At 37.6% G+C, this 72089-nt stretch overlaps 1 protein-coding gene across 1 annotated transcript; it reads right to left on the bottom strand.

Moving 5' to 3' along the window:
• Positions 1–36231: 36231 nt before the first annotated feature.
• LOC149775261 (uncharacterized) lies at positions 36232–58490 on the bottom strand. The gene is made up of 9 exons (XM_089943865.1): positions 58218–58490; positions 49362–49409; positions 46180–46247; positions 45483–45544; positions 43869–44154; positions 42518–42793; positions 38946–38989; positions 37785–37875; positions 36232–36860 (listed from the first exon to the last, which is right to left on the bottom strand). The coding sequence occupies exons 1-9, from the start codon at positions 58331–58333 to the stop codon at positions 36523–36525; spliced, it is 1329 nt and encodes a 442-aa protein (XP_089799991.1). The 5' UTR covers positions 58334–58490; the 3' UTR covers positions 36232–36522.
• Positions 58491–72089: the final 13599 nt, after the last annotated feature.

Here is a 72089-nt window from a genome sequence, read left to right as displayed (position 1 = left end):
TCGATGGGAGCTGAATCTGTCAATGAGGAAACGGGATGAAATTCCACCCACTGGGATTCTTGCATGGTCATCATGGTGGGGGGCATGGCAAACAGATCCAGTTCCGACTTGGAACAAGCACATGACTCTCGGTGCATCATTTTTTTCTCTTTCTCAATAATCGAAAACGTCTAAGTCTCGAACGGTTCTTCTTTTCTTGGCCTTTCTAGCTTGAAGTCTGGTGAAAGGGTGTTTTCTTCGTCGTCTCTTTCTGCCTTGTCCTTGCTGAATACCTGACTCGGTAGCGTGCAGGGCATTTATAGGTGTGTCTCGGCGACCCAAAATGTCTTTGCCCGTTTGCAGCAAGACATTTTTGCCTGCCCTCATGAAGGCTTCTTTAGGGTTTTGTTTGTCGATGATGACATTTTGGAGAAATTCTTTGCCTTGCGTCAGTGCCGCATCTTTCAAGGCGTGCAATCCGCGTGTCACCATCGGTTTCAACACCGGGGCCACCGAACGAAAGGCCGATTTTAACATGTCTCCTAAACCGTGTCCTCGCTGTCGTGCAACCCCTCGGTACACTGGATACATGACTTACTTACGAGTCGTGAGAGAACCGTTTTCGAAAATGGAGTTTCACCGTGACTTTTCCTTTGGTGAATGGAATATTTTGTCCCAGATCTCCTTTTATAGCAATGTTGACCGTGTCCAAATAAGACTTGCTGACAGGCAAATAATGAGGATAGACAAATTCGCGGTGGATGTGGTAAGTGTTTCCACCTTCCTCGTCAGTGACCGTGGCAGAATTTACTTTGAAAGGAATGACACGTAGTAACGGTACGGAAGTGTGTCCCACCACGTTGTACTCCACCACATCGGAGTACACGAAGATCAAATTCAGTCCTTGGTTCAGTTCTACCGGGTAACGAAAATACCTTGCAAAATGCCCGTCGTTGTCAATCTCTGCCCTTTTAATCTTTTTGTTGTCCTTATCCGTGACCATTTTGAGGTCTCCACCCAAAATGTCATACAATTCAGGGCAAAATTTAATACGTATACTTCTTTCCTCACTTTCAAATCTGATGAGTAGACGGTGAGACAGTTTGTGGTACTCAATGGTGACACGTTTTTTTGCTGTGGTCAGAATTTTGTCAAAGGTTGCATAGAATTTGCCAGCGATGGCTTCCACCAGATGTTGACCACTAAAATAATGGCCTGGGTTAATTTTAAAGTGATAAACGAAAAGAGGAGGAGGAGGAGGAGAAGAAGAGTCACTGCTGCGGGGTAATAGCTCCTTTGCAGAATGTGAGTTATGTTGAGGACTGCCCGTCATCTTTTGCTGCAGTGCTGGGTCCAAAATTTCGACGTCAAAAGTGTTTTGACCTTCAATGATGTTTTGGATTGGTGTAGGGTGAATCATTTCTACCAAAGCCACTTCCCAATGGGCTTCGTGATCTAAGGGATGGCCTGAGGTAATTTGGCCGTGTAACAGCACAACGTGTTGTTGGGGAACACCTCCATGGAACTGTCACTGGGTAAAGTTAAGTAAAATTGGTTTTGGTGACTCATAATTCCAGAGTTCTGTGGCTGTCCGAGGGGTTAGTGGACGTCAGAGGCGTGTCTCCGCTCAAAATGAGGTTCTGGTTGTGATTGTTGTTGGAGTGGTGACTGGCACTGGCACTGGACACAACGTTCCCGTTCGAGGAGAATTTCAGAGAGGGATTGGGAAGCAGGTAACCGATGCAACTGCTCAATAAAATGGTCCACAATTGTTTGTCTCCTTGTTGCAAACTCAAATTGGCAATGGCTGCCCCGATGACACAATACACCACAAAGATTTGGCAGAAAAAGACGATTTGCGTTTTAGGCACACGTTCTCCACACCACACCCACAAGGGTTGTTTTTGTAAATCTTGCACAGAAGAACTGGGTGAAGAAGGAGTGGTCGACGTAGCTGCGTCTGCTGAGTGAAAGGGCATGATGGTCACTTCTTCTTTTTATAGTCGATGACTTGCGAAGCGTCGATCCAAGAATCGAAACTGGGTGGATATCCTTTCCAACGTACTTTGACTTCTTTGACACGTCGTTTGCCCACTTTACGGGTTCTGCGTTCGAGAATGCTTTCGATGTCGTACACGTCGTCTTCTTTTTTGGTGACACGTTGTAACTCGGGTAAATAAAACGTTCCTTTGAGCACTTCTCCGTTCATGTCTTCCAATTTATAGATAGCAGGATGACGGCCATGCACTCATCCAGTGACGCGAAACAATTCGGTCGTCCAGTTAGGTAAGTAACCTTTGTCGAAAGTGCGTTTGGTTTTGCCAATGCGCACCCAATCTCCTACGGTCAACTCTCCACTTTTCTTGGGGACAGCCCTCGTCGGGGACGTACCGAACAGGCGCTCAAACACCAGCACTTCGTTGTCGGGAGTCACGTCTTGCGGGGCACGTCCGATGCTTCGATGGTAAGATTGGTTGTACGCTTGCACCAGGTGCGGTAAGATGTCGATGTACTTCAGAGTGTGGTGATGCGTAAAATATTTCCACATGCGTTCTTTCAAAGTGCGTTGAAAACGTTCCACGATGCTGGCTTTGGTTTCGGGATTCTCGGTGGTAAAAAAATGAATGTCACGTTTCTTTAATTCTTTTTGGAAAGCTTGGTTCAGAAATTCGGTGCCTTTGTCCGTTTGCCATAGAAGAGGGTGACGACCGCTTTGTTTCAACACCCGTTGCAGGGCTCGCACTAACTCGCTGCTGGATCTGGAAGTCAAGGGCACGACCCAGGCAAATTTGGAAAAGACGTCGATGACACAAAACAAATATTTGTAGCCACGATTGTAGCTGGCCAAATGAGAGACATCGGCTAAATCGGCTTGCCATTGATGATCGATGCCTTCCACTCGGGTGCGACTTCTGGCAAACTTGCGTCGAATGGGTTTGTGTAAAGTGTAGGTAGCTTGTTCTTGTAACCATCGTTGCACTTGAGGTAAACGGAGACTTTTCAGTCGAGTTTTGGCAGCACGATACAATTTTTGAACTCCTGCGTAACCTGCAGGATGCGAGGGATCGTAGTAAATGCTGGCTAAGACTTTTTCCATTTTTTTTGGTGTGTTAATAAGTCACCCACTCTTCGGTGATGCTACTTTGGGTGGGTCGAAAGGGTGGTTTGGAAACGGATTTACGTGTCTGATGGGCTACGGGAGTAGAAGTCGAAGGTAGTGGTGGTGGTGGTGGAGGTGGCAATGGAATGGCTTTGGTTTTCTTTTCTTTTTTCGCTTCTGGTTTCCCTTCTTTCTTTTTCACTTCTGTCGAAGGAGGCGTGGACATCATCTTTTTAACCCAAGCTTTCATTTCTTCTCGTTGGGGTGTGGGGGACGGGGTCAACAAGGATGCTGCAATCTTACTCGAAATGGGAGCTGCTGACGGTGTTTGAAACACTTCGCGCATCTCTTCTTCCTCAGGTCTTTGTGGGGTAGCATCTCTGGTGACCCTTGGGGATGGTAGTGGTGGTGGTGGTGGTGGTGGTAATGATGATGGTGCTGGACTATTCATCAAGGTCTTAAAATCTTTTAGAGTGGGTAGAGCTGTTTCGTCTAAAGCTTTCTGGTGAAAGAGTTGCAGTCGTTGCAAGAGTTGACCGTACTTTTGCGATTTTTCTGTTTCGGACAAATCTTGGCGATCCATCAAGGACTGCAATTCGTGTTGTAACTGGGACATCTCGCTCAAATTGGGATTGGGAGGTAAATGCGGGGTGCGTTGTTCTTGCCACCGATGGTATTCCATCCATCGTTTGTAAGGCACTAAAGCTAGTTTTCGTCCTTCCATGGGGTTGTCAGGGGTCGATTCTGAGATCTTGGGACTTTCGAAGGCCTTTTTATCTTGCTCCCACCAGTCCTCCCAACATGGTTCCCAAGACTCCTTTCAGTATGGGGCCTAACAAGAGAGGCAAAATGCCTCCACGATGGACCAACATCTTCTTTTTTTGACGAATGGGAATTTTCTTTTGAACCATTTGGCGAAGAACGTGACGATGTTTGCCTAAGCATTGTTTCTGGTGTTTGGACAAAGGGATCGTGCCTTTCAAAACGTTCAAACAACATTCGCACACGGTATCGATGACCTCTTTGGAGGCCGTTTGAATGAGTTTTTTTCGTAGGGGTGGAGAAGCTTTGGACAGGACAGATAACAGGTCCCCATGTTCGGCTAAACGTGGTGGCAGTGCTTTCCTTTTCTTTCCTTGGGGTTTTTTGGATGGTGACATCTTTGAGTCTTTAGGAGCACCAAAAAAACACTGATACCCTACTCGGTCACAGGCCTTTTTTATACCGGAACGCGTCGCCACTGATTGTCTTTACGGCGTATCAGTTTGAGGACAGGCATGACACGTCGTGCAGGGGTACGTAACGGACTAAATCGAGCCAGTTCTTGCTTGGACAAATCCAGTAAACTTTGTAACATGCCCGATCTTTCATGGACTTTGATTTTGGGAGAAGGTACTTTGTGAGCAGCAGCCACTGCCACTAAATTGGAAGGTCCTGCCACTGGGGAAGTTCTTTTGGGGGTCATCAACGGAGAAGTTCTTGGTGTGATCAACGTCTCCAAGTACTCTTCAGTTCCTGGTGACATCAACGGAGAAGTGGATAAACGTGAGGCTGCCGGAGACGCAGTCACCGCCGTGGCAGATCGTGGTTTGCGAGTGTAAGGTTGCGTCCTGGCCGAAGTGCCTCTCTTGCGACTAGTTTTCCTCTGTGGACTTTTCTTTTTCTGAGGACTTTTTCTCTGTTTCTTTTTCTGGGGGCTTCTTTTCTTTTTCCGGGGTGGTGTCTGGTAAGAGGAGGGTCCTGCCACTGGAGAAGTTCTCCTTGGGGACCTGGTCTTTTTCTTTTTCTTCTTGGGGCTTCGTTGAACTTTTGTCTTGGGGATAACTTTGGGGGCATTAGGATCCCATCTTAAGAGTGAGCGAATGATGACCCCTCCTAGAGTACCGCTCCCTCCAGGTTTCAAAATGATTTGTTTTTTGGTTTGAGTGTCGATGCGGGGATCGGCCAGTTGGACCAAAGCGACTTTGTTTCGATCGAAAAAGCGTTTGGTTTGATGAGGAATCTGAATGATTCCTTGGAGTAATTGACGTACCGTCACCGTAAACCATCGTAAGACTTCTTTGAGACTAGCTTCTAAGACACGAGCTCGTGTTTGTGGATTTTTTTCTCGACTGATGCCATACAAGGCACGAATCAATTTGACGGGAAGATGCGACTGAAGGGACGTCATGTTCACACTGTGTGAGACAGACGAAAAAGGGTCTGAGGTTTTTATAGATTTTTTGATGGGGAGTGAAATGAAGTCGAGGACGGAGACGTGTACAGGACAGGCCCTCCGTCTTGGCACCAGTGGTGAAACAAGTGGGTACGAAATCGCAAATCCTCGGGAGTGGTAGGTTTCAAATCGACGAGTAAATAGGCGTGTGGCGTTTGAGTGGCATCGTCGTACGCCTGAGTCAGCCAAGGCGTTCCTAACTGTTTGGCTAAGACTTGCACTTGCGATTTATCTCGAGGGCTTTTAAACAAGACCACGTAATGTGCATTGAGACTGATGGTGCGATGGGCGTTACTTTGTTGAAACAAATTTTGGGTGATGTAAATGACACTGGCATTACGGTGATGCCCTTTGCGCGTGAACCACAATTTAATTTCTTCTTCGTCTTCTCCTAACATGTCGTCGAAAATGACCAAATGGGTTTGACGGGAGTCAGAGACGATGCCGTCGTCTTCTTTAGGAATGCCTTCCACAAACACGATGGAATCGCCTTGACTTTCTCGCAAGAGGCTGTACGCCAATTGCCACTCTTTGTAACACCACACGATCCGTTGAGGGGGTCGATCGATCAAATGATGTTTATGTTCGATCAAACGTTTGACGAATTCGGTTTTGCCTGAACCGCTAGGTCCAGCAATGAGCATGTTAAAGGGATGGCGAAGATACAAAGCCTCCCAACTGGCACGATCTAAGTGTTCGTCGATGACTTTGACAGTAGAGGAAGAGGGAGCAGAGACAGCAGAGGTAGTCATGGTGTGAGAAATGTCACTTGTGACACGAAAAACAAACAAGACAAGAGTTTATATACTTTTTCAGAACACGTTTATTGAATGTTTTTTTTCAAACATGAATACGAAAGACAAAAATACATAAAAGCCAAAGGCTTAAGTACAAGGATAAAAGGCACATGATAACTATGAACGTGGAATAAACACAAGTGTCTGTACAACAACATGTTTTGGGTAATGTTCTAACCAGTTCTATAGTAGGGGGTAAGGTCACACAAGTGTCCTCCCGAAAGGGTCTTTCAGGTCTGTCCACGACAGTCCTGTCCTGGGTGACGGGTTCTTCTGGCACCATCACTAACACGGGTTGAAAAGTAACTTTTTTCCTTGAACAACTCTCGTGCATATTGGGCCACTTCTTGGGTCCAAGCCTCAAAACCCCATTCTTTCCAGGCACGGACATCTGTCCAATGGGGATGTAAGTCACAAGCTACACACACATCGTCATACACGCCTTGGGTAGCTAAAAGTTGACGAATCTTTTTTTCCTGTTGAGGTCGAAAAGTATCCAGATGAAACCGCAAGGCTTTGAGCAAAAGGAGTTTTTCGTGACCATTTAAGGCCATGGAGGTGGTAAGTACTGATCGTAAAGAGTCCACAAGGAATCGGCTGGTAAACGAAATCCCAGAAAACAAGTCACTAAGACACACACCACTTGTCGTCCCAAATTGAATGGATACAGTTCTTGTAATAATCGATGGTAATGATCCACGGTTTGAATATGGTCATTGAGTTCCTTCCACGGAATCTGTTGGATGACATACGACATAAGTCGTGGCATAGCTGCCTGTTTTTATAGTCTCTTTGTTTCGGATGCAATACACGTACTTTCTAGCCAGAGATCTTCGTTCTCCAGTTGGGAATCTAAATCTTGCATACTGTAACCGAAACGTCAGAGTTCGATTAGAAGTTTCCTCTTCCGCTAAGTAGATTCCACGTAACAAATGTTGGTAATCCTTTACCTCGTCTTCCTCAAGGGGTTGCTCTAGGTGAATCTCGAAGTAACCAAAATGATCAACACGTGAATCATCGGGGGCCTGGAAGTATTGAACAAGGTATGACCATTGAAACAATTTCTGACGAATCAGTTCTCTTATACCATTCAGGTACCAGTGGTTAAAGATCTGGTGACGTAACGGATGCAATTGTTCTTTACGTTTCACTTGTATTTTCACCAGCTCTCGGTAAATCCTTTCTCTCAATTCCACAGGCAAAGCACGAATGTTCTCTTGTAAAGTACTCATGAATAGGTCAGTCTGTACAATTCACAAAAGTAATCCACATAGTGAGTAATTTCTGACCACTGCCATTCAGGGTAACGTCCAAGAATGTCACTGAACTCTTTTGATGTAAACGGTCTAAAGCGATATAATAGGATGAATGCAACCTTGACCCAAAGAAATCTAACACACTGGTTGACTTTTTTCACTTTCCTCTTATGAATTTCTCGACACAAAAGTTCTACAGTGACCCATTGAGATTTCACTCTGGAAAACCCCTGCCAAACTTCCTTGTAAATCTGCTCTTGCAGTTCTTTAGGTAATGATTCAATATCGTTTTTGAAATGAAGTTTAAATACTGGTCTCGGTGATGTCCAACATTTGACTCCTAGCCAATCTGGTTTCTTCTTCGTCAACGACATGGTAAGTTACTTCAATGTCTCGGTCCCACTAAGGGTAAGTAATGACAATTCGGTGACCATCGAGCATGTTCTACGTAGGCCGAATCTTGCGGTTCCCAGTGGTGAAGTGACACACCGCAACTGAAGCACTTGACTTTATCTCCTTCACTCAAGTAGAAAAATCCAGCTCTGGCCAATTCTTCGGGGGTCGGTCCTTCCAGATACTTTGGCCATTTTCCTTTGAACGATTGAAGACGATTTTCAAAGTCGCAGTATTCCGACAAACGTACAGGGAACGAATATTCGTCTTTCACAGGTTCGTTTCGATGAGGGTTAAGTGACATAGGTAGGAGTTTGCTCAGGGCTGGATGACATCCGTAAGGGGGTTGACGTGAAGGTGAACATTCCCCTTTAAAACGAAACCCAGTAAAATGTCCAAGAGGACGAGCGGCATCACTTTCGCATCCCTCAGGTTTGACACGCACAGCATCCCTTTCCATGATAGGGGTAGTGACACTAAAGTTCCCATGATGCTTTACGGCATCGCTCAGGTCACAACGTACAACATCGTACCCATCGCAAGGCTCACAATCGCACTCGTCTGCAAACTCCGTTACGCAATTACAATGGTAACCACATGGACAATCGCAGTTTCCTTCCGGACATTTTCCGTCGCAATGCCTGGGTCTTATCCATCCAGTATTAGTCACACTAGAGGAAGATACAACTTTTTTACAATCCCCAAACTGGAACGATGTCTCTTTCAAAGTATTCATCTTGTTCGCTCGGTCTTGGTAGTCACAATGAACTATCGATCTTGCCTAGTGTTCCTTTTTTATATACAGACCAATACCGACGTGACCGTACGGTAAGGTGAAGTGATTGGGAAGTCGCACTCGCTTCTGGTATACAATTTGATAGACTTTTTCCAAGGGTCGACTGACGATGTGGTGAGTGGGTAAACGTACAATCTTGTTCGGTTGATAGGTGGTCACTTTAAAGTTTCCATCCTCTCCCGATTGCAAGGCTTCTTTCAATACCCCAAAGTTGACCACTCGACTGGTACGATGATTCAGAGTCAGTCCTTTCACTTTGCACGTCGTGTGCACTTCTCCTTGTTTGTCCCGGTATTCGTAGCCGTAATTTTTGGGACCGCCACTGACGAAACTTAGAATCTTGTCGTCGGGATGCTCGTCTGTCCAGGCTCCTAAACGGTCTCCTTCGATGTTAGGGTGATGTTGAATCGGGTGATGGATGTAAATGCAACTGTCCGTGTCAAAGTACAGGACGCGTTCTTCTAACAGTTCTAAAGCTTCGTACAATTTTAAGCGAGCATGGGCTGTCACGTAAGCCGCAATGATGACATTTCCAAAAGGGTCGTCTTGTACAAAGTCCAGATCTTCTTCGTAATTGACCAAGATCAAATTCTCTCGAACGACGTCCACGTGTTTCATGTATTTGGTTTTGTCGTGAATCATCTGGAAGTAGCGGGAAGGTTCTGTCAAATATTCCGTCTTGGGTAAACACGGTCGTTGTGCCATTTTACCCCACAAGCAATTTAACATCACTTTGGCAAACGATCGCCTGCCTTCGTTTTTTTCGATGTGGTCTAAAGAGATGCCTTCTTGTTCGTAGTATTTCTCTTTGAATTGTATTTGGTCTTCGGGAGTGTGACAGCAGGAAGGATAGCCGCTGGCTTCTTGCTTCAGTTTCAAAAAGGCATCCACGTAGTCGGCGAAAATGCCTTTCTGCGTGGGGTCACCCTTGTGGTATTGTTGTGTCTTGGGAAAGTGGCAAATTTCGTACACTTCTAACAGTTGGTATCCCATGTCCAGAGCTTTGAACAATTCTACGCTGACCCAGGTTCCCGTCAAGGACCATTCTTCCTGGCTGTGATGGCAAGGTTGGTCCTGGTTGCACGTTTCGGCACAAGTACGGCACAAGGGAAACATCAGTTTGCCTTGACAATGGTGAGGTAAGACGGGATGGTATAGGTTCGTGGGAGGCAAAACTTTACACTTGATCAAGCCTTCGTATTGTCGAATGTTTTTCAGGTCGATATGTTCCGTCAACAATTGCGGGTGCCCTACAGGAAAGCGACAATATTTGCACACGTAGGGATACAGCGAACACACGTCCAAGTATTTGATTTCTTCTCCTTTCTCTTCGTCGGCTTGGTACAGCAAACAGGTGGCATTGGTCCTTCCTCCGTACAAACTATCCCTCGGGTTCAGCGGGTCCATGAACTGGTAACTTTCCACGAGGCGTTTAAACTCGGGATCGGTTTTCATACGGTGATCGTACTCGTGTTCTCACATTTCCACCACTTGGTATCCTTCCTGTTCTAACTTTAGGCGCCGCTGACAAGTGTCCTGGTACAAGTCTTCCATGGTTCGTTGCAAAAACTGATTTTTAGTGCCACGATCAGGGTAACAGACGGGACATCCGTGAAATAAGCAACCGTTAAACTCGTACACGATCTTGGGGTTTTCTAAGTCCCAGCCATCGACCGAATACGTTCCGATGGTCTTTTCACCCCTCCGTTGCGGGCATGTTGAATCCACTTGTCTTCCTTGTCGCACAAGTAATGTAACCAACGTAGGGCTTTGACCGAGTATTGACGTTTGACAAAGTGGGTCGTTTGAGGACTGATGACAGCCACGGTGTTTTCAGGCATGAATCGTTGTCGATACACTAAGGAACACGCTTTGGCAATGGTGCAAGCTTCTTTCAAAGGATCGACCCCTCCGTGTTCCATGAACAGTTCTCGAAATTTTCCACAGCAACGTCGTAAAATGTCCACGTCGGAACGACAATACTTTAACATTTCTTCCTGAAAGTCGAAAGGGTCCGAGGCGTGAGCTTGGTACCAAGCGTAGAAAGCTTCTCGTTGTTCGGTACGCATGTTGTCGGGGTCGTAATAGTGAGCCTCAGGTAAATGGGGTAGAACGGCGTGTTGATTGGCTTCCGTATTGAAAAAGTGTGGAAAGTACCCTTTAGCCATTTCTGTCATTCCAAACGTTTTAGGCATTCGACTCAAAGGCATGGCCAAATAGCTCATCGAATCTTTAAACTGTACTTGTCCCACTTGCATGAAAATGATTTTGGCTCCGTTCAAAGTGACTTTAGGACGTTCGGTGCCTTGTTCCGTATAGTGCCTCAAAAGAAACTGTCCATCGTATCCGGAGAAATTGTGAGCCATCACTGTGGCATGGCGATGACAATCTCGGTAACGTTCGATGTCCTCTTGGCTCCACGTCTTGTCGACGGGGTCTAAGACCCATTGGGCAAAATTGGCTAACGTGTTCGGTCCTCGAAAGATTTTCTCACGCCCTCCGGGAATCTTGCTGCAGTGAGGGCAATGACTGAAGATAGGTTCTTGAATGCACTTCTCGCACGCTCGATGAGCCACGCAGAAATTAGGAATGTGAATGCCAGTCTCTTGCATGCATTCGAAATCGAAAAAGATGAAATTGCCTTTCTTCTTGTGACCGTCCTCTTTCTCTGGTGGGGGTTGGTATTTTTGCACGTAACATTGGTGTTCCAAGTCCACGATGTGGTGACAAATGTGACATTTTTTCTTTCCTGAACATACGTGTGCCTTGGTATTATTGGTACGTATGACTTGTTCACACGTAGGGCACAATCTCAGCAGTTGACAAGCACATTTCTGCTGTGAACCTTGCGTTTTCAAATGTTGTTGGTAACAGGTAGGGCTGACAAACGTGCGCAGACAAGTCGAACAAGGCACTGGTTCTTCGCTCAGACAGGGTGAAGAGGCCAAACATCCTGAGCATTTCCATCCACAATGCTTGTGTTGCTCTCGATTATTATAACCATGGTCACATTTCTCACAGTAATAACCGTATCCCAGGAATCCGGTGATACTGGTAATGGTATCGAAATGGTCATCGTGATGATAAACATGAATGTATTTTCCGTCCTGAAAATCTTGCCCTCGAAACAACAGAGACCCGCGCACTTCTTGAGGGTGCACTTTCAAAGTGTATCGTGGAGCTAGGGCATCTTGCAATTTTTGCATCTCAGGAATGCCACAGGGTGTGTCTTTGGACATGCCAGCTTGTCGTAACAGGAGTTCTGCTTCACTTCGTTGTTTGGCTCGGTCCGATTGTCGAATGTTCTCCCAGTCTCTTTTCCATTCTGCCGTGTCGTTCTTGTTGACATAGGTTCGTCCCACCACGATGGCACGAGCTAAACACATCTGGTCATGAGGATTGTGAATTTGGACAAGGCTACGCTTAATGCTGCGAAGGTCGTTCACCAATAACATCTTTTTGCGTCCGGTCCCTTGAGGAGGAGAGACGTGGGTCATGGACAGTGTGGCTTTTCCATCGGTGATGTCAAACTGGTCATTAGATTGTTGCACGTGTTGAATCTTGTCCATGACTTTGGAAGCGGTCAATTCTGCAGGGGTGCTAAACTCGATCCAAACAGGGGATTTCAAACCGTCGTGTTGTATGGAAAGTCTCAAGCGATCGTCTTCTTTGGGTTGACATTGTCGCTTGAGTGAAGTGAGCAGAGAATCCCACACTCCGGTGATGAACCCTTCTGCTTTCTCTAACGGTACTTCGGACTTGAAATCTTTAAACTTCACCGTGTATTTGTAAGCCGTGGTTCTAAATTTTCTAGAGGAACGCTTTTCCGTCTCTCGAATGGAATAGTATTTTTCAGGGTTGACTAAGGGTGGTGAAATTGGTTTAGAGGTTTCAAATTCTGGTTCACTCATGTCCTCTTCAAAATCACTGGCATGAATTTGTGCCAAGATTTCAGCCCTGGTTCGAGGCGATAGATCACGTTTCTGCCTCTTACTTTCTTCTTCTTTCTTCTCGAATGAATTAGATCGTTTCATCTTGAAAGCAAAAAGTCAAATGACTCAAGTTCAAACACCATGAGCTTCTTTATAGTCATAGCAGACCAGCGTATATAAAAGGGTGTGTGTCTTGTCCTTTCACTATTCATTTCACTCTCAAGCCGAGCACAACGATGGAAGAGACTAACCAGATGGAACGTTTCGTCAGAGCTTTGCGAGGGGTCATTAGAAAATTCTCTTCAGACCAGCCTACGGACTACTCTCCTTCCTTTAGAGATAAAAGTCAAGATACTTGCTATATCTGTCAGAAGAAAGGGCATTGGTCTTCAGAGTGTCCAGACCGTCAAAAAAGAACAAAAACAGGGACTAAAAAAGACAAAAGTCAAGATACCTGTTATTATTGTAAAGAAAAAGGACATTGGTCTCCAGATTGCCCAAAAAAGAAACAAGAGGAGTCAGAAGAAAAGAGGGATTCTTCAGAAGAAGAGAGGGATTCTTCGAAAGAAGAGAGGGATTCTTCGAAAGAAGAGAGGGATTCTTCAGAGGAAGAAGAGGAAGAAAAAAGACAATTCTATTTACAAGAGGCAAAGAAACAGGAGAAGAAGAAAAGAAGAAGGGAAGAAAATGAGGAAAAGACGGTGAAGAAATTCAAAAAACAGAGAGACTAAACAAGGAGAAAGAAGAAGTCAATGAACTTTTAATTAAAGTGTTGTGTTGTGAATTGTGAATTGGATTGTAAAAAATGGAGAAAATGCACTGTTCACTACACGGCTTGACTTCCGCTTTATCTTAACGAAAATTGCCGAACGAGAAATCAGCTAGGAGCGTGCTGCCTTTAGCGAAATAAAAAAATCGGTGTTTTGTAGTCATTATTTTCATTAATGATGACGTATTCGACATAATACCTTTATAAATCACATATAGGACGTCAAATGTATCACATAAACGAAAGTTTTGTTAGTACTCTAATACTTTTAATCATCATGGCTGGAGATCTTGATTAGAAGAAGTTTAAGTATAGTATTATGATTATTGATGACATTAAGTGTGCCAAAACTCATTATCGTGCATAAAAGACTCATATGAACAAAATTATTCATTCAAGACAAGGCTAGCTAATCAATGCTGGTCTTTTGCTGAAAGCATGCATGTTATATTTTATTAAGATATTCAGGTTCATTCCTTGTACAACTGTTAATTTGTAACACTGAACCAATACTACCTCTATCCTCTCATAAATGACGTTCACTGTTATTATATCAAATTTGCAAACTCTCGTTTGCTGTTTATATGGACATAGAACACAATTAATTTTACTATATATTCTCTACATTTGTTTCTCAGTACTGACCTTTCCACTGTGTGACAATCAATAAAAATATCATATGTTAATCTAAAGTACCTTCAAAGGTAACTTCACTGTGAAGTTCTTGTCAAATGTTGACCTGAATTGTTTTGAGAAGCTGCACTGTAAATAGAGCAGCATGTAAACAGAACACAGATTTCACTTCCGGATCATCACCAAGGCCTTATTGCTCACTGCGCACTGTCGCCGAAATACACAAGGACGACCACACCCTGAGCTCATATTCTCAAGAATAAACAATTACCTTTAAATCCATACCAAAAATGCATTAATATAACTCTTCTATCGCCACCAAAATGAGAGCGGAAAAACTGTTCTAAAAAATAGACTAGAACTGGATTCATGGGGTACTGAACCGGAACTATTAATTGTGGCCTGATTCCACATGTGTCCCAAGTTACACATCCCATCCCCTGTGCTATCAAAGACAGTCAGCAAGCAGATCAGCCAATCATCAATCATTCCTCTACGGGAATGAAAACGAAATTACATATTACGTTTCGTATGAGTTTATAAAAACAAATCACATTAGGCGTATGTCCTCTATCTTAGCGTTGGTGCATGGGAAAATATGAAACGCGCCAGCGGGATATGATGTTCTATGGCATAACACATAACTTCAATATCACGGACACTAAATGAGTTACTTCCCTTACTATACCGTAAAATAACAAATGAAAAACAATAATTTCGGTAAAAGCAGTGCGAGGAATGTGGCCTATATTCATCAATGGACCATTTCAATGTGCCTGGTGTAAGACTTATCAGCAGTAAAGAAATCTACATGCGTTCATGTGTGCATCATATAGCGTTCGTGGCTTCGACAAGTGTTTACTCTTGAAAAGAAGAGGATGAGTAACAGATTAGTTGGTGCAATTCACGCCTTGAATAACACCTTTTACGACTACACAGTGTTTGATGAATGTGCAAATCTCTACGTACCGAACATAAACATTTAAAGTCATCGTGTGAAAAATCCTACGAATATATGGATTTTTCATTTTAAGAATGGTCCATTATGCCCGTGAGTGATGCGCCGATAAACTCCAATCACTCACTCAATCAATCAATCCATTTGTGATATAAATACAAATTATATATATATATATATATATATATATATATATATATATATATATATATATATATATATATATATATATATATATATATATATATATATATATGGCGGAAAGTAGACGTTCACTTTATGAAGTGTGGCTCTTTCACAACCCAACCTCAGTACCCTAATTAAGAAACCATCAGTTATTATGTGATGGAAGTTGGCTTTTCGAGTCGATTGAAAACACAGGGAAAACTAGACAAAGACAGTTTTGATTGACTGCCTGTTACGATATAAACTGAAGCACTCTCATTGCTGACTTTCTCTGCAAAAAGCGTGATATAGTCTAACCAAATATTTGATATAATTATAAAAACAGTTAGAAATACTATCATTCATATACTTCCGTCTTTGGTCAACCCAGGCTGTGCCGGTGTGTCCATTCGAGAAGCGCTTAGCTCCCATTTCCTCGGCATGATATAACCAATAATGTGTTCAAAAATGACTCAGAAACCAACAAAACCAATTATTTTAGCATGTATGTTAGTTGTGAAGATTTTCACACCATATGCTCAATGATTTTAGGTGGCCTATCAAACCGCGTCTTGTTTTCCTGTAAAGTACGGAAGTATTTCTTTTTGGTACTTGAGAAACCTTTTATCCTGTCATATCAAAGGCACAATAATGCCTATGGTTAATCATGATGGGGTTCTTTTTATTGGTGGTGGTGGGGGTCTTCTTTTCTTCTTAGTCTCTTAATAAGGTTAACCACTTAAGAAAAGGTGTTTACTGACAAAATGTTAAATGAGACCATTAACACAATCTAAAATTTATATTTCCAAAAACAGAAACTATCACGGCAATCCGAGATACAAAGACATTAAACGAAAGAGTCAGGTTGCTTTATTATTTTCTTCAAATTGTCACTCAATGTCTAAATCATCTTAAATCAGCCAAGTTTGCCTGAAATTTATGAAATAGAGATAAATGTATACGACCAGAATCATGACGAACCTTCACACAGAGACATAATCATCTGTGCGAGAATATTGCTAGGACATTGCGAGATGAAAACGCTAACATAACACGAGTTATCAATTTGTTTTCTACTATAACGATATTAGGTATTCAGTTTTTAACACTTGACTCGAAAGGGTTTAAATATGTTCATTCGAATTCAATGTGCATGTTATGGTAGATAATGTTAATGAAGCTTAAGCATTGTTACATTTCACCGTACGTTTACCAGCATTACTCTTAACCCATACAATACGATGTAAGATGACTACTGTATATTATTTGGTCATAGAAAGAGTCTTCCATATATTTACTTTGAAAAACCCAGAGAGGTTCAGTAGAGCAAAGGTAAGATAGGTGGCTTTAGCTATAGTTATTTTGACGTGCTACATTGTGTTCGTGAAATATCCCATAGAACAGAATCAGAAAATAATATATCTCGAAATAGCCGTCAGCCAGTTTGAAAGACGTTATATTCGTTATGTTTAACCTGTAGTTTTGGATCTCTGCCATCTAAAAGCACATCAGAATTTGTAGTGATTTAATACGGTTGATGTGTTCTCGCCAACTCTGCTGGGCTCCATATGAATTAACGTATCAGCTGTATATGTATATGACAGCTATGGTTTCTTTTCAGAGGAGCTTTCATTCTTTTCAGATTTTTTTAACCAGTAAATACAATCAGTAGTTAAGTCATGACTTTCGTCGTATTGATGATTATAAAGATATTATTATTATTATTATTATTATTATTATTATTATTATTATTATTGTGATGATGATGATGATGATGATGATGATGATGATGATTTTCTTTTTCTTTCTTTCTTATTATTTTTTTTCTCTCCAGCTCCACCATTCCCATTCATCGTGAGTACTTCATCCACAATTACTCAGATCGATGTTACAACAAGCCAGTATTATGTTATGTAAACTGAGGGTCGTGTTGGAGTGTCTACTATAGATAGTGAAATTGCTGGATCTGAATTTGTGACTGATTGTGTTACACCGAACAAAGTAGAACTTTTTACTGACGGGAGAAATCTGACAGGCACAAACTGATGATCATGAAGGAAAATGTCCAGGATCCGTTGCTTTTAGCGCAAGATGGGACACATAACAGCTACACAATGCAGGATTCTTAAAAGATATGGAGATGATTTTTTCCAATTCATAGATAATCGCTAACTTATCAATGTGGTGATTGATATAAATGCCATCTGATTGTATACCAGTCGCCCCAATTCACTATTTTCACAGAATATTACGAATGCCGAGCATGAGCATTATAATCGTTAATTACTGTTGTTCAATTGTTCACTTTCTCAGATTATCATCAATGAATATTAGCATGAACGCTGCAGATGTCATTTTATGTCTACCGCTTTCTCAATCGCTCATCCTTCAGAAAAGACATAAAAAATAAACTTATATTTATTTACATTGTTGTGAATTTCATTATTATATCAAAGTTTTCAACTTGAAGCAATGTGTTTAAAGTTATGATTTGAAATGATGTGCATCTACATTCGAGTTGATTCACGTTGGAATTGGATTAAAAGAAATAATAATTTGTCAATGTTAACACATAGAGACATATGAACACGTTTGTTTTTGGCTGGATAGTCAGCAAATTTCAACGTTGTTTAAGAAACATGGATTAAATCAAATGATTTAACTTTTTATAGTTAATGGAAAGAATATCTCTTCTACATTTCTGTAAGCCTATGCATTTATATGAGAAACATGTATTGTAGGACAGCTGGGACAAAATGTGATCAGTTGGGTCACTTACGAATCGCTTATCCGTAGTACCTAATAACGATGAAGAAAAAACTCATAGCAAATGAAAATTATCGACTCAGAGATGGCTTTTTTGCCTAGTTTATCCATAGTAGCGAACATGTCAGATTTACTGCGGTTCACTGATAAACTCTGTCAAAATGATATGACGGAACTATATGTGGCGTGTGTTAAAAACGCATGATCCCTAACACACACACACACACACACACACACACACATATATAGTCTGAGTCGGATAAAGAATTTGAGCGAAACCGGTCACACATACTACCTGTTGGTGTTGTTTATTATTATTATATATATGGTGTTTATTATTATTATTATTATTGGAGTGAACTGTGTTAACCCTGATTTGCTAACGCTTTATGCCGCGACCGATCTTACCTACACTCTCTGCAGATAGTTGCTTGCACCACGCATGACATGCTGCCTCTGCTATCTAAGAAGCTTTGATTGTCTTTTAATACATTATGGTATATTCTAGTTGGGCCTGAGTCAGATTTAGTGTTTCAACTGCAAAGGGCAAGGATTTACATTGTTTGCACAAGTAAGACAAGGGGCCATTGACGATAGGAAGAGTTAAACAAATTTCGCACGGAGTCAAATACAAACTGCAATCGCATCTATTATTAATCCATTCCACATAATTATCGCGGTAACAAATACTTTTCAATGAACTTACATTATTCGCAAATTTCTGGATATAAATAAATAACGATTGCATATATTCCTTGACAATTCACTTAGTGGAAGATACTTTTAAATAAACCGACCAATATTACATACACTTTCTTAATGAATATATTTATTTCTTATCGTGTCCAACGAAAATGGAAGTGCCTACCAGGAAATAAAAAGACAGTCATGCAGAAGACAGACAGACAGACAGACGATCATTAGAAATGGAAACATAATCTGTGAGAGATGAAATTGTTTTAAAAGTTCCTGGACTGTTACAGAATCACATGGTTCCGTTGTAAATGTGAATTATCTATGATGATATCGACGTAATGGAGACAAAACGGGGTTATGTACAAAATGAATATCTTATCGGGACAAAATAATGTTTTAAATTTAATTTCAAAACACCTTAGAATATCATGTAACTTAACATACAATTATGATTATTGATTTGACAAACCATATACTGTGCTATTTAAGGGCCCATCAACTCAAAACAAGTCTTGTCCGCTTCATAAATTATAATTTAAATAAAATAAGTGTTTACAGACGTGGTTGTGTCTGTGTGTCTGTGTGGGGGTGAGAGTGGGTGGGTGCGTTGGTGGGTGTGAATATATTTAAAAATGGTCAGTATGTTATAACTTGTTGGCAGTGAAGGTATTCATTTTCGGAGTAACCCAGATACCCCAGCCAACTCTCCATATCTCACTTCATCTATGAGACAAATTTATCCATTCAGAGATTCGTGCATTTAACATAGAAATCTCTCATAATTTACGAAATTAAACGTATATTAGTGGTTCCCCTCCACCCCCCACCCCCCACCCCCGCGCATTTCGTATCGACTTCGAAATGATTTATTCTGTTTTTGCTGACTTTTCTTGCTCTCTAGACATGAAACATTCTACTGATAATTTGAAACACCTTACGCACCTTACTGTATTTATTATTTATTTATTTAGGAATTACTGTTTCAGGATTTATACACGTTTAGTTAGCACGGTTACATAGAAAACGCGCGAGGTAAGGAAACTAAATTTTACAAACCATGTTCGTTATTTTATATAAATGAATCTTTTTTTTTGGGGGGGGGGGGGCTGCAATACAGTTGATAATTATGTATTGGTGTCCTGACGTATAGTAGTATTCTCATTGTAAGCTGACACGCGTAAAAAAGCACAGGGTGGATGTAGTGGTGAAGACAAAGCCGAAGATTCTAAGTTACATATAATAATGAATTACAAATAATAACGATTAGATCCTAGGCAACCATTTTCATCATTAGGTAAGACAGGGATATATAAGGAATGTACGATACGTCTTCATATTCAGTTAATATTTGTGTTTTTTTAAATTGTCCTTTAATTTGAATATAGGAAAATTTATTTTGTTTTCTTCTTTTTTTTCTTGTTTTCTTTTTGTTTTGTCTTGGACTGCCTACGAGCCAGATGTTTTGTTTGTATGCACAAGTACGTTGGTCTCATCAGATTTTCGTGCAACTTGCGCAGCTTTATGTATTATTTATTTATTTATTTATTTATTTATTTATTTATTTAGGTATCACTCTTTTAGGATTTAAACACATTTATTTAGCACGATTACATATAAAACTCTTGACGTAAGGAAACTAAAGTTTATAAAGCATGTTCGCTATTATATGTAGATGATTTGAAATGGGTTCTTCTTCATTAAATGCTTCAAACTTTGACTTTGAGTCTCAACCGTTGTTAGCACAATTACTCAAGCATAGCTTTGTCTCAGGAAATAAAATTTGAGATACTAAAACAGAATACCATTGGTTTCACTTCCATCTGATTGCAGTGAACAAACACTGTCAAAGAGACAGCCACATTTACTTGACCACTGGCTTTTGACATTTACGCTCACTTTCACATAAGCGATAAAAAGAAAATCACCGCGACCAACATTGCAAGTGAGGCGACACACATTAATGCCAAGAACGCTCTATTCTTATTGCTAGAAATTAGCAAGGATATTAAACTTGTAACCCATGATAAACTTGTACATAATATAATAATTAGTGCACTATAGTTAGGTCACGGTGACCAGCTGTCATCTAGACTGAATCTGACTGATGCATGAAAAACTCGAAGATTAATTAAGACATCGTACATTATAGTCATGGTGGATAAAACGTTTTCAACCAGACTTTGAAGGAAAGTGAACTCCTCTAACTATGTTCTTCAGTGTGTTAGCATACCTCCTGAAAGGTGAATCTCCTCTACCAGAGTGCACACCATTCAAGTGTCCCCTTCCACTGGAACACATTCCTGCTGTTGCTGTAGGGTTTAACGCCATTGTTTAGCACACGATAGGCGGCTATACATGGCGGCCGGTATTAATGATGGAGGAAGAACCCGGGAAAATCCCAGAAAGAACCACCGACCCACGTGAAGCTACTGGCAAGCTTTCTCACATAACCACATTGGCCGAATCCAAGACTCGAACCAACGCAGGCAAAAGGGAGATGGCAGTGATCCGTAACCATGAGCGCTTTAGACCACTCGGCCACTCGGGGCCCCGGAACACATTCTTGTAAAGTTTGTCTACTTTTCAGCCTGCGAGACAGAATCTTTTTGTTGTTAACTGCATGACAAAACAGTATGATGACCTACAACCCGAAGCAATCTAGGATTTTTGAAAGGAATGTATTTTATCTTTTATATTACACCCTGACCATATCATTTAAGGATTTTACAGCTGTTTATATTTGGATTCTGTTTTAAATACATTTTACAGAATTTTAATCTCTGCGTTTGATATTTTGTCTTGCAGTACGTTATGTTCACATTTATATCTAAAGGTTTAGCTTCCTAACGTTTTTATGCAAGTGGCTGTAACATTTTTCGAACATGGTGTGTGCTGATTTTTATGCAACATAAGCGTGTCGTTTAACGATGACGTACAATTTACAATGAGTCATTGCTTTAAAATATGTCTACCATTTCGTCTTCGTACCTTTTCAGGCAATTATTCGTAGATACTGATTTGCCTTCTCAATATATCCCTTAAGGTAGAATACTTCTCATGGTAAATACATCGATAATTACATACTGAAAAAAGTTGAAAGCTGAATGGTATTAATTTCAGCCCAATGAAAACCATGTCGTATCATCGAAATTATTTTCATTTTATAGACGTCATTGCAATAAGATCCTATTCAAGTGGCATTTTTGTATTGAACGCAGTTCCACTTCGCTTTACTTGAAAAACGTTTCCCATACTTTGCATAGATATTTTAAATGATAGTAGCTGTTGAAAATTTAAATAACATTCATACGTTGTTGTAATTTAAATATACTACAATACTATTCTTTCCTGATGAATGTAAAAATAAGTAAAAACGAATGAAAATGGATACCAATTGTCAGGTCAGCCGAATTTCTTAATTTCGCCCTAAACACACACACACACACACACACACACACGATACATACGTACGTACATACATACATACATACATACATACATACATACATACTACCTACCTACCTACCTACCTACCTGCATGCATGCATGCATGCATGCATGCATGCATACATACATACATACATACATACATACATACATACATACATACATATATATATATATATATATATATATATATATATATATATATATATATATATATATATATATATATATATATATATATATGTGTGTGTGTGTGTGTTTATAAACTCACAAAAACTAAATCTGCAATTTGGTGTACATTTACTTTGAGTTAGGTTAAACATGGATGGGTTTGTTTGGTGACTATCTTAGACATGCAAACGAGTTCACATGCATCCCTTGTGTTTAATGACAAGCCAGCTTGGTGTACGTATTTATTTATATCTGTTACAGAAGTAAATATCTCAAAATCGAGGTACATGTACTTGAAAGGTTATCAAAAGCACGCCGATTTGTCATGATGATTGAACTTCAGTCATGCATATAGCCTATATACTGTCTGTTTGAGCCACCATGACTGACGACAAACTCAAAATAGCAGTTTACTATTGGACATTGCCATTTTTAAAGACGTTTTCGGGCTGTGTTCATTCCGTTTAAAAACCATATTTTTACAATAAATTAAGCTGAATACCGTAAGGACAATCATGCAAGAATACTTTCCTCAAACAAGTATTGGTAAATTTGTATTTGTCTCTTTTTTTTATAGAATTACTCTCGTTGTTCCGCAATCTGTCTTAGTCGGATGGAAATTTGCCCGAAAATGGTCCAGTCAGACCATAGGAAATTTTAGTGTTTTCAGTCTTCTTAAATCTCATTCCCTAATTACCACTGTAGCTTCAAAATGACATCTTAATATATACTAAACGCACCATTCTTACATCTGTTATAGCAACACAACAGAGTACAAGGGAGTTAACTCATCGTTTACTAATGAACGACGTAAACATTTGAAGTTTCATACAAGTTGTTTTCATTGACATATTTTACTTTCTTATTCATTTTCTCAAAATGTGCAGTACATCCTTTCTCTATACTCCTTGTTATATGGTAATTAACGTATTTTCTTGATTTTACATCATTTGATTTCATCCTATTTACAGAATATAACACATGCTAAAACGACGCAATTTCTTTATATTTTAAGTAAGGAAACATTCACACTAGGTAACACAATTTTGTTTGGACCCAAAACTTGAGCAGGGTACGAAATGGTTAGTATACATTTCAGTGGGAAACGATTAGAACTTACAACGCATCGCCTACTGTGTTTCTTGTACCACCCTATTATGAATACAGGAAAATCGTCAACGCGACTCCCATGTTTCTCAGAATATTCCCTTCGAGGAAAAATATTATCGAAGGTTAATTTCGATAACGGTGACGTCCGAATTGTATTTAAATTTTCAAGATAGCTCTGCAAAGTATGCAGTGGTTTTGTCATACAGCTGACATCTAAATGCTTCTGTCATACAGGTTGGAAGTCTATACACACCACAAGCACATGTTCCCCTGTCAGTGGACACTAGCACATTATACACTGTAGTGGACCCTATACGAGGTAATCACGAGTAGGGTATGTGAGTCCGACAAGGAAACGTGTCAAAACAGATTTTATCACCTTTTCAGATTCCCTTCGAACATCAAAAGCCTCACAAACGCTTAACCCAGATAGTACAAAACAAGACCTTAATATGACAAACGCTTAGCCCAGATAGTACAAAAGCCAGACGTAAACATAAAAACTAAGAAACTTATTATGTTTCGGCGGCTACCAAGTAATATTAGTATGAAAGGGCAGAGAAAGCAGCCAAAGCTGCCCTCCAGCACCAGTTTCTGAATAGAAGATTTCTTATGTTACGTGTTTAGGCTCGAATAAACAGCAACACAAGAAAGAGTGAAAACAACAAGCTTTGAAAAGATTAACAAAGTATGCATTTCCCTGGAAAAATACTGTAAAACTGAAGAAGTAAAAAGAACTTACGGTATCAAGAATCAAATCCAAAAATGATTCAAGAATAACCCACGAATAAAATGTTAGGTGTCCTAATAATAAAATGTTCAAATGAATTCAAGTTCAAGTCCTGAGGAAGAATCCAAGATGGAAGGCGATGACGTATCCTGTATCCTGTTTAATGTTGTTGTCTACAGTTATTTGTAGAAACACAAGAAATAATCCTTCGGTTTTGGAAATCCAAATAAATTTGTTAGGAGATGTCTTTGTTCAATAATTCTGTATGAGCACAAACATATTTCCAGAGAAACGAATTAATCTTTTAGAATCCAAATAATCTGAAGAAAAAAAAAAACATATAACTCGAACACTGGCTACAACAGAAGGAAACGACTTGACATCAAGCGTTTTTAAGCACAGACTTTGAGATCTCTCTCTAAGCATCGTTATTAAAACTAAGTAATGCGAAATTTTGGAATTGCCTAATTGCGAAATAGAGGATCACGTGATCATGTTTACATATTTAAAAAATCACTTAGCCCCAGTATGACCTTGATAAAAACCAATCATTTTACTCCGAGAAAAAAAGTTGTTTACTTAACTAAAACTATTTACAAGTCGAGGGTCACGTATTCAACACGGCCTCGATCTCAGCCTTATTGTTACAACAATAAAAATAAATTTATGACGTGACTGTTTCTAAATTTGAATTAAGGTCGGGAACCAGGTCAGCCTTATGTGTTTACAGAAATGAACAGTCATGGTCAGAACATTTTCTGGATAAAGTACGAGTTCCTAGTAAACAGAACTACATTATTTTGACAAATAATGAAATTAAAAATAGAAAGATTTTAAAACTTATAAGCAATTAAATCAGATATAAATTAAATCAAACATACATAATAGATTCACTATACTGGCTTCAGCCAAGATGCCCTCCAGTCACCCGTTTCTGAACAGAAAATTCAGTGTACAGGCTTTCATATTTTCTAAATGAGCATTCTCGTGACACTTGGCAATGTATGTGTGGCAAAATATGTAGAATGAAAACTCCACAAACATTGTCAAGAACATCAAACCCGCTATTGGCGTCTGGCATCTCTAATATCCAACACATGGAGAACGTGGTGAGAAGGTCGTAATATGGTAACAAACCATGTGAAAGTGGGGCATGTAAATCTTTGCTATATAGCAAAATAATTGTGGTAGGCAGTTTTATTTATTTTATCTGGGATAGCATTCCAGTATGAAGTAAAGACAGCAAATAAATATATGCTGAGTACATGTTTGACTACTTGTGTGCTTATAAAGTTCGCGTAAAGATTTACACTTAAAAAGAAGAAACTAAAAATGACAATCAGTGTACATCAGTTGTATGACGTTTATGCAAGTTGATATCAGGAAACTCTACACAGACAACATGTGATGCAATTTGGAAACGATAAGCTGCTGTATTATTGTTTGAAATGTTGGTGCATAAGTTTATCATTGCCCAACCTGGAAAATACATTGCATCTTTCAAGTTTAATTTGATCTATGTTAGATCGATACGGGTGAAGCCTGCTTAGAATGAAATGTATAAAGGTTAGCGATTGTGGTAAGTTTACCTATTGGTAAACAAATGGTTCTAACTTAGTTTATTGTCTTGATTTTGAATCGTGCAATATTTTACGACATTGCACTCGCGCATACTTCATATTGAACTCATATGAATAAAAGAACTATTTGCTATTTGTAAACAAACAATGGACGCAGACGCCAGCACTTCTGATTTATTTTATTTGTCTGTGGATGAAGTAAACCAGCTGTCTGAGTCATTTGAAAGTAGAAGAGATGCCAAAGTTGACAATGTGGATGACTTCATAGACTCACAAAATAAACTTTCAACGAAGCTGACTACTGAACGTGACATCAGAAATGTGCAGCGATGGCTGTATGATAACTACTTTGTAAACAAGTCATGTACACTCACGTAGTAGGCGCTTTACGTTTAGGTTAATTAAATTTGTTTCTGAATGAACTAAAGCTGATGTTTCGTGGACTGCCACATAGAAGCTGCCTTGCCACAGTCCACGTTAACTTTTTTATACTGATTTAGGCTGGCGATAGACGCCATATTTCATATAATTGCTAGCTCGATACAAATAACATGCAACTGACAAGGAATAAGCTGTCTTCGTTAGCTGGTACTAAGAATGGCAGAATATATACGTACAGTTCTACAGCCTGAATTCCTCAGAATGTACTGTCTTAGTTCTGCAAATGTCATGGATTCTCAAGTTTGATTACACATTTCGAAATTGTACTGTAATATCAACTATATTCCAAGTGCAATTACATCATCCTTACTGCACTCAAAATGAAATAAATATTATATTCCAAAGCGTCTTTTTGATAATTACAATTGAAAGACTGCATATATTTCCCACAGTATGATTTAAAACATTCAGTGACAGAACAGAAACACACTTGTAGATGTCAACACGCTGCTCCGTCGCCGCTGAAATTCGATGTACTTCATGTAGAATCGACACAGGTAAATCCAGTCCATAATCACGAAATTTCGTAGAAACGACAAAAATACCAAATTTTATTAATTCCAGATCAAATGGAAAAGTTGATGCAATGCGCATTCATTCACAATATGACTCCAAATTTCAATTTTTAAGTAGACCAAAACGACACTTTCTTTCGAAAGGTATGTCTAGCGCGCTAATAAATTCAAATGTATCAAGGCGGGGTTATGTGTTATGTGCGCATTAATAATGTTGTTTTTGTGTAATAATGAATCTGATCTTGTGTATTTAGTTTGGAATACAGCATACATTCAGTTACTTTGTTTCTTGTAGTGTTTTTGCTTATGTAAGTAAGCCTTAGGTAGAATACGAAAAGGAGCATATAATAAACAGGTTACTGCATTTGTATGCAAAAATATAAACTCGTTTCGATCCGAAAAACTATATATAAAGAGACAGAGTTTACTTTTGGCATTGCACTTTGATCAAAGGCGCATGCGTTATCAGAGGGGGTGTTACTGGTTGGATAACGTTCCGCTCTGCTTAAGTAATATGACCGAAATGCAAAGGGGCCTGAGTGGCCGAGTGGTCTAAAGCGCTCACCGTTACAGATCATTGTCTTCTCACCTCTGTCTGAATGGGCTCGAGTATCGGGTTCGGCCAATGTGGGTATGTGAGAATTTTTGCTAGTAGCTTCTTGTTGGTCGGTGGTTATGTATGGAGTTTTCCCGGGTTCTTCCTCCACCATTTATACTGGCCGCCATATATAGACTATCTTGTACTGATTAATGGCGTTAAACCCTACAACAACAACAACAACAACAACAATAACAACAACAAACGAAACCCAACACGATTAGCAGAAAATACATAGATGTTAATAAGATGTAAGAATCAGAACAAAGGCATAAGCAATTTAATTACAGGATAATTGAAAATGATATACAGACGTTTCCTTTTTATCTTAATATAAGACCATATTTTAGTTTGTTGTTTTTTATCCAATGCACGAAAAGAAATTGCTTTGTGATTACCCATTAATGTGTTGTTTTTAAAACAGAATGTTCTCAAAATAATTCGTATTTCTGCTATGAAAAACATGTATCGATCATTTATCGATACGCCTCATTTATTATCGTTGAGATTTTAAAGAAATGGGACAAATGTACTGCGTCAAAGAGTATCGTTTGGCGAACGCTATTGCAAATTTATATTATAAATGGGAAAGGACAAACGCGATTGTGATTTTAATTCTTTCTTTTTTTTAGCTTTGATTTTAGTCACCATTGGTCAAATGACTGGTATTTGGGGTGAATGAGATGAGGAGGAATTGTTGACCCCGAAATTTAATGTCTAAAAGTTTAAGAAAACCGCGGGAAAAGTGTATAACTAGATAAGAAACATGATAAAGTGGCGCAAGTAATTAACAAAACCTGATCATGTGTTACTTTTATCGTTGGCTAGAATGTTATTCGATGAAGAAAGGGATATAATTTATCATTCCTCTAATGACCTCTCGCTATGGTTCATACAAGCACAATATATTAATTCGTGCGCAACTCCCATAACATAATGCAATATACATTGGTGGCATGTAAGATGTTTGCGTAAAGTGTTAATGTCTGCATTGTGCATTACTCACGGACCCCATCTCACAGGTATAATGTTCCATGACGCAAGTTTAACAGTTTATGGTGCAGAACGTAAACGTTCAGCAGACGACAATATGTTCCTCTTAACTGATATGTAGGGGGATTACCGCCTTACTTATATGCGTGTATTTCCTAATCGTCCTTGATACATTATTGTAAAATGGCTGCTTGCAAATGCTACTTTCATAATTCTATCCGTGTATTTTGTATTTGCATTGATGCAGATTGTACTTGGCAGCTTGCAAGTGCTACTTTCCTTCTGCATTATTGTAAATGACTTCTTGCAAGTACTACATTCATAATTCTAGTCATGAATTTTCTATTTTTCATTGATCCAAGCTGTAAATGGTTGCTTGCAAGTTTTTAAATCTACTTTCCTTCTGCGTCATTGTATCTTGCAATTTGCCAACTACTGAATTGATTCTGTAGTTTGTCGTATGACAAACGCTATGTCAGTTATTACAAGTTTTGTATATTCTGCTTATAAACTTTACAATTACATCATTCCAACTGCTGTTTTCGAACATATTTGACCTATCAACAATGTAAATACTAGGTTTGATCAGTATCGTCTTTGTTGTCCAACTCGTGTCGCCATCTTTTGTCATAATGGCATAATAGAGATTAGCATGGCATTATGACAACAGACGGTGCTCTAAATTTCTAAAGATTTTCCTTTACCGTAAATAATGATTGCTCCTTACGGATCTTTACGGCATTCATTTTGTGTCGATAACTCTTTCAGTTCCTTTGTTAAGGTGTACGTTAGCAACAAAGTTTTAATCGTCTCTAAACCCATATGCTTTCTGCAAGATCTAAGTGATTTATAGCACCTTACGAAAACAAAAACGCGAACACTAGAGCAAGGAGGTCCATCTTTTTCAACCCCAATTTTGACGCACTTAAGTATTTACCTTCACCGTTTAAGAAATTAACTTCTTAGTGATATCTCTCATTACTTTGGAAACATTAGTTATTTTAGCAAAGTAAGGATCAGAAATGACAATGATATATTACCTCCTATTCTTCTTAACGAGCTTTCATCAGACGATTGTTTTCCAATACTTAATTTGCATTGTTAATGTACAGAACCTCAACCTTTGAATATATATATATATATATATATATATATATATATATATATATATATATATATATATATATATATATATATATATATATATATATATATATATATATATATATATATATATGACAGCTGTGTGGACGGGTGGCATGGATTTTAACGTGTACTTCACAGAAAACGGTATTGGTTATCTACCCCTACCCAGATAATCGTGACCGCTGGATGGCGTCAACATCCATTAAGCACTGCGTACTTCCGGTTTACTAGCTATAGTAAATATGGTTGCATTTATTTTTTTTATCTTCCTATTCTTTGTGTTTACATTATCTGGAGGGGTTTACCTTCTTAAAATTATAAGCAATTCAGTTTACATTTTAAAAATTTCACCTTTAATTGACACTATATAGCCACCATCCTGCTGAAATGAGGCAAAACGACATACATACATATATACATGCATAAATACATACATACATACATACATACATACATACATACATACACACACACACATACATACATACATACATACAATTTGTTTAGAGTCGATGGTGATCTACGAAAATGAAAATATCTGCACACTCAGTGTCCACTTCTTTAAATCGGAAACAAAAGATTATTCAAAGATTACAACCCTTTGTATTTATTTTTGTTAAAAGCAACACAGCGGGGACCAACCATGATTAGATCAAGCAGACAAGACAGCCTACTTTAGCCTGTTTAAACGCAAGTGTCAAGCATTTTCGTTTTAAGAGGTACTTAGGTAAATTTATGTTATCAGATACGTAAGCAAATTAACATTCTAAAATTCATATGTACTTAATTTTCTTCTGAATGTAGACTAGAAACCCATACATTTTCGGAAATTGTCTGTCTATATATGTATTTTTAATGCGTTTTTATAGAAATCATTCAGTTGCAGCCCTTATAATGTTCACTCCACATACGAAGAATGACACCTACAATCGTGAAAGTCCGCAGAAAAGTGTGTATATACCTATCAAATGCCATAATGGTAACCATTCCTACCTGATCCACGCTGAAAAATATTGATAGCAGCTTTCTGAGAAAATATAATGATAGTTGCATGGGTGATTCGTTTATTATTAAAGCTTTTACAGTCGGCAAATGTGGGGTCACAGTGCTATCTAAATGGGTGCAAAAGATATGGGGATATAAAGAGAAACCAAACTAATTCTAAATCTATATAACTTTCGCATATTTACTGTCATTTGGTCAAATTAGACTGTTTGAGCGTCATTTGGATTGAAAAGAGAATAGGCAGATTTAATTCGTTTCAGTAAAAATCATTAATTATCTCCCCAATCAAAACTAAGTTTAGTTTCCTTTTATTGGTTAAAAGGAAGTAAAGTTAGAAACAGTGCCTATAGTTTACAGTCCTCAGTTATACTACTTTAAGCGGAAAGTCAATATGTGCATACAGTTAAATCTAAAGGGTGGGGAGCTGAGTCACCGAAACTGTTTTTCTTTCCTAACAAGATGAATGAATATAAGCATAAAATTTAGATATAAAGGGACTTATAACGGTAATATTTATAATATCATGTATTGTTTTTCTGTTTTTTTAATGTCCTGCTCTGTGTTGTTTGAATCCTTTCCCCCAACGGTAGTTTGCCAAATAAATTTATATGAAATTTTGAGTTATGGAGAATGAGCCTTTAATGAAATCTACTAATGTATTTCATTTCTACTGAGTTTTTCTTACCTCAGTAAGTTTGATATTTTTGTTATGTTGGACAAATGTAGATGAAGGGCTAATTTAAACTGATATTTTAATTCGAAGATATCTCTGTGAAAACATCATCAAATTATTAAGAACTACGGTACAACTCCTCAAAGGTGGTCCGACTGATCCACTTTTGTTCACCTCTCTAACGACTGATAGTTTATATGACGTCATAGGATTACATACTTACTCAAGTTGACATAGCTGCCCAACATCGTTTAGGTCATCGCCCCGGTGGCCTAGTGGTCAGAGCATCTGGCTCGAATGAGGGAGGTCGATGGTTCGAACCCCGGCCGAGTCATACCAAAGAATTTACTCAAGTTGACATAGCTGCCCAACATCGTTTAGGTCATCGCCCCGGTGGCCTAGTGGTTAGAGCGTCCGTCTCGGATGCGGGATGTCGTGGATTCGATCCCGACCGAGTCATACCAAAGAATTGTAAAAATGGTACTAACAGCTGCCTCGCTTGGCGCTCAGCATTAAGAGGTTAGTGTTAGGACTGATCGGCCTGGTGTCATGATAATGTGACTGGGTCACTAGAAACTGCCACACTGCAGACATCGTAGCGGTATGATTGAATTTGTTTTAAAGCTACGTTAAAAATCCAAATCACACACACACACACACACACACACACACACACACACACACACACACACACATACACACACACAAACACGCAGCAAAGACATAACAATGGTACTAACAGCTGCCTCGCCAGGCGTTCAGCATTATGAGGTTCATCTGGTCTGCCTGGTGTTAGAATAATGTGACTAGGTGAGACATCATGATACATGTCTTCAGCATGATGCCCCAGTGCTGGACATCATTCCAAACTGCCATACTGTGTACATCGTAGCGATATGACTGAAATTGCTTTAAAGCTACGTTAAAAATCGAAATCACACACACGCACACACGTTTCGGTCACCCGTCTCCAAGGGAAGCTGATTTGACTGCAATGGAAATCCAACGCATATGAAATAATCACTAGAAAGACAAAATATGTCAGACAATAGTAATACTAGACACGGCAAATACGCTCAACGACACCTACTGACGGACAAAGACAAGGCAAAGAAAGAAAAATAATGCCAAAAACATTACAGAGTTATTATATAACTACAATACGGGTAAATATTTACTTTTCATACAAACTTTATATATAGACATAAAATTAGAAATGTTTGTTTTGTTCTTCTATTTTTTTAAAATAAGTATTTGCACCCATCGAACGTTGTACAAAATTATGTTAAATACTGCATTTTGTCAGAACAATGGAATCTTCCTTTAATCTTAATTGTAACATATTTTATCTCATACGGATACGGAAATTTACTCGTGAGTATGTATATATGTATGTATGTCTGTATTTATGTATGTATGTATGTATGTATGTATGTATGTATATATAAGGAGAAGCGTGCAAAAACAAGCAAATACATTTTAAAACTTTGCTTAACTAAATAAATCATTATATTGATGTATACTTCATATAAAGAAATAGACGACGTATACGTTATGTTTTGATAGTTCTATATTTTTGGATTGCATTTTTTTAAAATGAATTTCATTGTGAAAGTTCATTTTGACAGATAATTAATTGTTACCTCTACTATATCTTATTTTTTCAGTACCCATCAAGAAACCTCGTGCAAATGTCTCAAATATTTAAACACAGTAGTGTTGCGAAAGGGAATAAGACACGCAAAGACTGTCAAGGACGCGCAAAAATATGGTAAAGATAGACAAAGGACACGCAAAGACGGACACAGACTCGGCAAAGACGGCTTTGAGACTCTGAGACTCGTAATCTTACAATACTAGAAAATATTTACTGTTTTAAAGCAAAATATATTTTAATAAAATTATTTCCCCTTTTATGTGGGATTTGATTTAGACTTTCCACGTAGCTTTACCAGTCTTAGTCATATCGCTACGATGTTTTCCGTGTGACAGTTTGCAATGATGTTTGCCGTGTGACAGTTTACAACGATGTTTGCAGTGTGACAGTGTACAACGATGTTTGCAGTGTGACAATTTACAATGATGTTTGCTGTGTGACAGTTTACAATGATGTTTGCCGTGTGAAAGTTTACAATGATGTTTGCAGTGTGACAGTGTACAACGATGTTTGCAGTGTGACAATTTACAATGATGTTTGCTGTGTGACAGTGTACAATGTTTGCCGTGTGACAGTGTACAATGATGTTTGCAGTGTGACAGTGTACAGCGATGTTTGCAGTGTGACAATTTACAATGATGTTTGTTGTGTGACAGTTTACAATGATGTTTGCCGTGTGACAGTGTACAATGATGTTTGCCGTGTGACAGTGTACAATCATGTTTGCAGTGTGACAGTGTACAACGATGTTTGCAGTGTGACAATTTACAATGATGTTTGCCGTGTGACAGTTTACAATGTTTGCCGTGCAACAGTTTACAATGATGTTTGCCGTGTGATAGTGTGCAATGATGTTTGCCCTGTGACAGTGTACGATGATGTTTGCCGTGTGACAGTGTACAGTGATGTTTGCCGTGTAACAGTTTACAATCATGTTTACCGTGTGACAGTTTACAATGATGTTTGCCGTGTGACAGTGTGCAATGATGTTTGCCGTGTGACTGTACAATGATGTTTGCCGTGTGACAGTTTACAATGATGTTTGCAGTGTGACAGTGTACAATGATGTTTGCCGTGTAACAGTTTACAATGATGTTTGCCGTGTGACAGTGTACAATGATGTTTGCCGTGTGACAGTGTACAATGATGTTTGCAGTCTGACAGCTTGCAACGATGTTTGCAGTGTGACAGTTTACAACGATGTTTGCAGTGTTACAGTTTACAACGATGTTTGCAGAGTGACAGTTTACAATGATGTGTAGAAGTGTGGAATCATACCTCACCCAGTCAAATTATCCTGACACCAGGCCGACCACTCCTAACACTCATCTCTTAATGCTGAGCATCAAGCAAGGCAGCTGCTAGTACCATTTTCATAAGTCTCTGGTATGACTCGGCCGCCGTTCGAACTTCCGACCTTCCGCGTCCGAGACAGACGCTCTAACCACTTAAGCGGCCGGAGCGGTCGCCTTGTTACGTGTTGATTTATCTTTTTTCAACAAAATATCAACTTAACTCAATTACCATAGCACTAGAACAAGGACAGACACGTCGTAAACTTCTAATATTAGAGACCATATACTGTGTTACTAAATTTAAGGTATACGGTAGGAACATGCTATTGCAATCCAATTAACACGTGCCAACACGTGTTTGCAATCACAAGTGGTATGTAATGGATATGAGATTATGAATTTATTCCACTTTAATTCTAATACAGTAGTCTATTGCAGTCACAATTGTGCTTCTTTTATGTGCTCGTTAAATACTGAGCCACACATTTTCTACAATTTTGAAATTATCGGCAATAAATATTTACATTAAAGAAATAACAGTCCAGTTAACTGGATATTCGCATCAGCGCATTGTCAAAATGTAATTTTTAAAATGGTTAAAAGTGTGCGGCCGGCAAATTACCTGAATTAAAACTGATGAAATAGCAATAACGTTAAAACTTCAATTACCCTTTGATAATTAAGTCCGCAAAAACAATGACCAAGATATTAATCACCTACAAACTTCAGAAGCGTTTCAACATTTTGTCGTGCAAGAGAAGGCACAAAACCACCAGATGGAAACCTCGTAGTACCGATGCATCAGTCCCTTGTCAGAAAGTTGAACCTGAAGAACCGTTGCACAGACATGAAGTTAACACTCAAAAATGAGCTCATGTTGAACTGCTTTGAATATACATTGTGTATATATATATATATATATATATATATATATATATATATATATATATATATATATATATATATATATATATATATATATTAAAATAGATTAAAGGGAATTTTAATCTCTTTTATCTTGTTTAATTTTCATTTCTTTGTATGAATATTAAAACAAATCATATATAACTAAATCTAAGAAGTCAAATATTTGTTTTAAAACACAGAAGGAATAGACACAAAAATGAAATAGGCAATTGATTACGTATACATGTTTTTATGTTCAGTTCTAACGTGAATTTGTACAAGGAATAAAACGAAATAATTAACTTATGTTCAGGCTTCAACTTTTTGTATTTGTAACGAAATGATTTTACATCTACATTTATAGCATATTTTCTTTGTCTTTAAGTGTCTCTTTTGAGTTTTGCATCGGTTTTGTCAAATTTTGCATCAATATATAATCTCTTTAAACAACCTAAAGTGAGAATTATTTTATTAATCTTTGAATAGTATATACTGAAAATCAATGCTATAAATATTAATGCTTGTCAAAATTGTATAGCTGTTAGAATAATAACTGATTATACAATTCACTTCTTGGTATCTAAGTTTATTTTCAACAATATGTGGTAAACTTAATTCAGTATAAATATATGTTAACATTTATATAAAAGAATGATAATAATTCACATAACTTTATATTTGAAAACTTATGTTTCGACGCATTCGCAGGTATGCAGTTAGTATATACATACTTGCAACTTGTGGGACTTACAAAGCAATGTCTACGTAGAAAGTTCAGAGAACATATCTTTGCTGTTCCATATACATGAATGTGTATAGAATGCTTAACAAACACGGTAACTCAGTAAACATCTACCCTATAACGATTCTGCGCTCATTTTGCGTCTCGTGGCCTGTCTTTGCGTGACTTTGCCATCTCCTAGTTTACTTTTGCACGTCGCTGCATTTTGTTTCTTCTAAAACTCAAGAACAATCAACACATAAATGATATACATATATCCTATATTTCTTCAGATGAAATATGTATCAGTCAGTGACAAGAAATTTCCAGTTAAGTAAAATTTTGAAAACGTCTCTGCGTGTGTTAACACGCTGCTCTTTTCCCAAAGTCACCGTATGTGCATACAAAAATATATTATCCGATTGATTTCTGCATCATTATAAAATGTGATAAGATATGTTATAAACAATGAGAGAAGATTCTAATTTTGTTGACAAAAGATATTTGTAAATATTTGCCATTGTTCATTAAAACTATGAGTGCAAAAAAAAAAAACCATTCAAAACAAAAGCTAAGCAACATATAGAAAATACAAATTCGACTCTATTTTTGAAAAAATCGGAATTAACATTGTGCATTTTCCGCCATTATAAGTTTAACCCATCTCCGTTCCATTTTCGTCCTGTTTTTGCGTGTTTACGTGGTGTGTATTATGATTGTCGGCCAAGCTAATATGCATATTAGCTTCCAGCAACAAATTTGGTGACAGTAAAGAAAATCAAACAATGTAGATGAAAAGCATTTTATTCTTGATGTTTTTGCTGAATGATGATTATTGAGAAATCACTAGAAAATTTCAATACATTTACAATATTCATGCTAATAGGAACTAGACATATACTGTAAAATTGATAAAGGGATTAAAAATAGTAACCATTAAACAGTTGTTGAAGTTTACAACACACAGAGGCTATACACTCTTACTGTTCTGTAAAATGGTCACTCTGGAGGACTTGTATAAAAGCAGACTTGCATTTAGATCTCTCGCCTCATTAATACGGTCGCAAGCGTCTGAGAATTCAAACTCTTTTCATTATTTTGTTGAGAATCCTGCATTGTTTGGCTCTCATGTGGGTCCCAATAGGGGCTAAAGGTGGCGGTTCTTGGAAACCTTCTTTCACGATCATCTGTTTGTACCTTTCAAAGTTCTCCCTGCAGTCAGAACATCCTCCAGTTGTCGTCTGCTTCCTGGTTGGTATCATAAAGTCCATCAAAAAGTTGGACCAAGTAATTCCATTATCCTCAGTAGATGGTGTAACATCACCCAGAGTTTCCATAGCATAACCCTGAGTTGTTGCAACATCGCTCTCAGTAATTTTGGATAACGTGCTTTTGGTGAATGGAGATGGTGGAGGAGCTGCCAGAAAGAAAAAGAAATAATAATAATAATAATATCATCATCATCGTCGTCGTCGTCGTCAATAACAACAACATGACAAAGTCAGGACTTATATACTGCTGGCAAATATTGGTCATACCGTTTGAAGAAATCAAAAGGGCTCTGAAAAGAGAGCATTTATTAAAAAGTACAACTGATACTTTGGTGTCTTTCATGCCTTCGAGAAAATCACTCCAAATAAATCACGGGCAAAGCTCACTTCACGTCTGAGATGTTTTGCAGATGACCGAAAGTACAGCTGAAAGATAACCTAGAACATAACCTATTTTTATAGATGCTTTAGGTAAGATATGTCCTAACTTTAATATATGGATTTTAATATATGGGATCTCTTATGAACACAATGTAGCACATCGGAGACAATAAAGTCTTTGACGGATCCTATAGCTCTGCACAAGTGCCGCAGGGTGAGAGGGATAAGAGGAGAAGGATGCTATGGAAACGACCTCGCTCCATTTTCCGTATTTTCCACTAACGTTTCAAGACTCTCTACTTATACAAGGAAATACTCATATCGTAATGTTTGGGTTCAGACTGTTATTGTTAATGTGCTTTAAGATGTCTTAAGATGAGCATTTCTGCTGGACTGCGACTTCCTGAGAGAAGGCCAGTTTTGTATTCACTGATTTAAAGGCGCGGTAACCTGAATGCAATTTATCCAGCAACTCTGTCTAATGTATAAGTATTGATAGAGAACTAGTATTGGCATAACAGCAAATTTGTATCCTATATAAGGGTCTTGACCACAAAATGCACTGAATTTATTTCATTATACACTGTGTGTTATCAAGTGAATCAAATTTATATAAATTGCATTCGGAAATATAGAGATAATTACACAAACAAAATGTTATTCTGCTTCCGTAAAGTTTGAATGCTCACCTGTGGAATTATTTCTGGACTTCAGTTCCGATATAACTGCTTCCTGCTCTAGAACTTTACTTTTATAGTTTGAAAACTCTTGGCTAAGAATCTGAAATAAGGAACAACATTCCATGTTTATAGTTTACCATAGTATCACGTAGGTTATGTCTAGCATTGGCTTGTTAACCATCTTTTGTCGCTTGCTTTCTATTTGAACATTGTTATCTTAGTTGTTGTTGATCCTGACATGCATAGGGGAAATTTTAGTTGAGTCACTGTAAATACAATTTTCTTCATAATGATAATTCATTTAAATATCAATGACAAGTTAACCTGCTAAACGTCCTACGTGAAGATCTGACAGCGACCACTTAAGGGTCATGTTATGATGATCTTTGAATTAACCAGTGGAAATGCAGCTTTCAAAAATCTGAAAGTGAATCACATCGTTCGGCACACCTTAATGCTCTTCAGCCACACTGCTCAGCTTCCCAAACGCAAAGATATAATACTTCATCTGATTGGCTGATAAAATTAGCCATTACTGTGATAACATAGGTCACTAGAAGATGACCCCTAAGCAGTCGCTGTCAAAACTTTACTTATGACAGGGGATATCTGTTTTAATTGGATTGGTTAATATTTAACCTGGCTTGTATTAGGCTAAATGTTACTTTTTTACCACCACTTCCTTTGACTAGTACAGAGGTGAGCACATGTTACCGTTAAACCTATTTGTTCTTTGGTCAGAAATACACCTGCAGTATTTACAACAGATCTCGTCTGAAGTAAGAAGTAAGGCACATGGCTAGAATAATAACACTAACGTTAAAGGAGACATCATAGTAATGTGGAAAGCTCAGTACCTTGCAAAAGCAAAGAATTAACTTGTAAATTCCAGGTAACAATATAATTGTGTACTTAGTCCATACCCACATTACCTTTATCATTTCGCTTACTTCTTCAGTACATATCTAATTAAGTACTTGTAATAAGTTAATACAGTTGCTATTTATCAGATGCAGTGCTACAATCTAAAATAATGAACAGAAATAGAGAAGGTAGGGTGATGAAAACGAATGAAAATAAGCTAAAACAAGCATCGGACATTACTTATGGCAGTAAACATCCATCATTGACTAGACGCATCCAAAAGTCACTCTGTGTAATTCTGCTTACCCGAAATTCATCCAAGAAACGCTTGAATACATCTGTGTCAACTCCTGGGAATGGTAGTATGGAAAACAAAACAAAAATACGTTGTTAAACAAAACGAAATTCTTCCTCCTGACAAATATTATTATTCGGATTCCTCTTTCTCTCTCCATGTAAAATTAAATGGCTTTTCGAGTGTGTTCTATATAATGACGAGAACATAAAGATAATCGGAAATCAAATAAATACCAAAGGTATTACACATTGACCTTATAAGCAGGGGTGAGGATTTAGTTTCTTGGATATCTAGATTTGTGTCTAAAACACACACACACACACACACATACACACATTGTTATGTATATTTGATTTAATTATATCTGATTTAATGTATATTTATTTCACTTTAATTGTTTGTCAGCTTGAAATTTTTTATTTTTCATTTCATGATATTGTAATGTAATTTTATTCACTAGAGATGATATTTTTTTTAGAAAATATTTGACATTGACTGTCAGTTTTATAAACACCAGGTGTTGATCTAAATACTGACCTTGTTTCAAAATTTGTAGCAGCCTTTGTTAACAAGTTCTTTTTTATTTTAAAATGATTGGTTGTTTCCAAGGTCATGATGCAACCTTGTCTTTAAGATATAAACAATTTTGTTTAATTTTTTATTTCTTAAAGTAAAAATGATTGGTTTTCGTCAGGGTCACACTGGGTAAAGGTGAGCTGTAACATTTGCTTCATTAACTTCTAGAAGATGATCGCGTAACCCTTGTTTATTTTTTGAAAAGCCTAAATAACCCATGTTTTGGAAAATTAATATCAGTAGAAGCTGGGCCGTTAAAGTGTTCGTTTTATTTTGTGCTGTTTGGGGTTATTTCAAATTACTTGGTTTGGACTTATTTCAAATTACTTGGATTCAAAAGGATTAATTCTGTTATTTTTCTGGAAAATACGTGTGCTCATGTAATATTGTGGAACAAGGACATTTTTTTTTTTATTTATAAAAACGTATTCAGCTTTCAGAAACCGGAGTGATACATTTTATTTCTACAATTAACTGTAGACTCCAACACTACAGAGCACATGGTGCTTGTATCGTCGCTTAAAATTGACCTGTCATACATGTACTATATAATAATTACAAGGGAGGACACTTTTCTCCTTTCTCGCGCGACCCATTTAAGAATAAACGCTGTTATTTCAAGCCACATTTCGCGTAGCGTAATACGTTTGGTACCGATGTTTAGCTCTGGCATTCGACTGTGTATCCCTATCAAAAGTTTGACTTAATATCATATCTTTAAAGAATGCCTGATCGCGCCCGCTTAATATGCAAGAACAACGCGCTGAATGGAATACTGTGCTCTCATTGGTTAAAAGAAAATGACGTCCTGTATTTATTTATAACTTATTTTCAGTTGGCCAATGAGAAGGCAGTAGTCCATTCAGGGCGTTGTTTTTGCATATTAAGCGAGCGCAGTACCGTGGGAAAATGATTTGCATTCCTTAAAGGTATGATAATAAGCCAAACTTCGGATGTGCATAATAACTGACTGTCAACAGAATATGCTCCTGACGAGCTGCCACCTCAACAGATAAAACAAATTCTTCATTTCGACATGTGCATTCATACTAAACGCAACTGCTTCAATCCGGCTACGCTTGAAATGAGACTAGCGGAGGTGCTGATAAGCAAAATCTATGCTGACAGAACATTTTTTTACTTCCAAAAACGAACCACAGCAGTAACATTCGCAATAAAATCAATGCGAAACTCTCCAACCACTACAGTTTAACTGAACATTTAGTAAAAAATTAGAGAGATCCTACAGATCGAGTCCAGCTTGTGGTGGAACGCAACAGAACGTACAGGTAATAAACTGTAATGGCTTCTTGTAAATGAGAACTCGTGGGGAATCTGGTCTATTGAACAAATTAATTCTCCAAATGCAAATTGCCCAATATTTAAGCCAAACGTCAGTTTACGACCCTTACGCATATTACGTAATTCTTTGCGACCGTTTATGACCCTTGTACATATATCTGCGGCAGTTTTCACATATCTAGATACTCCTTGACCCATTACGTGCAATTTGATGATGATGATGATGATGATGATGTTGATGATGGTTATGATTATTATTATTATTACCCGCGAAATTATTTTCGTTATATATTTCCTTTGCTACCTTTTCCAATCATAACTTTAAGCAGAATACAAAAAGTTATTACATATTGAAATTTATATTCTTAAATAGCTATAATTTGCGCACGTGCACGGTAAATTATATTTGCAACGTTCTTTGTCTCAGACATAGAAATATACTGAATTGTGGCGTGCCTGACGTGATCCACAAAATTTCGGAATGTAATAATTGTCGGGCTGTACAGTAAATTTGATCTGCAAAATAGTTCATGGATCACCACGCTCATTTCCTGCATTACTACCTCATTTCCTCCATTATTACACTCATATGCCAGACAGAGATAGAAGTATTATTTCAAACTATCATCCGATGCAAAGTTTATAACACCTTTTACCGCCTTACCTATGGAGAACATTAGAAGTAAAGCTTAATCGAAGTTCGAAGCCTATTTAAGGCAAAGACTCTCCACTTCAATAGCTATATATCATTTAACTGATTGTTTATACTTATACAATCATTATGATTAAACTCAATACATATACTTTATATTGGTTGTAACCATAAGTGGTGTTTCGTATGATGATAAATAAACAGTTTGCGTAAACCTGATTAAACCACAACTAGTTACTAAAACTTGTAAGGTAATAAGATCGTTTGTCCATTGCAAGGACTGACAATAAACTGAAATTACTGTAGTTGATTAAGCTTGAAAACTAATGTCACTCCACCGGAAGTTGGAAGTTGCCTTAACTTGATGGTAACAATTAGAGAGCAAGATAAATACGAATACTTACCAAACTTCGACGCCTAAACATCACTTGGGATTGTGCATCGAAATAAACAAACCGGTGTACACAATATATCATCTCCCCCAAATCTCTCCTCTCTCTCTCTCTCTGATTTTGCATGCTTGCTTACTGTAAAATGTAGTCCTACAAGTTAATTGATCATACATAATATATGATACGTTGATACAAATGTGCTTCGAGATATATCTCATTTAGTTTTTATGTGTTTGTACGTCTTTGTCATAACAATGCCACCAAATATATCCGTAGAGCAACGTTTCCGGATAAACATAGTCCGGATTATCGAGGCTGATATAAAAGTTAATTCTACCTGAACTGCACATGGAAAGTCTTGACATTCTGTTTATTTCTTGTGAGTTTTCTAGATATGTGTCCTAATAAACTTTGAGTACATTCTATACAAATCATGTTCAGAAGTCAAATTCACTGCACACAAACAAATGACACAAACTCTACCAATTACTTCATACACACTCCTTTTATGGGAATGGGAATACTGCTATAGAGAAATATATGTAGATACATCAAACGCAAACAAGGAGGTGACTATTGAAATCAAAATGAGATTTACAACTTTAGTATCTTTCTGTCTCTGCCTCTCTCTACCATAGGTGTGTGTGGTTTTCCTTACCCATTATTCCTGGCACCCCTGGTGGCCCTTGGGGTCCATCGCTTCCTTTTGGGCCTGCCTTTCCCTCTGGACCCATGGGTCCACTATCACCTTTTGGACCAACTTCACCCTTTTCTCCCTGGAATCCCTTTTGCCCTATACTTCCCGGAGGACCAGGTTCACCAATGTCACCCGTTTCACCTTTTTGTCCGGGCATGCCGTCCCGTCCAGGCTCCCCTCGAGACCCATTCGGCCCTGGTGGACCCTCAGGCCCAGGTGGGCAATGGAGTGTTGAACCTACGAGGAAATAAAAGGAACTTGATATGTATCAATACGATCAATTATAAGCTTTTTCTTATGGGATATACAAATATCCCATGCTCCTGGTTCTCCTCTGAAAGGAAATAAAAACATCAAGGTTTGTCTGGGTTTTTTTATATAAAAAAAGGTTTAGAGTCTCTGCGCATGAGACAAGCTATAAAGATTTTTTCAAATACCACCTCAGGTGAAGCAAAGATGATTCTTAAACTTATTCTCCTGATTTTCCGGAATAATTTTCGAGAATTCTGCGGTTATGTCCTTTATATAATCCAAAGACAAGGTGAAAACTTCGACGCAGGCAGCCCAAACGTTTTCCCGTTCTGGAAATAGTCCTTACCTTACTTTGACGATACAAATTTGACAGGCACTTTAATCAACCCAAGTGTATTAATGGAATACATCAAAATGGGCATTTCTTGGTAATTGACAAAGGATTAAAGTATCCATGGTGATCATCAGCCTGTATCGAATATAGAGAAATATATAGAAATGCAGCAAATATATTCTGCTGTGTACCGATGTAAATGATAAAACATACAGTTTCTAATGGTACTGTCTTGCAATTAACGTTCTCTCATAGTCATTCAACCCAATATGTACTACAAAATTAGCAATATCCATATGGGATAAGAGTCATTATCCAATACCTTGATTTTATATGATGTGCACTGAACTATATAGAGTGTGTGTGATCTGGATTCTTAACGTAGTTTAAACAATTTTTCAGTCATATCGCTACGATGCCTGCAGTGTGGCAGTTTATAGTGATATCTAGCACTGGGGCATCATGCCGCAGGCATATAGCATGATGTACCACCCAATCACATTATCCTTACACCAGGCCGACCAGTCCTAACACTAACCTCTTAATGCTGAGCGCCAAGCGAGACAGCTGTCAGTACCATTTATCTAAATCTTTGTTATGACTCAGACGGAAATCGAACCAACGACCTCCCGCATCCGAGGCGGACGCTCTAACCACTAGGCCACCGGAGCGGTCCTGAACTATAAAGCAATTTTGAAAAGGTAGAACGATATTAATGTTCCCTACCATTGCTTAATAAACCAATATTGTTAGTCGCACAGCTTGATCTCTTCCCCTCGCTTTCATCATTGGCGTCTATCTTTCCCATTGGTGCCGGTAACCCAGGAGGTCCCGGTGGTCCTCTTGGTCCCTGAGGACCAGTCGGACCTCTCTCGCCCTGTGGTCCTATCTGACAAGCACAAACTCCGTTACGATAACTGTTAGATCTGACATCAGTGCCATTTCTGTTATTTTCATTACGTTCTTCGTCGCTTTCATTCTTTTTCATTAGCTTTTCCTGAAAGTACTTAATCTGAAATGAAGAAATGGTGACACAAATGTAGACAAAAGTTATATATATATATATATATATATATGTGTATGTGTGTGTGTGTGTGTGTGTGTGTGTGTGTGTGTGTGTGTGTATGCGTGTGTGTGTGTGGTTTGTGTGTGTGTGTGTGTGCAACCGACTTCATCAATATAGATTGATATTAATACTTGGTAATAACATCTGTATACAAGTTTGAGTAATAAATTATTTTAGCACTCATTTTGTTATATATATATATATATATATATATATATGTAAAGAAAGAGAGAGAGAGAGAGTCCATTTATTATATTCAAAGTCAATACCAATGTGTAATTATGTAGTAACTCGATACATGTACAGCCTATACAGGAAAAGAAATGTATTTCATAATATTAGTGACAGAAAAGTAACAATGACTTGATTTCAGCCAGGCTGAAATATGCAATATATGATTTACAAAGTATTATTATCTCAATGGGCATGCATGTACACTATCACTGGAGATGGAATTATTGTACAATAAAGGCAATATAAACTTAATACAACAACATTTTCACCATATTCAATGCTCAACTATATGGTAACAAATACAAATAGGGCAGAGATATATACACATCAAAATACATGTACATTTATGTTACACGATGATAGGAAAATAAATTACGACAGATTAACACAAAAGCGTCTTTAAATTAATTTCATTGAAGAAGCATATGCACGCAGACTATGTATCATTGGCAGTGTTAGTTTTTCTCTATTAAAAATACGAAGGAAAAAAAAAGACTTATATGAGAATGTGTGAAAATGAAACGGGTTCCTAAAACCATAAACGAGAAATATACAAGACGAAGAATGTGTGTGTGTATGTATGTGTGTGTGTGTTTGTGTGTGTGTGTGTGTGTGTGTGTGTGTGTGATTTGGATTTTTAACGTAGCTTTAACAATTTTTCAGTCATATCGCTACGATGTCTGCAGTGTGGCAGTTTATAGTGATGTCTAGCGCTGGGGCATCATGCCGCAGACATGTAGCATGATGTCCCACCCAGTCACATTATCCTGACACCAGGCTGACCAGTCCTAACACTAACCTCTTAATGCTGAACGCCAAGCTAGGCAGCTGTTAGTACCATTTTTGTATTTCTTTGGTATGCCTAGGCCGGGGATCGAGCCCACGACCGCCCGCATCCGAGCAAGACGAAGAAAGCAATTGCGTTGTTTGACAACGATAATGCAAAAGTGTTGGTTGATTTTGTTTCTACGTTATGTTTTGTGGGTTTGTTTTAAGAACCAAAACCTCACAACTTAACTAGGTAAATTATTATGGGTTACCTTGTAATAGATTAGCTCATAACGCTTTTCGAGTTGTTGAAACTTTCGGCAATCAAAGCATCCTGAAAAGTATAATAAAATTATATAGAATCACAAGACACTTAACATACGTTATCACAGCTATAAAAGTCCATCATCAAGATCATCGTAGTCGTCTTCTACTTCTTTCCTTTTTCAAGAGATGGCAATTCCTTAGATACAAATATTAATGTGTACCTCTATAACGGACATCGAATACATACATTCATACATACATACATACATACATACATACATGTATGCATGCATGCATGTATGTATGTATGTATGTATGTATGCATGTATGTCTGTATGTATGTATGTATGTATGTATGTATGTATGTATGTATGTATTCGATGTCCGTTATAGAAATTCATATATATATGAAATTTGGCCATCTAGCAATTGAGAAAGAGAGAGAAGAAACCTGTATACATTTTACGTAAAAGTGTTTTGTCAATTGTAAATAGGCAGATGCAATTCCTTTACTCTCTCTCTCTCTCTCTCTCTCTCTCTCTCTCTCTCTTCTGTAGCATATTTGCATACTAAAGGCCCAAATCATATCAAATGTGTTCGTAAACAAGCTAATTGATCATACATATACATGATACCACTCTGCCAACCATGTGTTTCTTGGTATACCTCATTTTTGTATGTGTCTATATGTCTTTGTCTTACCAATGTCACAATTGCGTCCCTCGTAACCAGGGCAACACGATTCCGTGTATTCTGGACACGTTGTTTCTCTGAAAAAGTGCAATATATATATATATATATATATATATATATATATATATATATATATATATATATATATATATATATATATATATATATACGTTGTAATGTTTAAGATAATATTCTCACACATCCTCTCAAAATAAATACGCAAAATCAATATTAATTATTGATTATAGCCACACAAGAAAACATATCAGCATAATATTGTATATACAGGACACTGGCGATCAGTAAAAATGAATCTGCACAGATCTACCATAGTAAACATCGATAATATTGGCCTGAAACGTTCACAGTGTGCATAGTTTGTATGTGTATATTACACTTTAAATAGTTATTGGTCGGTTTGTTCTCCACGCAGAAGACTCAGTTATAATCGTGTACTCTCTGAAACGTGAGGATCTGATACGATACATATTAAACTCACGCACGTTGTCGAGGTCAATTATTGTATCAGAATGATTCCTTTAAGCTAAATTATTCACGTGGTTTAGTTCATTTGTATATGTCTATGACGATACAAATAATCTGAAACCAACCTGAACCAATGACAGCATGTCAAAATATCGCGTGGGGCTTCTCTGATAAGGAAATGGCATGCCCTGAGTCTATGATCGAAAACGAAGACAGATTTGCATGCTTTAATGAGAGTGGCACAAAACTATATGCAGCAATATTAATCTTTCATTAAACTGCAGTCCGATTGGTACATTGCAACTACAAAGTAAAACGGCTTAAGAAAACAAAATGAAACCACAAATAAACAATAATTTTGGCTGTACATTCAATGCCCGATTCAAAACTTAATAAATTCGAAGCAGCACGTCACAAAACGAAATTGCATTTAACCTCATCGCAGAAGTCTATACATCATTTGCTCATTGTTTACGCCTCTTTTGTAACGTTTTGGCATCTTAAACAATATGAACTGTTTAAAGTTTAAAGATTATGCTATTTTGTTTAACTCTTAATCTGAATGGGTAATAGTGTCAGAGAGAACGGATTAAAAGTATAAACCTCTAAGTACTGTGCAAACGGAGTGACACAACCTCTAACGCAACAGCCGAAGGGTCCATTAAAAGTGTATGTATTCTTTCAGATCGACATCCAAAGACTGCGGATATGCTAGGTACACAGACGAAATACTTCTTCATCACCAAGGTCCACAACTATCACTCGTGCCATTGCTAGTTTCATCATTCAAGATTTGCGTTCGTACAGTGTTGTATCAAACAAAGGATTTTTAAACATGGCATCGGTGATTGATCTACGATATGTTGTGCCATCTAGACAGGTCTTCTCGGAGAAAATTATCCCAGATATGTATTTACATGTCAAGGAAGACGTAAAAGCATGCTTGCACTTAGTATCGAAACTTGCATTAACAACTGACAGTTGGTCGTACAGGGCAACGGAATCATATGTTACAGTAACTGCATGTTTTATTTCTCTTCATTGGAAACTTCAGAGTTATATGCTACAAACACGGGCTACCTGAGAGTCACACAGGTGCAAATATTGATGCAGTTCTGTTGTCAGCTGTTGATGAATGGGGAATTCCATCCAATCCTCCACTGGTAACTGACAATGCTTCAAGTATGGCTTCGCAGCATCAGACGCAGGATGCAACATTCATATTGGTTGCTATGCACACACTTTAAATTTAGCTGCCCAGAAAGGCCTGAAAATCAATCATGTTAGCAGATGTAAGCGTACACACGGTCCACTTTGTACAAACTTTGTTACACAAAGTCCCCTCTTCTTGCAAGAGGTATGTGGGTTGGCGGATTGTACCTTCTTTCAAGGTGTCCGCTTACTCTGGTTCTCGTTATCGCCCTCGATGTTATTTGCCCGATTCGAGTAAATATACATATAAGTGGTGAAAATTATAGACGAAAACAAGAGGTTTACATCAGTGATCAAATTATATTATTAGCTTAATTTTGATAGTTACAAAAATACTGTTTCTAGTCATCCAAATTAGGTTCTTCTTTGATTTTATTTCTGCTGCCTGTTAAATAATTAGTTTTTGAGGTTCAAACTAAGAAATGTTCGGAATCACTGATATTATTAAGTTATTATATTATTCATTTTTTCTAATCAGAGTAGGATATTAATCAATGTGATAATTTATGATTATGTGTAGTTTGTCTTGTGTTTATCTATTGTCATGATTGTACTGCAAGAAATGAATCTATAGATCAGTTTGATTTGAAGACTTTCTAATCAGGCAAAATAATTCCATAAAGCTTTTCCAGTAGTTGTGCTCATTTGATTGTAGAAGTTTTCACATGGTGATGTGATTATCACAGTTACTGGGTGTTTTGGTAGAATTAAAAGCAAGATGATTTCATTTTCTTATTCTTATTTTATTAAATGAAGGAAATTGCTCATTTCAGTAAAAAATATGAATAATCAATAGTCAAGTCATAAATGCTATCATTGACCAATACGTATTGATACGTATCGCAATACAGACATGTCATATTGCAATATATTGCAATACATTTGTTCCATGCAACACTCACCTCTTACACACACACACACACACACACATACATACATACATATATATATATATATATATATATATATATATATATATATATATATATATATATATATATATATATATATATATATATATATATATATATATATATATATATATATATATATATATATATATATAAGAGGAAAACCTGTGACCATTTGTTTCAATAGGATTGTACTTTAATATACAAGTATGGCCCAAACCTTGCACAGTAATTTTTTTTACAAGATTACAACGTTCATAGTTAGACAATCTTGGGAAGTAATTAATTTGATTTGTTTACATTGTTCATGGATTCAGTTGGGGTTTTTATTAACAAGAATAATTCTTTGTCATTAGGCAATGTAATGTACGTTTGTATAAACTAATATGTTGTTGTAACATTATCACACTGTTCGATAAATACAAAACAATTTATAATAATCAATTAGTGTACTTTTATATAGCTAGTATTAGGTACATGAGCTGTGCGGGCAGTTGAAATATCATTAACCAAACACAGAATACCAAACCTTGGTGTTTGCAGCTGGTGGCTATATACGTTTAACTGCATGCATCAACTTACCCTGTATACTTATTAATGAAGGTTGTCTTGCACTTGTAGCAGATGTTCCTGAAAGTATAAATGTTTGAAAATTAAATTCATGACAGAAACGTGATTCTTCGTTTTCTCTCCCCTTATCAATATCTCCAATTCAGCCTACAAATCGATCGCGCTTAATGTAGACAAAGCAAAATAAATATCGTGTTAATCTGCATACATACCTACCATGATCCCTTTTCACTATCAAACCATACCATGATCCCCTTTCACTATCAAACCATAAAATGATCCCTTTTCACAATCAAACCATACCATGATCGTTTTTCACTATCAAACCATACCATGATCCCTTTTCACAATCAAACCATACCATGATCCCTTTTCACAATCAAACCATACCATGATCCCTTTTCACAATCAAACCACCATGATCCCTTTTCACTATGAAACCATACCATGTTCCCTTTTCACTATCAAACCATACCATGATCCCTTTTCACTATCAAACCACAATGATCCCTTTTCACTATCAAACCATACCATGATCCCTTTTCACTATCAAACCACCATGATCCCTTTTCACTATAAAACCACCATGATCCCTTTTCACTATCAAACCACCATGATCCCTTTTCGCTATCAAACCACCATGATCCCTTTTCACTATCAAACCATCATGATCCGTTTTCACTATAAAACCACCATGATCCCTTTTCACAATCAAACCATACCATGATCCCTTTCACTATCAAACCATACATGATCCCTTTTCACTATCAAGCCATACCATGATCCCTTTTCACTATCAAACCACCATGATCCCTTTTCACTATAAAACCACCATGATCCCTTTTCACTATCAAACCATACCATGATCCCTTGTCACTATCAAACCACACCATGATCCCTTTTCACTATCAAACCATACTTGATCCCTTTTCACTATCAAACCATACCATGATCCCTTTCCACTATCAAACCACCATGATCCCTTTTCACTATCAAACCACCATGATCCCTTTTCACTATCAAACCACCATGATCCCTTTTCACTATCAAACCACCATGATCCCTTTTCACTATCAAACCACAATGATCCATTTTCACTATCAAACCATACCATGATCCCTTTTCACTATCAAACCATACCATGATCCCTTTACACTATCAATGAATACAATGAGCCCTTTTCACAATCAAACCACCATGATCCCTTTTCACTATCAAACCACCATCATCCCTTTTCACTATCAAACCATATCATGTTCCCTTTTCAATATCAAACCATACCATGATCCCTTTTCACTATCAAACCATACCATGATACCTTTTCACTATCAAACCACCATGATCCCTTTTCACTATCAAACCATACCATGTTCCCTTTTCACTATTAAACCATACCATGATCCCTTTTCACTGTCAAACCACAATGATCCCTTTTCACTATCAAACCATACAATGATCCCTTTTCACTATCAAACCATACCATGATCCCTTTTCACTATCAAACCACCATGATCCCTTTTCACTATCAAACCACCATGATCCCTTTTCACTATCAAACCACCATGATCCCTTTTCACTATCAAACCACCATGATCCCCTTTCACTATCAAACCACCATGATCCCTTTTCACTATCAAACCACAATGATCCATTTTCACTATCAAACCATACCATGATCCCTTTTCACTATCAAATCATACCATGATCCCTTTACACTATCAATGAATACAATGATCCCTTTTCACAATCAAACCACCATGATCCCTTTTCACTATCAAACCACCATCATCCCTTTTCACTATCAAACCATATCATGTTCCCTTTTCAATATCAAACCATACCATGATCCCTTTTCACTATCAAACCATACCATGATACCTTTTCACTATCAAACCACCATGATCCCTTTTCACTATCAAACCATACCATGTTCCCTTTTCACTATTAAACCATACCATGATCCCTTTTCACTGTCAAACCACAATGATCCCTTTTCACTATCAAACCATACCATGATCCCTTTCACTATCAAACCACCATGATCCCTTTTCACTATCAAACCACCATGATCCCTTTTCACTATCAAACCACCATGATCCCTTTTCACTATAAACCCACCATGATACCTTTTCACTATCAAACCATACCATGATCCCTTTTCACTATCAAACCATACCATGATCCCTTTTCACTATCAAACCACCATGATCCCTTTTCACTATCAAACCACCATGATCCCTCTTCACTATAAAACCACCACGATCCCTTTTCACTATCAAACCATATCATGATCCCTTTTCAATATCAAACCATAACATGATCCCTTTTCACTACCAAACCATACCATGATCCCTTTTCACTATCAAACCACCATGATCCCTTTTCACTATCAAACCATAACATGATCCCTTTTCACTATCAAACCACCATGATCGCTTTTCACTATCAAACCATAACTTGATCCCTTTTCAATATCAACCCACCATGATCCCTTTTCACTCTCAAACCACCATGATCCCTTTTCGCTATCAAACCACCATGATCCCTTTTCACTATCAAACCACCATGATACCTTTTCACTATCAAACCATACCATGTTCCCTTTTCACTATCAAACCATACCATGATCCCGTTTCACTATCAAACCACCATGATCCCTTTTCACTATCAAACCATACCATGTTCCCTTTTCACTATCAAACCACCATGATTCCTTTTCACTATCAAACCACCATACTCCCTTTTCACTATCAAGCCATACCATGATAACTTTTGACTATCAAACCATACCATGATCCCTTTTCACTATCAAGCCACCATGATCCCTTTTCACCATCAAACCACCATGATCCCTTTTCACTGTCAATCCACCATGATCCCTTTTCACTATCAAACCACCATTATCCCTTTTCACTATCAAACTACCATGATCCCTTTTCACTATCAAACCATACCATGTTCCCTTTTCACTATCAAACCATACCATGATCCCTTTTCACTATCAAACCATAACATGATCCCTTTTCACTATCAAACCACCATGATCCCTTTTCACTATCAAACCACCATAATCCCTTTTCACTATCAAACCACCATGATCCCTTTTCACTATCAAACCACCATGATCCCTTTTCACTATCAAACCACCATGATCCCTTTTCACTATCAAACCACCATGATCCCTTTTCACTATCAAACCACAATGATCCCTTTTCACTATCAAACCGTACCATGTTCCCTTGTCACTATCAAACCATACCATTGTCCCTTTTCTTCACTATCAAACCGCCATGATCCCTTTTTACTATCAAACCACCATGATCCATTTTCACTCTCAAACCATACCATGAACCCTTTTCACTATCAAAGCATACCATGATCCCTTTTCACTATCAAACCATACCATGATCCCTTTTCACTAGCAAACCATATTATGATCCCTTTTCACTATCAAACCATACCATGATCCCTTTTCACTATTAAACCACCATGTTTCATTGTGTGAAAGAGAGTTGCTATTCAACGACTACATAAATTTTGGACGAAAGGTCTTTTTGATGAGATGCAAGTTAACTTCATGTTGAGGTATTAATAGTCAAATCATCCGATCGATCTTGTTTTGATGAAGCAATCGAAGCTGATTCTTACGAAACTTTCTTAAATTGCCAGCTTTATCTGAATAATATTTTGAGAGAGAGAGAGAGAGAACGAATTTTTAGTCCTTTGAATGTATTTGTATCGACGTCAATTTTCAAGCATACATTGTAAAAGTGAATAACATAGTACTTGATACATGTTGCAGTAGCTCTTTGCAGCTTGTGTTAAGTCGGGCACACGATACTTTTACTTCATCTTTATGTATAATGGTATCACAAATACGGTACCATATGTCCGTTTGTCAGAATGTTTTTGTTTGTTGGTTCCTTAACAAAACACGCCGTCATAACCGATGCGATAAAATAGTATTTTTTCCGTTGTGCTCCAGACAATTTCAAAATATAGGTAAAGGAAAGAAAAGGAAACGAACACTGACTCTCTGGTCCAAAAAGTGATCTTCCATTTTTTCTCAAATGTGTAGAGAATTATTAGATTTTAAATATATTGCATTTATAATCGACATAAATATAAACAACTCCATTTCTCACTGTACGATAATCAAATGACGTGTTCCAGTTTAGATAACATGCTATTTTAAGAGGCTAAAATAACTTGCAGATTTATCGTAACAGTGGGTGCTCATTATTTTAATTGCGTGGTTAGGACCGGAATGTAAGATGGATTGCCCAGTTTGACTTAGGTTAGTAAATATAAAACTAAGATCCATTTTCACAGGACTGAGTGGCATGTGTCATTATCCTATTCTAACTAAATACTAATTTTGATATTAAATGAAGTACAAGAGCTGATTTTTCTCATTTCCTGTCATCTTCAACTTGAGGAAGATATTTCCTGGTTATAATGTTAATAATGCAACTGGTCTAATAAAAAAGCATAGGATGCATACAAAAGATGAATGTCGAAGATTATAAAGGAATACGTCATTTCGTTGATATCTAAGTATAAAATTGTTACATTGCAAATGTGCTTAAATCACATCGTTTAATACGATAAATTTTGTGTATTTATGATTAACACATTATTAGGCACAGACGTAACCATGTCACTGAGTCTACAATTAAGAATAGGACATATTGAGAGGGGGAGGGGCTCGAGGGGGAGGGGGGAGGGGGAGTTTTTATACAATATAACTGGCTTACGGTGTAAACAAATGAGTATCTAGAACAGTACTTGAATGATCAATTTTGTGAAGGATAAAACTGTGGTGTTCAGCATTATCATTCGGTGACTCACTTAAAAAACAGTCTATAAAATATTCAAAGTGAAGACTTTAAAAAGCGCGACGATTAAACTCAGTTAATTGTATCATGATGTTTTGTTGTGAAGTGGCGAACTTAAAAAATATAAATATATACTGTTGAAGAACAGTATTTATTTATATTTTTCAGTTCGCCACTTCACCATAAAACATCATGCTACAATTAACTGAGTTTAATCGTCGCGCTTTTTTAAAAACACAGAGAGAGAGAGAGAGAGAGAGAGAGAGACGCGGCCGATTTCAAGTATTTTGTGAAGATTGTATATAGACAATTAATGATGCTAATGAATTAATCAGTGACCTTCCTAAATATCAATAATTGATCGGATAGTGTTATAACTACATGTGCAAAGTAGCTGCGATCTGTAATTTCATTTGTCCTGAATCCAGACTTATCCAGCAGCGAAAAATAGAACTACTCTCGGTCTTACAATAACGTCGTTGTTTTCCTAAAATAAAAATCCATTGGAAGGGTCCGTAATAATTATACACGGAAGCTAGGCTCAGAACCTGGGAAGGTAGGAAGCAGCGCCTGTGGCATCATTAATCAAGAGTGACTCATCAACACAGATCCATTGGCTGTGTAATTCGGACATAAGTGAACTGGGGAGGTTGATGAAAGATAAACATTAACATGTGGTTTTCTGCAAGCACTTAAAGACCGCAAGAAACCCTCCGATTTAAAGGTCTCTTTGATGTAAATTTGACTAATGCATGAGTTTATAATTACGCTTCTGTGGCCAGAAAGTCATTGACAGTGAACTAAATGAATGTTTACTCAGAATTGAACATTACGAATCACAATGAAATCCAAACATAAGCTTAAACAATATGCAAGAATATTGTACAGGACTCAAAGTAGTTAAAGCTAAAACTTTATGAAATTATCAGCAATAGATTCCGAAACATTCGATCTCAAAATTGCGAGTAATTACTCACTCTCTGTTTGTACGTTACAAACTAATTCACAAACGGTTTGCTGTCAAAACCTGTTCCAATGTTGAAATAATAGAAACACAAATACCAGGTACAACATAGACTTGTAAGATCTCAATTTATGCGGATGAGAGTACGGGTTTATGTCGTACAGACAGATCCATTAAACAAATATCTATTCTGGGTAAAAGAATATGCAGAATCATCAATAGCGAAAATTAACCTTAGTAAACCATATGGAATTTTTTGGGGTGGGGATGGCGAAATCGGAGTGGTCACTCTTTTTGAATATCGTGGATTTGCAATCAAAAATAGGTTTTGTTTTCTTTTCGGCAATAATTTAACACAAGATGTTCACTGGAATAAACATTTTCTAAAATTTCTAAACACCGTATGTTTTCGTAAAAGTGGGAAAGAGTGTCTTGTTTCTAAATCCAATATCGTATTCCTTCCATTGTTCAGTGACATATGGTATATTGCGTCTGTAATGGAATTCAAAACATCATGGTACTTTGATAAATAGAAATATCGTCACATTTATATGTAATTCCAAATACGCACACCCTGTATGTGCCACAATGTTATGAAAAGTGTATGACTGTTTTTAAACAATTAACAGAAAACAAGCCAAGTTTTAGTTTTAATGCAGTACGTACTTAAACTATTTAGCAATTATAAATGAAATAAACTGAAAAATGTTTGCTTCAGAATTATACGTATCTTACAGGAAAACGAAAATGTGTTTTCAAAAGGAAGTTCACAGTCCAAGCTATGCTCATTTTGTGGTGGAATTTAAGCTACATGCCCTTTCTTTTCTTAACGCATCTTAGTGTATCCATTACATCATTTTCCGATCAAGTGTATCAAACAGCTGTCAAGAAATTCCTCTAATACCTTTTACACTTTCTTTAAATTTTGCGTTTTTCTTAAAGAATCTTCGTTCCCGAAACCCGAGTTCGAGAACCTTTACCTCTGACTATCCCATGAATATAGATATGCAATTTGGTCTGAGCGATTAAACTCGTATATTTATAATTGTCCAGTTATAAACTGTTACTAATAAATAAATAAATATTATTTCCTCCACAGTCTAAGGTGCAGAATAATATCATCTTTCTACAAATAAATGATTGAATTTCTTGACCAATGGTTTTTATCTGGTTTATTCGGTACGTTATCAAATTTTGAATTAGATCTGAGTACATAACACGTAACCATTTTGCTTCTAAATCATCGATCTTTATTGCCTATTGTCACGTATTTCCTTTTAACACGAGCGTATTTTACTTTCATGCTCCATATCCTGGCTTGTCAAGCCACACCATTGTCTGAAGTAATTAGACAGTATATATCCAGTACATATCCACAGTTTTCCTGTCGACTATCCCACACTTGTGCAATATCCTGGCTTGTCCAGCCACACCATTATCTGACGTAATTAGACAGTATATATCCAGTACATATCCACAGTTTTCCTGTCGAATATCCCACACTTGTGCCATCATACAAAAGTGAGTAAATGAACGTACGAATGTGTGCTACATGTAAATACGTGGTGTGCGTATATATACATATATACATACATAGATACATACATAGATACATACACATATATTATATGACACATGTATCCACTGGTATCTTTTATTATGTATGATTATGTATATACACGAATAAAATCCTATGTAAAAACCTCAAAACAAAAATCAATGTAGGGAGGTTCCGGTGGGTGAGATGGAGCATGAAGTGCACTTGGGAAATGAATATAGACTGTTTTACTTCCAGTATGACCTTCATAGAAGACTCGTTGATAAATAAGAGGTCCCAACCCTCGTTCTTAGAAGGTTCATTGACGAACAAAGTCCCTCTGTACTTTTGGTGAAGATTTATTGGTGTGGTGTTTTAAGACACAGAAGTAAGTTAGTGTCAGAGAACTGGAGTCAAGCACAAAAGGCAGGTCACTGTGATATAGTTGACATAGTCTACTCTACCACTACATACACAAAAATAGTTCAACAGCACCTAAAATAGACTCAACTGATCATACTAATGCTGTTGCTGATTTTGGAGTTTAACACCAACTTTCAGCACATGATACTTGTCATCCAGTATAACTGGTGGAGGAAGAACCTGGGAAACTCCCGATAAGTACCACCGACCTTCGAAAGATACTGGCGAACTTTCTCACATGACCCTATTAGCTAACTGCGAGACTCGAACCCACGCAGACTGAGGTGAGTTGGCAGTGATCGGTAAAGGCGAATGTATTAGACCACTCGGCCACGCGAGACACCCAATACTACTATTACTACTACTACTACTACTACTACTACTAATAATAATAATAATAGTAATAAAGTACTTTTATAAAAGTTCCGTTGCATTTCAAATAACAGATAGCTAAGGATACCTGTTTTCAAAGGTAATGAATATAAATAATGCAAACCAGATTCTGAGTATTCTTTTTAATTTTGAACACTGCACATGAACGAGGTCCGCTTGAGAAATTTGAATCACATTAAAATAAAAAATAAAAATTATGTGTGTCTTTGGAAACACGTTATGGCTTAATTCATAACATAAGTTAAAAACGTTCGATATCTAAAATTAAACGCCATCCCAAAGGACAAGAAAGTGCTGGCTAAATTAGAACTTTCAGTTTGCCAGTGATACGGTAGGCATAGCGTTTCAACGGTGTCCTTAGGAGATGAGATCGATATGAAGATAGAGGCTGGTAACCCATTCATCAAGTGAGAAAACTCTCACCAAAAGTAATTCTGTAATCATCGGTTCACCAGGACCCATTTTAAGGAATGAGATGTGCCACCTATAGGTATCTACATTTGAAGGTCGAAAATTTCGGAGCCCCTATTTGCTGAATAACGCTTAAGAATTAGACATTTTAATTAGATCACATAATCAAACTTATATTTGCTATATAACATGCGTATGTATGTATGTATGTATGCATGTATGTATGTATGTATGTATGTATGTATGTATGTATGTATGTATGTATGTATGTATGATGAAAAATAATACAAAATAACCTTTACCTTGCCAGAATTGACTGCGGCAATCTGCTGTCCATCTGACCGACTCTGCTGTGAGCGATCTTTAACACTAAATACAGAACAACATAGAAAGTCAGTCTTGCTTGAATCAACTTCATTCTTTAAATACTTGCAAGTTTTGTACCAAATAGTTCGGCTTCTCTCCTTACTCTGCTATATGTATTCTTTCCACCTCGTTTCTGTTGAACTTTACGTTCGAACGAACTAACTTTAGTTAACTAAAGAGGAGGACGTATATATGTAGATTCTTAAACCTGTCAGAAACCGAGCTTTTTTATGATAAGAGAATAAGAAAACGACCACGGATATATGTTTTATTCACTTTGCTGCGACATTGGCTACTTGTTTCCCGCCAGCCCCTCCCCATACCAAAATTCCCTAATGGTAACTTGCAGTTCACACATCAATCAAATTTAGGGTTTTCACGGTCATTGCACTTTCTCAGTTTGCCACATATTCTAGTTCAAAAATAATTTTCACTGAAATGTCCCACAAGACAAAAATAGAATAAAACATGGATTAAAGAATAAATTCATGTAAGAGAGACGCGCTTATTGATCAACATAAATAAATTAAGCACAAATCTTTTTGAGCTAATTGGTGAACAACTAAAAATAAATCATATTTTGACAAACTTAAAAATGAATGTGAAAATTATACTTGAGTTTCATAGCCGGAGATGCCAGTTTTCAGATGCACTGCAAAAGTAGACGGCGCATACGAGAACGACTGAAAGTTCTTTCTTCAAGCTATAGTTCATCTAAATACCGTTTTAAACCGATCTAATCAATACTTTCAGTGTAAAACCCAACTATTCAAAAAGGTTATCTTACATCCAAAATCAAGAGAGAATATCCAGCTTCGTATGTTTATTTCTTTAATTTTTTTTTAAAATTTTTTTGTGTGTGTGCTTGTTTGTGTATTTATTGACATTTTGTTAAATCCACAAAACTAAACCAATCAACGGCTTTGCTATATTAATAAAGATCCCATTTTGAGCGTTGCGTCGTTTGCATTCGTCTTTGGGGACGTACATTAATTATGTCAACAATATTTAGGCAATGTTTTACCCCCCTCCCCCCTTGTCAACAACTGTCAAACTTTCAGTGACCCCCCTAATAAAATTTTACCCACCCACCCACCCCCACAAACTAACAATATTTTATACGGCTGGCTTTTATGATAAAAATAGAATTATGGAAATTAAAAGGTCTACAAATAAATTTTAATACATTTTTTTTACTTGTTTAACAGATTTCAAATTGACTATAACACTTTGAATTCATAAAAAAATCGAGAGTTTATATTCTAGCTTCTATCATCTTCCCATGGGGAAGCCAAATGGTGTTTTTCTGTCTATAAGTTTACTGAGATCTTCTTAACATTTTTCCTCTATCTTTATCTTGACAATCTGTTTTCTTTCAAGTCTTAGAAGTGATCAGTTTCAACAATATAATCCTTCTAAGAAATTAAAAATGAAATTTTGATACCAAGATTCATGTAGACGGTTGGTGCAAGAATAAACGATTTACCTAAATTAGTAACATCCAAGCAATCAGGCGATATTTACTTATATATTCAACAGTAAAAAAAGGGAGCATTTATTGCTCTGGATTGTTTAAAGAATGGTTTAAATATTAACTGAAAATTGGAACAAATAGCATACTATCGCTCATTTGTGTTCCCACCCACTGAAGTGAAAGCGCGAGACATGTCAAATGTAAATACGTGCGTGTGCAATGTAGACATAAGCAATGGTCTAAGAATGTTTATTCCACCCACCCAGCCTCTTCATAGAGGGAGCTAGGAAAGCAGGGATAGTTGGGCCAATGGCGGGGCAGTATGAGAGAAGAGGATGAACCATTATGGGAAGCATAGGGTCTATGTTGCTTTCTTGTAGTTTGGTTCCTTCTTTCTCTTCTTTTCTTTTAAAATTTAATTTCGTTTTAGCTGCCTGTATGACTCTGTAATCAAAATCCATCTGCCTCATCTTCTTATTGGTAAGAAATTCACGATCTAGTGGTGTGATTTTAGTAGCATTTGGCAGCATTTGACAGAATCTAAGCAGATATGTGTACGAAGAAATACTATTTAATTACAGATAAGAGACTGTTAATTTGTACTTTTGAGAGAATCGAACTCAGGTCCGCGTGTTACGGCACCAGTTGCCTAGCCTGCACGCACCAACCCCTTCTACATCTCGACCTTGCAAACATCACCAATAACTGTTGCTACAAAGTCGCTGGTATAAGCAGCAATCATGATATCAGATACACCCTTATATCGAGCCAGCGGTAATTAATTCTCATCTTAGCACAAAAAGACTCTGGGAAAATTATAACTGCAAAGTCACTCAAAAGAGATGGTCGGTCACGACACCAGTACGAGTGAATGTATCATAATGTTTTTTCTTTTTTCATTTAAAAACTGTTAATGTTATCAATTATTTTCCTTTGGATCCATGGATAGCACTTCTCTCTCTCTCTCTCTCTCTCTCTCTCTCTCTCTCTCTCTCTCTCTCTCTCTGTGCATACACATACATACATACATACATACATACATACATACATACATACATACATAAAGACAGTCAGCCAGGCACACATTGCGTCTGATAACGTTTAGTACAGTATTCTGACTATTAGCACTACTGTCCTGAGTTTCCTGGAACCGAACCGTAGTAAATAATGTTCACTTACCGTTTTTAACCGGTAAATTTTCGTATACATGTACTTTCGTCTTGTTGCCGTTTCTGGCCATTCCGTATACGTGCCGTTTTGCTCTGGCACTATATCCATTATGGTATGCACATTTAAATATAATTAAATACTGCAACATGATGGAAGTTGGAGGATAGTATGTACCTTACACTTGTTTACAAACTATTGACAAAATAGTACCATATCCAATTAATTTTTACACTGCATTCGATTGCATTGCATCTTACACTATACAATATGACTAGATTCTTAATTATTTTTCTTGTACTCATATGTTTTTTATACATATGTTGCAAAGATATGTTAAAAAATGTAAGCTTTTGAAAAGGTTACTGTTATTGAAATAAACATACATCAACAAGGTGCCATGTCCATCAACAAAGTGCTAGTTAGTCTTAACTTAAAAAAATAAAGCAGTGTATTAAACAGTTACAAATTTCATGAATCTTCTTGTGAAAGGACAACGTAATGTTCCATAACGACACGTTAGCCTGAAAACTACGATCACCTTAGAAATGTTTTTTATATCATTTACGGCAAGTCCTAAAATGACTTTCTCTTTCAAGAACTTAAAGGTTTATAAATAATTTTATCTTATTGTATTGATGTTGTAAATCCTGCGGTCAATTGGTCTTTTTAATTTGTTATTATATTTCTACTTGACGATCTTCATAAAATGCTTGTCAAGGTCTCCAACACGGAATAATTCTGTTCTTTGCGCAGTTTTAAACGTGTCATTATATTCTAATAATAAATGCATTTTTAATTAAACTAAAAGAACAGTGATTACGCACGGTAGTTTCTTCCAGTTCATAGTGAGGCCAGTAGGACAGAAAACAGCGACGGCATGCACTATTTATATTACTTTATTTTAGCATTCCCTGTAATAAAACATAGACTGCATTTCAAATTTGCAGTTTATTTGTTCCATTTTAAATTTTCTAGGCAAGTGCAAATAAGTGTTAATGAACGTTCCCAGGAGTTTAATGGTTAGCATTAGCCCTCATAAAGATGTTTATGGGGAAATTATCGACTTCATCAACTTGTTTGGAGGAACGTTAGATATACTTCAGTTAAAAGCAGCGATGCAACGTACAGGTTAATAGTTTGGACAGTAATTTATGTATGAAAACAGGTTGAGGAACATTTTCTTCTGTATGATACCAGCGATATAAAACAGAGACCCTTCAACACCGCTCACATTAAGCAAACAAAAATTAAAAATGAAATACATATATTAACACAAACATAATACATAAGGAAGAAAACTAGATTAATTGGATATCAAGTGTGTTTGAGTTGGGTAAAACGACATATCAGCACAATCGTGGTTATGCCGTGCAGAGGGTGTTTGGGTAAAATCGTTTAATTACAAAGTACTAAAAGATGTACACACCACTCTAGTCGAAACAACAAGACCTTTTCAGCTGCAATATTATTACGCGGAGAATACCAGGTAAAATAACGGAGATCGGATAGAGATATAGAACTGAACAACACGAAGCCCTGTATGGAAAATCATTTACGTAAACAAGTCGAAGTGAATATGACATTTGAATGAGTCACTTTGTCTTAGAAATAGTATAACTAAATTAATAAGATATTTTATTAGACGTTATAGTATAGCGTTTAAAACAAATTTCATCATCAGCTCATTTGCTCTGCATAATCTGGTTGATTACGGTCCTCCTAAAATCAACGTTGGTGACAGTCAGGCTATTAATTTTCCTCCACTATCTCTCCAACTCATAACGGGTCATCAACAGAAACTTCGTTTTCCGTTCTCTTTCCCACTGCATGGTCTATATACTTAGTTATTTCCCCTTTAAATAAATACTTAAATATGCAAAGTAATTAGTTATAAGGCTTTGTTACTTCTGGGATCGAACAATAATCCATACTCTTGTTAGGCCTTACGCTGATACACACAACCCTATTATCATAGCATTAATGTCTTTCCCTTGTGTGGCCGAGTGGTCTAAAGCGCTCTCCGTTACGGATCACTGTCATCTCATCTCTATCTGCGTGGGTTCGAGTCTCGGATTCGGCTAATGTGGGTATGTGAGAAAGCTTGCCAGTAGCTTCTCGTGGGTCGGTGGTTCTTTCCGGGGTTTTCCCGGGTTCTTCCTCCACCATTAATACTGGCCGCCATGTATAGCCTATCGCGTGCTGAAAAATGGCGTTAAACCCTACAACAACAACAACAACTTTCCCTTGTGGTTAGCTGCATTCTTGATTGGAACCATGACACAACTATACATCTTTGGACATAGTACTACTCCCTTTTTTGGGCCATAACTCACTAATTCGACTACGTTCGTCAGCATGCGTATGATTCTCGGTAGGAAAGAACTCACAACTTAATTACACATATGAATTAATATACTTCACGTCTTGTCTTAACTAAATTACTTGCTATCTAGCAATTAACTGGCATAACATTTCCAGACCTAGTAAAATCAATTCCTAGCCTACATGACTCATATCATTCAATACAGATGAATCCACGCAAATCTCCAGATTAGTATCATAAGTAATGCATGACATTCCTAGAAAACAGTATTCCTATTACAAACAACGAGTAAATTTGAACTATTCTATCAAATTTCGTATCAACGTAATATGCTATGACTTTCCCATAATACACGAGTCCTATTATATTCAAGATAAATTAATGCAATCAATTAATTTTCGAATCCAAGGAAAATTAATGAATGAAGTGAAACAAACAAATTTCAACAATTATTTCCAAGATTTTGTAAATGAACATATTGCATGCGATTGAGACCAACCTTGTGCTTTCTGAGACTATGAAGCCCAATCTCTTGTTTCGTGTCATTAAACATCCAGACACACGAACCTTGCACAATTTATAACACAAGAACCTTGCACAATTTATAACGAGAAATACTTATTAGTTCCCGGAGTCAGCTTCTTGGCTTTCCACAGAAACATAGACTGACTGATTTCGCGAGGGAGATTACTTGGGAAACACTCCCCCGCCCCGTCATTTAGGCTAGAAGAACCGGATTAACTTTATATAACTGCCAAAAATTTAACACGCATAATGGAGTTAGAATAACTATCTTTATTCTGCTTTTATTAATAACTATTTCTGGAAAAACTCATTTCTAATTAAAACTCAATCATGCCCCAAACAAGAGTATATCATCCATCGCAAGAAAACGATTTATTGCAGAACTAGCCCATACGTCAAAGATAATTGTTACGAGTCATGATGACTGCAACAAGAATGCCTTATATATTTGTTACAATAACATTTTTCTTCAACATTCACTCTGTTACATACATTATGCGTCTCCAGTCCCCCAGGGGGGAGATCACCGTGTGTTGCTCCATGTGTGGTCCTCTTAATTTATAAATTGTAGAACCTCTCGTATTCATACTGCTCATTTTGATAAACAGGATTTAGGGTGAACCAGTTTTTGATCATATTATCTTTGTACATATCGAGAACGTTTACAATAAAACCTTACATAATCGATACTGACTTAAACGGACAACTGCTCGTCACGGACATTTCTTTATAGTACCGCTTTATCACGTAATAATATATGTCTTGAATAAGCCAACATCGTTTATAACAGACTTACTGAAAAACTTTAGGTGTCCACTAAAATCAGGTTTGACTGTAAAATGTTCAAATATATCGACACTCTGGATAAACCCGGTTAGAATAATTTAGGTTATACTGTACACGATCCTTTGAGTACATCAATTAAGTTATCATCTGAAGACTAGTAAATTTAAAGTTTAAGACATCGTGGAACCTATGCTGACAATGTACCAGAATTAGAACTGCTCTCACGTTTCTTACTTTCTCTGTATCGTTCATGCACGAAAAACAGCAGGTGCTTGAAGATAGCAGCTGGAAAGGACTTTTGACAAAATAACTGAACTTCAACAAAAGCTCTGATAACAACATTTTTCCCTTTTAAAATTTTTAAAGAAATTTGCGAATTTTTAAATTAATTAATTTGAACATGTATGACTCCTTCCGTGTGGAATAAACATATGATGTCAGTAGATGAGACGATTGTGTCTCCAGATTTCAACGACCTCAATATACTAGCAATCAACTTGTACACTTTTTTTTGCATAATAACGTTTTACTGCACGTTGAGGACATTCTTGATATAGAGTCAAATACACAAAAATTATGATTTCACTGTTGGGCAGAGTTTATCGAGTAAAGTTATGCTTTCTTTCTTTCAATTTGAGGATATTTTTGTCATTTTTCTTCTCTACCCTGGCATATGCTTTAGGGATGAGTTGAATTTCGTGTCTTGATTTTTTGTTACTAAGATGCTATATTTTTTATCACAGCATGTCAATACGAGCCTAATTATTTTAAACATGGAAGTGTAGTAGATTTAAACCTTCTCTGTGTGTGTGTGTGTGTGTGTGTGTGTGTGTGTTTGGAGGATGCAAGAAAAACGAAAAACGAAAAGTAATCACAGCTCATCTAAATGTGTTTGATATTTTGGCGATATTAATTTTTTATATTTATTTCAGGTGTCATGATTGGTTACTGTCCAGTTTAGTAAGGAATCCAGTGCCTTGTAAGCTACTCAGCTCAGCTCACCAAGTCTACAAATACGTTCAATTGTAAAATTACGAAATAATTATATCAATAGTATTTAAACCGCAGCAACAAGATGCTGAATAGGTAAAATGTATATCGGATAAAATCAGTGCGTTAATAGATTGCGTTTGTCATGTATTTCCTTTGTGGCGAACCGCATTTAAATTTCTGGAATAGTAATCAGATTATTTCGTTACTTAAATAAAATGCAAAGTCGTATGTGGCAAACTTTGCTGTAAATAACAGTTCGGAATAAGATACAGTGCAACGTTTCTCATATGTGTATGTATGTATGTATGTATGTATGTATGTATGTATGTATGTATGTATGTATGTATGTATGTATGTATGTATGTATGTATGTATGTATGTATGTATGTATGCATGCATGCATACATGCATGTATGTATGTATGTATGTATGTGTGTGTGTGTGTGTGTGTATGTATGTATGTATGTATGTATATATGTATGCATGTGTGTATGTATGTATGTATGTATGTATGTATGTATGTATATATGTATGTATGTATGTATGTGTATGTATGTATGTATATATGTATGTATGTATGTATGTATGTATGTATGTATGAATGTATGTATGTATGTATGTGTGTGTGTATGAATGTATGTATGTATGCATGTATGTGTGTGTGTGTATGTATGTATGTATGTATGTATGTGTGTGTGTGTGTATGTATGTATGTATGAGTAGTGAAGGGGGGCACCCTACGTACAATGGGAATTAGCATTACAGACCCCCTTGGGCAAATCTACGTACAATGGAAATTTAACATGGAGAAAAATCGTGGGCAAATCTACGTACAAGGGGAATTAACATGGGAATAAATCGTGGGCCACTTTACCGACAAGGGGAATTTAACATGGGGAATAGAGTTTGGGCTTGTTTAGGGACAAGGGGAATGGAACATGGGATTTTTTTTTTTTTTTTTTAAAAAAAAAAGTTTTAAAAAAAGGGGTAGGCAATTGAAAGGCTATCTCTTTTCGAGAAATATGGGGGCCCTGAAAAGGGCCTTTGGGTTTTTTCTTCTTCTTCTTCTTTTAACTCTTAACTTTTTCCACCATCCTCTTATTTTGTCTATTATTTCTTTCTTCTTTTTCTTTTCTGTTTCCGGCAGCCAGTCCGGGTGGCCCATGGCCCGGAACTTCTCTTGGATTTTCATCCAGTTTGTGTTCAGTTTTTCGAATTCATCCTTTTTTTCTATTTTCTTCTTCTTTTCTTTCCTTTGACCACTTTTCTTTGATCTTCTTGACCTCTTCGGTCAGCACATTCCTCATTAGTTCTTCCGCTTTCTTAAGTTTTTCTAACCCCCACTTCGCGAAACACCAATCTGTCCATTTTACAATGTCTTCTAGAAAGCACCTTGCACTCGTCACATGATCTATCGCTTCTTTTAACTTACCCACTTTGACATACGGTGGGTTAATTAAACATCTGATTCTCTTCTCCTCATCCTCTATCATTTCTTTTACAATATTTACGGATAAGTGGAGGCTGGTTACTTGTCTTGAGACGAAGTCTTTTGTCACTGCATACCTCCATTCCTGTTCAACCCTTTCTACTACACTCAATCCATCCACCATCCAATACCAACTTCCAATAAGATCGTTGTATAAAGCTGAAGCTGCTGGCATCTTCTTGTTTGCTTATTCCGTAGAATGGGTTCCAATGGCCAACACTGTTAGTTTTATACTGAAAGCGCGTACGTGAAGGAAAACATCCCCCAAAAACATAAAATTGATCTTACCTAGATGATGACCCAACAACGCGCGGACGTGAAGGAAAACATCCCCTACTTTCTCATTTCATATAATAAAAACCCTAACTATACTCTTCACATACGCTAAGAAACAATAAATAAACCCATAATCTACTATTCACACAAACATACCTGAGCTCTTATAAACACTAACACACCAACACATACACTCTCACTATCAATAAAGAGTTAGTGTTTATATTCACACTACTCTACCTACACATTGGCAAATTGATCGTTATTTCTTTTCTAGAGTATTGGGTAGCCCTGAAAAGGGCTGTTGGTTTTTTGAACTCCAGATGCACCTATCTAATGGTTGCACCTTCCTGGCCTGGCGCCACACACGCATCTTTGATTCCAGTCTCTTTTTACTTTTTGTCTTGAGAGTGCAGAGGCGGGATGATTCGCTTCAGCACCCCAATCCTCTGTCTCGGGAATATTGTATGACATCCTCTCTCCTATTTTCTTTTCCTCTTCTTCCCTCTCTCTTCTCTCCTCCTCCTCCTTCTTTATTCTTGCTTCTTCTACGATAGCCTCCGCTGATAGTTCGTTTACTATGCGCCTGGCATATTCCAGGTGCATCTGGAGTTCTAACAGTTTCACAATTCTGGTGTTCATTCTTCTGGCGGTGTTGATCAATCAACAAGGGTAGCTAGACTGCCGAGCGAGTTTCAATTTATACTGAAAGCGCGGACGTGAAGGAAAACATCCCCCAAAAACATAAAATTCCTCTTACCTAGATCATGACCAAAAAACAACAACAACGCGCGGACCTAAAAGAAACACTCACTTTTTATGCTACCCATCACTATTTTAAAATTTTTTATAAATCACTTCAATAGACTATTTACATACGCAAAGCAATCAAATCTAACTCCAAATATACACCTCTAACACCAAAAAACATGATTTTAATCTACTATCCACACCAACGTACGTGAGCACTTACAAACACACAAACACATACCCTCACACAATGAAAAAAGAGTTAGTGTTTATATTCACACTACTCTACCTACACACATTGGCAAATCGATCGTTATTTCTTTTCTAGAGTATTGGGTAGCCCTGAAAAGGGCTGTTTTTTTTTGTTTGCTATGGCATTCTTTTTTAGTTTCTAAGAATGCGATGTCCTCTGAGGATAGACTTTCTGGCGATAGGTCTGCTTCTTCGGAAAGAGAAGAAGAACTCTTTGGTGTCGATACGACAATCGACAAAGCCTCTGTCAGCTTCAGGTTGCTGCTGTTGTTGTTGTTGTTGCTGTTGCTGTCTCTGAAGTCTATACTTCTCTGTCCATTCTTCTTTCTCCCTGTTCATTTCTTCCCTGAAGAGTTCTTCTATCAGGTCTTCAGTGATTTTTAACATTCTCACATTTTCTATTTCTTCTGGCTTCGGTATCAGACTGTGTCTGACCCTATGCAAATTCACGTAGGCTTCGTTGAGTTTAGCTAGTTTGGAGCACATCTTCGTAGGAGGATGAGTCGACAATGGATGGTTAGACTGGAAACAACCCCGGTTCTTAAAGTCAAAGCGCGGACGTGAAGGAAAACATCCCCCACACGGTTTTCGAGTCGCAACGTTCAGTGAGTGTCATGAGAGGGATAGTAAGAAATGAAAGAGCATCAATCCAACATTCTTATAGCTAAACAAACCACAAAGGCATTTTTTTCAAAACACAACATTTTTTATTCAAAAATCACTTAACACTAAACAACAACTCTAACATTTTTAACAATAATGCAACAATATAACATCAAACAATTTTTTTGTAATCACAAACATTTTTTCTCATTTGGCAATCTACTTTGAACAGGGCTGACAACGTTGTGAATGAAATTGTGATTTCCACTGTTGGAAATCATTAGGCCATTGATGGACACTACGTTTCCTAGCTTGAGACAAAAGATAAGCATAATGGTCACAAAACCATTGATCTACTTTCGCATCATTTCTTGAAGAAGAACGAGGACCAAAATGAGTCACTAAATGTTCTAAGGAATAGCCCAGGCTGCGATGATGCAGAAAATACACACAGTACTGTCCACACACCAAGGAATCTGTGCCTTGCAATTTCACGTTATTGAATCGGGTGGTTTGAGCATTTCTTCTCATAAAGTCAATGATATCGTCTTCCAAAGGGGGCAATCCGTACGAATCGAAATATTCCACACATCCTTCTTGAGGAAAGTAGACGGCTACCCAGTGGGTTCCTGGGAGATGACTGCCGTCCGTGTTGATCACGTAAGCTTGATGGTCTTTAGGTTTGCGATGAGGGAGTTCATCTTTAGCACAGACGACAGGATTCCAAGAAGGCGTATACGAACTGTGGTTCAAAAGGTAATAAAGTTCCCAGGTATCCATTGTTTTGTGTTTTTTTCTTCTTCTTCACAGGTAATAATAAGTCGTCAATTCGATCCTGACTTTTTGCTTGAAAATGTCTGACAAATAAACGGTTATTCGTTCTGTTTCCTCACTTTGATTCAGGAGAGCTTCGATACGATGGATCTCTTGAGTGGTTAATGGTGGACAAGAATGTTCACGCAAGTCTTTATACCACTGATGCAACACGTCTTCGTCCGAGATGAGACTCCAAGCTTCGTCCAGATACTCGTCCAATTTTTCTTCTTGACTCAACATCAGGCATTTATCGTGTTGAATTTGACTGGGATGATCGTTTTGACATCCATAACAATTTTTCTTGATCAATTCCGTCATTTTTTCCACCAAGTGTTTGGCAAAACAGGAGACTAAATGGGCTTCTTGTTCTGGCCATCTCGACTTCATCATGATCACTTCTTCTTTTTCCACGGTCTCCTCACATTCCATGTCTAAAGTTTCTCCACTAGGTAAAGAGGGATAACAGTCTTCCATGGCTTCTAGTAATCTAGAATGACTTCTCTCAAACTGTTGATTTCTATCGTATTATCGAATTCTGCATACAGGAGGACGTTCACCGTGTCTGGTAGAGCATTAGTAAACTGAAGTTCCACACGAATTTGGCCTGATTTTATAGGGTGGAAATGTCCCTCGTCGCTGCCTTGGTCTGGAGTGAAATCGAAAGCCCACAAAGCATAGCCTCCTGTATAATCGTCGTACTTAATACCGTGACTGGTGTTGGTTCCTAACTGTCCGGTAGCTTCGTACAGGGAAAAGTACGATCTCAAGTAATTGTTCTGGGTAAAGTTAGGCTCGAAAGGTCGGGTACACAAGGTCTTGCCATCGCGACTGACTTCAATCTTGGACACAATGTAATGCTTAAACTCAAAAGGATTTTCGCTGTAGACTCCATTGAAAGCTGAATTCTTGACGATACCAACAATCAAACGTTTGGGTAACTGTCCTTGGAACAGATGATCTTCGATCATGGATCGCTGTCCAGCAGGAATGGTGAAGGTTTTCACTTCTACGCGTCGGATCGGATACTTGGCGGTCGTTCTGCTCAACGTCTGACTGATGTCGTTACCTACTTTAGGCAACACTTCCACACGACGCACGTAAAGTCTGGCTTCTTGGATGATGGCTTTGTAAGTGGCATCAGCATCAGCCATCAAATGGAAAGCGGCACTGCTGCGATTCAGTCTCAGGCGGACATCCACCCCGTTCAGCAAATACTTTTCTTGCAACCACATGTCCAAATGCAAACGATCCATCAGTTCTAAACTACGACTTCCAGCAATTTTCGCTCGTCGTTCTACAAATCCCTTTGAATGTGAAGCATCCGTAGCAAGTACAATAGTGTTGAACTTATTCGCTAGGTCAGGTTTCCATACCACGCAAGCATCCAGATGAGTGTCCTTTGCGTTTATTCCATACGTCAAGAGATTCTCCAGGTAGGCTCGGTAAGGGTAAGTATCCATGCTGCTGCTGACTAGTTTGTTATTCAAGTACAAGTCCACTTCGCTAAACAAGGAATGCATGAAATTGTTGACCGGAGCTACTACATCATTATTGTCTATGGGATCGTTGTTCGCTTCGGTTACTTTGACTTTCAAGTACAAGTAACTGCTATTCAGATCGATGTAATCTTCGGGCTGTCCTTTGATTTCAAACTCGATGGGAGCTGAGGCTGTCAATGAGGAGACGGGGTGAAATTCCACCCACTGGGATTCTTGCATCGTCATCATGGTGGGAGGCATGGCAAACATATCCAGTTCCGTCTTGGAACAGGCGCATGACTCTCGGTGCATCATTTTTTTTTTGTTGCTGTGTCTCAATAATCGAAAAAGTCTAAGTCTCGAACGGTTCTTCTTTTCTTGGCCTTTCTCGCTTGAAGTCTGGTGAAAGGGTGTTTTCTGCGTCGTCTCTTTCTGCCTTGTCCTTGCTGAATGCCTGACTCGGTAGCGTGCAGGGCATTTATAGGTGTGTCTCGTCGGCCCAAAATGTCTTTGCCCGTTTGCAGCAAGACATTTTTGCCTGCCCTCATGAAGGCTTCTTTAGGGTTTTGTTTGTCGATGATGACATTTTGGAGAAATTCTTTGCCTTGTGTCAGTGCCGCATCTTTCAAGGCGTGCAATCCGCGTGTCACCATCGGTTTCAACACCGGAGCCACCGAACGAAAGGCCGATTTTAACATGTCTCCTAAACCGTGTCCTCGCTGTCGTGCAACCCCTCGGTACACTGGATACATGACTTACTTACTTACTTACTAGTCGTGAGAGAACCGTTTTCGAAAATGGAGTTTCACCGTGACTTTTCCTTTGGTGAATGGAATATTTTGTCCCAAATCTCCTTTTATAGTAATGTTGACC

The sequence above is a fragment of the Sinohyriopsis cumingii genome, chromosome 19 (assembly GCF_028554795.1).
Source record: "Sinohyriopsis cumingii isolate HCF-2022 chromosome 19, ASM2855479v2, whole genome shotgun sequence".
NCBI classification, from domain to species: domain Eukaryota; kingdom Metazoa; phylum Mollusca; class Bivalvia; order Unionida; family Unionidae; genus Sinohyriopsis; species Sinohyriopsis cumingii.
The sequence above is the reverse complement of the archived record's forward strand: the minus strand, read 5'-3'. Positions and strand labels throughout refer to the sequence as shown.

What these genes read in the sequence shown, in the direction of transcription:
- LOC149775261 (XM_089943865.1), bottom strand. Translation starts at nt 58,333, where the DNA reads ATGAAGTTGATTCAAGCAAGACTGACTTTCTATGTTGTTCTGTATTTA. An exon ending in GTTTCTTGGATGAATTTCGG is followed by an intron (nt 37,876 to 38,945) that starts GTAAGCAGAATT and finishes TCCTTATTTCAG; the next exon opens with ATTCTTAGCCAAGAGTTTTC. An exon ending in GTCCAGAAATAATTCCACAG is followed by an intron (nt 36,861 to 37,784) that starts GTGAGCATTCAA and finishes TCTTTCTGGCAG; the next exon opens with CTCCTCCACCATCTCCATTC.